Below are 54,471 nucleotides of genomic sequence, written 5' to 3' on the forward strand. Positions count from 1 at the left end.
CCTTCATTCCAGTGGAGGGAGGCTGAAGTTACTGCACATCTCCTGGATGCCAGCGGATCAGTCCAGGGTGGCTTCTGATTCAAGAGGGGTGGATCAGAGGCCTTTCCCGGCATTCTTTGAACTGGAACTTGGAAGGAGAGTATGCCCTTCTCATGGCCTGGACATTAAGACACGAAAATTAATGTATGGTGTCAGGTGTGTACTGGAACTATCAGAGCGCACTTTGTAAAGTATGATTGTCTAACCACTATAGTGTACACCTGAAACTAATACAAAATAATGCTGAATATAAACTGTAATTGAAAGATAAAATTTAAAATATATACACAAATTAAGAGCTACTGATAATCAGGGCTACATGGTGGAAGTCAGTGCACAATGAGAGGTAATAATGCTGAGCTACAGAGAGCAGCAGACAGGAGACGCAGAGGCCTGGTGGCGTCACTGTTCCTGACATTTAGCTGTACCCGTCCTTTCTGCAGTTTGGCCCTTCAACCCTCACTTCAGTATGTGAAATGCCCCGGTGCTCCCAGTGATGAGCGAGTGTGTCAGTTTTCTATCACTGACAGAATCAGTGCACCATTGCCTGTGCTGCCTGGGTGCCACTTCTCCCAGTCCTAAGTGCAGGGCAGATCTGTCTGATTGGCTGGGACAAGAACATCTCTGCCTGTGCCTTACTTTCAAGGGCGCTAGGAAAGCAAAACTTTTCAGCTTCTGTTGGGGGGAGGTGGGCCCCACCTCCCACCAAGGTGCAAAGGGTGGGGGGTCTTCAAACACGGAAGAAAGACCATGATCCAGGCAGTCCCACATCCTCAGACCACTCCAAGGAGCAAGAAACCAAGGTGCAACACCATCTTGTAAGAAGTGCAGAGAGGAAAGGAAAGACAGTGGTAAAATAAACTATGGGAACAGAAAAACCGAAGGATCCTTTCTTTTCTTTTTGGTAAGATTAAGGGGCCTGGATAAGGAAGTCTCGGGACAAGACAAAAGTAGCTAGCACTCCATCCTGCCTGTACAGCAGCAGAATGGGATTGTCCAAGATGAGACCACTTTGGGCAAAAGGACATCGTTTCTGAAATAAAGGAACTAGAAGCATTACTAATGGCTCTTCAAAAGACTCAGATGTCTGTTGCCTTTAATTAACATCTAAATAGATAACATAGTCTTCTATAATTATAATATGGAAATGTCTATGAACATAATAAATTTTTTGGCAAATGCCTAGGAAACATTGGTCAAGTTCATCCAAGGTTGTAAGCAGCAGCATCTCTGCAGCCAAGGTGTGGTCAGCGTTTGGGGACAGAGGTAAATATCCGCAATCCGTGCATGCCTTTGATTTCCTCTTTCAGGGCCTAAGTAAGTAAAAGAGCATCATCATTTCTTTTGTATTTGACACTGATTATAACAAGTCCCTCTGAGAGTATCTTTATATACCTCTATATCTGTAGAAGACTGCGCACACATTTTGTTTAAGCAGTTTTCCCTTTTTTGGAAAACAATATATTTAATTTTTTTTGAATCAGCATCTAACCTGGCTCAAAAATAAAAAAAGCACAGAAAGTCACAGTGACGTCTCCCTGCCACACCTGTCCTCCACCCCCAGTTTCACCCCCATCCCCAAACAGAGAACTGCTGCTAGTTTCTGTGTCTTTGCAAGGATTTAAAAATGCATAGTCAAGCTCATACGAATATATACTCTACCTCACACTACCTTTTTACAATAAAAATGGCAGCACTTTAACGGGAGGTGGGATGGGATGGGAGTAATAGACAGAAAACTGTACTTGAAAAATAATTAAATAAAAAAAACTGGAAAAAAATGGCAGCCCTTTAAACACAGTGTTCCACACTTTGCTCCCCCCAACCCCACCCACTGGAGATCATTCTGTGTCAGGCATAAAGAGCACTGTCCTTGTGTGCGTCAGCACAGTGTTCCATTGTATGGATCTGTCATAACCTTCAGTCCACCCCCTAATGATGAACTCTGAGGCTGCTTCTCGTGCTTTGCTATTTTGAACAACAAACAGCTATTCTTTAAATCCACACTATTTAGCACAAATGACCCAATTTTACTTTAAAAAATAAAGTTGGAAAATAATTATAAGACTTGTTTAAGGCTACAGCGTCAGGGCACAAATCTGAATGAGCACCACAGTCAGATGGACATCATTTCTCTGCTGTGCCAAGAGAGGAGCTACAGGAGCCAAGGGAGGCATGGACCACTGGAGTTTGTAATCAGTGCAGAGGGAGACTCAAAGTCCTTTATATTAGATCCAAATCTGATCATCACAGTGGGGTGGACATTTTTCTTCTATTCTGTCCAGCAATCTCTTTTCTCCTGGGGAACATTCCTTTAACTGTGTACTGCTGGTGGGACTACCAACTGGCCCAGTATTGAGGGAGCCAGCAGCCTTGGCCCAGCCTGATTGGTTCAGGTGTGGCACATGATCCAAAATGGGCCAATCGGAATTTCCCCTGGGATTTTTTAGAATAGCGCCTTCTCTCATGGATCACTATATTGGAATAATGTCAATTGGAGGCAGCTGGGACCAAAACCCCATCTCCAGTAGGAGAAAAAGAGGCTGATACACAGAAGGCAAAAGTTTAGAGAGGATAGGAAAAAGCGCAAGCAAATGAACCTGTTTAAGACTCTGAATTAGATATGCTAGAAACTAGATAACAAAGGAGCCAAGTCATTCCCTTTGTTTGTTTATGTTAGTTTTAGCTTGCTCTCTGTCATTTACAAGTAAAAGAATCCAAATACATGTGGTCAGGTTTATATAGTAAGGAGAGATAACCTAGTCCTCCCCTCTTCTTAGCTAAAAAAAGAAATAGAGAGTTTACCTTTTGTCCAGAGTCATCAAGTGACTAACAGATAAGACCTGAACCTGGATATCCTGATGTCCTGACCACGTGTCTCCTTTGGGTTCCTATCCAGCCCTGATGCTGGGAGCTGCTGTCGCATTAGGAGCCAGTGAGCTGCCCCACCCTCTCCACGCTCACATCCAAGGCCCTCAACTCTACAGACAAGCAGAAACACCCCCGAAGAGAACCTCATGTCACTTCTGAGGGAAAGGCACACAGCCCCCTGGGCCACATGCTCTCTGCTTTCTGCAGGCACAGAATGCTTCCTAGAAGCTGTCCCTGTGTCTAGGTCAAGGCTACAATCCCTAAAGTCTGCATGGCTAGGCGAGGGTGCAGACACACCTTCACATGAAAGCCTTGACCCCTTGTGCCCTAAGTGATGCCTTCTCCCAGCTCTCTGGCAGCCCTCTGAGGGCTCCCCAGCACAATTCACAGATCTTACAGCTACAGTGGGGCCTCTGGCTCAGTTTACAGTTGAGGAAACTGAGGCCCTGGAGGGAAAATGAATTGGCCAAAGTCCCACGGTTTATAAGATGGAGTTTGGGCAAACATTTTTCAGCATCTCCTATGCCCACAGCATTATTCTGGGAGCTGAGGGCACAAATAAAAAAGTCTTGGGAAAATGATGAGAAAGGGAAGGGAAGCAATACAAGTGCACCAGAAATGGTGGTGATGGGCACTGCCACACCCCCAGCCAGCTCAGGACTATCGTGGCTGTTCCCAAGAGGGAGTGTCTGCTATTGCACTGGCCATCTGCAGAGGAGGCAGCCCAGGAGCTGGCAGCTGGGAGTGGAATGGACAGACAGGGACAGGGCATCAGGCCCAAGAGTGCAAGGTGAGAAAAGGATGGGAACACATCACAATTCACCAGGAAAAGCCTGGCTTCAAGTTAGGTGCACGAAGGGGCAGGCTAAGACAGGCCGCACAGGGGATTGAGAGTCCCAGGCCAGGAGAGTGGGAGTGGACCCTGTGGGCAACCAGGACGCACACTGAAGAGCTCTGAGCTGGGGAGACACAGACAGAGGCACTGTTGGGAGAGAAAGGGAGGTGATGGGCACCAGACAAAAGAGGCCAAGAAGGGGAGAGGGAAACAGCAGTTTATCAAGTGCCTTCCACATGCTAGCATGAGGCTGGGCACGTGTGGTCAATACCTCATGAGATCTTTGCCAAAGAGGAACCGAGGCTCAGGTCCCACTGGGGAGCAGAGGGCCAAGTTGGTGCTCACTCCTCTCCCTATAGCTGCTCCCCAGGGTGGGAATAGGATGGATGGGGAAGAAACACCAGTCATCCTGGCATCCCTGGGGCCTGGCCCAAGGCAAATGCCAGTGACTATTTCAGAAGAGAAGGCCAATGAACCATGGGAGCTGGGAGAGGCTGGGCCACAAGTCAGCAGGGTCCCAGAGGGACAGTGAACTCACTAATGAGGGTGACAGGGCCCCCCCCGCCCCGCACCCCTACCCTCCATGGGCCATCAAGCAGGGGCCAGTCTGGAGGAGTGAAGTGGCTATTCTTCCACCTCAGACCGCCCTGACTACCGGCACACCTTCGGGCTATCTATGCCCACAGGCAAAGTGAAGGGTTGGCCTCCAAGACGATCCAAACAGAGATTCCGAAGGGGCCATCCCACACAGGGCTGACAGGGCCAAGGGACAGAAGTGTCCAGGATTCGAGGCAGAAAATGCTGGAGTCAGAGGGAGGAAGGCATTTATGCCTGCCAGGCAGGTAGGGAGGCGGCATTTGAGCTGGGCAGAGAAGGAAGGGCACCCTGCAGGAGGTCTGATCTGGGCAAAGATCCAGATGCACAGAGACCAGCGGGCAGGGGCTGAGGGAGGGTGCATGCCAAGGCAGGTGGGGAAGGCCTCGACGGCAATCTGGTACACCTGAACTTGATGCATAAGGGGTCACAGAGGGAATCTCATGACCAAAACTGTGCTTTACAAAAGTTAAACTAGTTCATAATATTCAAAATCTTCTAGAATGATGTCAAGATTGCTATTAATTCCAAGGAAAATAAGCATAGATAATAAGTAAACTTGGCCTCGTGTGGTTAAATCTGATGTCTCCAACCCCTACTATCACTGGGTTTGGGACAGCTGGAACAATTCTCAACCATGCTCTGCCTCAATTTACCCATCTGTAAAGCAGTCCTAAAGAGAGGCTAAAAACATACTCAAATCTACAAAAATACATCTTTTAGTACTCACACTTGTTTTCAATTTTGAATAGAAGTCATGTCACATTTGCCCACAATCAGACTCTGGACTACGTTTTTCTCAGGCCCTAAGTCCTGTTTGTGTGGCTGCGGTACCGCATTATTCTCGCCCAGGACTGCAAGTAAAATGCCACTGCCACTCAGCAGGCCCTTTCGGACGGGAGGCAGAGGAGCATTCCTGCCTCTACTCACCTGGTTTACCATCTGGTGCTGCTGGACGGTCCTCTTCTCCTTAAATTCTTCTGACTCGATCTGAATTTCATACATTGCTCCACAGCCTCCTGAAATAAATGCACTTTGAAAGCATTTCAATGATTAAGTTAGGGCACCCACAGGCCCACACATCCTTGAAGTCCCAGATCACCTCAAGAAGCTCTAGATACTACTGATCAGCAGAAAGATGCTAAGACTGTTAGAAAAAGGTCATGGCTTACAGTCTGGCCACACACTCCCGCTGGCAGGCTGCCTGCATTCCGAGAGTGTTCCTCCTTGTGCAAGGGGTTGCACCTCCCAGGATTATTACTTGTGAGGCAGGAAAGATAAGGCACAAAGGCACAATGGAAAAGATAGTGCCTGATGCCCTGTGCCTTTTGCACAATGCAAAAGATAAGGCACAATGGAAAACACAGGAAATGTAGGTTTTCCTAGTATTTCTTTTCATTAAGCCAACAAATGCCATGGAGGAGGGTGGGAGGGACTGAATTTCAGTGTTCCACCTTCAAAAAATACTAGCAGTCTTTTAAAGTACAAAAATACACAAGCCATGGCTGGTGTGGCTCAGTGGATTGAGTGCCAACCCACGAAACAAAGGGTCGCCAGATTGATTCCCAGTGAGAGCACAGGCCTAGATTGTGGGCCAGGTCCCTGGTAAGGGGCCCACAAGAGGCAACCACACATTGAGGTTTCTCTCCCTCTCTTTCTCCCTCCATTCTCCTCTCTAAAAATAAATAAATCTTTTTAAAAATACACAGAAATTTGGTCTAAAAATTGTGTAATACTATCAAAAAGCAAAGAAAGGAACAAGGAAGTTGTGAGAGAGGGACATAGCATTACACTAAAAACTACAGACACATGGGTCCCCCAGGGGCTGGGCTCTCCCAGCACCTCCTGCTCTATAAACAGCACTGCGTGCTTCATCCAGGGTTTCTGCAGGGAGACCGAGGTTGGGGTGGACTCATCTGCCCGACCCAGCTTTGTCTCCACACGGCAGGGGAGCTGCTGCAGATGACTGATGAGAAACATGCTGCTCTAGTGTGAAACGACCCGGGCAAGAAAGAACATCCCCTGTGCTGCTCACCCCAGGCCACTGCTCTGTCATGTTCCTCTTACGAGTCCTAGGAAGCCAAGCTTTGGTTAAACCAGGTTCCCAGACTCAACTCCCTTTCTGTATTCAGTCCATGGCTGGGAAGAGTCAGACAGGAGGGCAAGTTCCAGCTCTGCCCAACTTGGGCCTGGAGGCAGGTACAGGCCGAGTAACATCAAGGCCCCAGCATTGCTCTGAGTGCTCATCCCACCTACTGTTCCAAAGGATCTTCAGATTGACTAATTTTGTCTAGTTTTCAGAATAAAAACTTTTTTTGTTTAATTCTCATCCAAGGACGTTTTTTCATTGCTTTTTATTTTCTTTTAAAATATATTTTATTAATTATGCTTTTACAGTTGTCCCAATTTTCCCCCTTTTGTCCCCCTCCACCACACACCCCTATTCCCTCCAACAATCCCTGCACCTCTTAGTTCACGCCCATGGGCCATGCATATAAGTTCTTTAGTTTCTCCATTTTCTATACTATTCTTAACCTCCCCCTGTCTATTTTGTACCTACCAATTTATGCTTCTTAATCCCTGTACCTTTTCCCCTATTCTCTTCCTTCCCCTTCCCAACTGATAACCCTCCGAAAGATCTCCATGTCTATGATTCTGTTCCTGTTCTCTTTGTTTGCATAGTTATTTGGATTCAGTTATTGATAGTTGTGAATTTATTGCCATTTTAATGTTCATAGTTTCGATCTTTTTTCCTTCTATAATTTCCTTTGGCATTCCATAGATTAAGGGCTTGGTTACGATGAACACCTTTAACTTGACTTTGTCTGGGAAGCACTTTATCTGCCCTTCCATTCTAAATGATAGCTTTGCTAGATAGAGTAATGTAGGTTGTAGGTCCTTGCTTTTCATCACTTTGAATACTTCTTGCCAGTCCCTTCTAAACTGCAACATTTCTTTTGATTACTATGACAATCTTATGGGCACTCCTTTGTAGGTAACTCTCTGCTTTTCTCTTGCTGCTTTTAAGATTCTCTCTTTACCTTTAATGTTTGGCATTTTACTTATGATAAATCTTGGAGTGGTCCTGTTTGGGTCCTTCTTGTTTGGGACTCTCTGTGCTTCCTGGACTTGTATGTTTATTTCCTTCACCAAATTGGGGAATTTTTCTTTCATTATTTTTTCAAATAAGTTTTCAGTATCTTGCTCTTTCTCTTCTCTTTCTGGCACCCCTATGATTTGGAAGGTGGTTCATGTAAAGTTGTCCCAGAGGTTTCTTAGCCTATGTTTTTTTGAGTTCTTTTTTCTTGCTGTTCTGATTGAATGCTTTTTTCTTCCTTATGTTCCAAATCATTGATTTGATTCTCAGCTTCACCCCCCCCCCCCTACTTTTGGTTCCCTGAAGATGTTTCTTCATTTTATTTACTATAAGCTTTATTTCTGCCTTTGTCTTTTTTATGCTGTTGAAGTATCCAGGGAGTTCCTGGAGCATCCTGAAACCAGTATTTTGAACTCTGCATCTGATAGGTTACTTATCTCTATTTCATTTATAGTTCTTTTTCTGGAGTTTTGTTCTATTCTTTCATTTGGGCCATATATCTTTGTTTCTTCATTTTGGCAGTCTCCCTGTGTTTGTTTCTATAGATTGGGTAGATCTGTTTTAAAAAAAAAAAGTGTATATATTTTCTTGATTATGCTATTACAGTTGTCCCATTTCCCCCTTTATTCCCCACCACCTTATACACCCCTCCCACCTATATCCCCCCCTTTAGTTCATGCCCATGGGTCATACATGTAAGTTTTTGGCTCCCACATTTCCTATACTATTCTTAACCTCCCCCTATTTTCTACCTACCATCTATGTTTATTCTCTGTACCTTATCCCCTTCTTTCCCCCTCCCACTCCCCCACCAGTAACCCTCCATGTGATCTCCATTTCTGTGGTTCTGTTCCTGTTCTAGTTGTTGGTTTAGTTTGCTTTTTTTGTTTTCAGTGTGGTTGTTAATAACTGTGAGTTTGTTGTCATTTTACTGTTCATATTTTTTATCTTCTTTTTCTTAGATAAGTCCCTTTTACATTTCATATAATAAGGGCTGGGTGATGATGAACTCCTTGAACTTGACCTTATCTGGGAAGCACTTTATCTGCCCTTCCATTCTAAATGAAAGCTTTGCTGGATAGAGTCATCTTGGATGTAGGTTCTTGCCTTTCATGACTTCAAATACTTCTTTCCAGCCACTTCTTGCCTGTAAGGTCTCTTTTGAGAAGTCCACTGACAGTCTACTGGGCACTCCTTTGTAGGTGACTGTCCCCTTATCTCTTGCTGCTTCTAGGATTCTCTCCTTCATTTTAATTTTGGTTAATGTAATTATGATGTGCCTTGGTGTGTTTCTCCTTAGGTCCAACTTCTTTGGAACTCTCTGAGCTTCCTGGACTTCCTAGAAGTCTATTTCCTTTGGGGAAGTTTTCCTTTATTATTTGTTCCAATAAGTTTTCCACTTGTGGCTGTTCCTCTTCCCCTTCTGGTACCCCTATAATTTGGATGTCGGAACATTTAAAGATGTCCTGGAGGTTCCTAAGCCTCTCCTCATTGTTTTGAATTTGTTTCTTCTTTTCTGTTTGGTTGTTTCTTTCTTCCTTCTGGTCCATTCCATTGATTTGAGTCCCAGTTGTCTTCCCATCACTATTGGTTCCCTGTGCATTTTCCTTTATTTCACTTAGCATAGCCTTCATTTTTCCATCTAACTTGCAACCAAATTTAACCAATTCTGTGAGCATCCTGATCACCAGTGTTTTGAACTATGCATCTGATAGGTTGGCTATCTCTTGGTCACTTAAAAGTATTGGCTCTGGGGCTTTGATCTGTTCTTCCATTTGAGCCATTTTTTTTGTCTTGGTGAACCTGTTACCTAGTGAGGGGCAGAGTCCAAGAGGGAACAATGGCACTTGCTCCACTCTCTGCCAGTTTTCAGTCACTCCCTCAGCTACCCACAATCAAATCGGGCCCCTCTGGTGCTGATTCCCAGATGGGTGGGTTCGTGTACATTCTAGGACCCTGGGGGTCTCTCCAATGAATTCTCCTGTGATGCTGGGAGTTTCTCCCACTGCCACCTCAACCCGCACAGGTGTTTTCAATCAGAAGTTTGAGGCTTTACTTCCCCATGCTGGAACCCTGGGTTGTGGGGACTGTCTTGCTCCCCAGTTGTTCCTCCCAGTTTATCTGCACACAAACATGGGACTGCCCAGTGCACTAACTGCGTCCTTGCCAGGTCTGCCAGCCACCTCCCTGCCTGCCAGCTTCAGCCTTGCTGTGAGTCCTCTCCACCTGGCTGCCCATCTCAGCCCCTCCTACTGGTCTGGATTAATGTTTCTTCTTTAACTCCCTGGTTGTCAGACTTCCATACAATTCAATTTTCTGTCAGTTCTGGTTGTTTTTTTCTTTTAAAATTGTTGCCATCCTTCTTCTGGTTGTGCAAGAAGGCACGGTGTGTCTACGTACACCTCCATCTTGGCCAGAAGTTGGTAGATCTGCTTTGACTCCATCTTAGTAGTGTAGCCTATTGTAGAAAAGTGCACCTGTAAGTTGTACGGGACAGAGCCTTAGGTAATCACCAGGGCAAGGCATCCTGTGTCACCACTCTACTGCTGTATGGGGGAGGGCTCACAAGGGGTCAATGCCACTGCCTGGCCTCTGGAGTTTTGTCCAGGAAGAAGCTGTCTCCCGGCACTTGCCCTGTTGCCAATCACTCCGCTTTCTCCCCATTTGCCACTGGTGCCCTTCCAGCTGTTGTTGCCCTGGTGCTGAATTCCAGAGAGGGTAGGTCCGCAAGAGTTCTAAGTCCAATGAGGGTCCTTTAACAAGAGTCTCTTGAGAATCCTGCAGTTTCTTCCACTGCCCAAACCCCACTGGTTTTTCCAGCCAGTATTTATGGGGTCTTATCTTCCTGGTGCTGGAACCTTGGGCTGGGTGGTCTGGTCTGGAGCTGGGATCCCTCACTCCTGAGGTATCTTTCCTGATTCTTATCCACCACACATGGATGTGGCCTGACTATGTCCGCACCTCTCTGTGCCACTCTGTGTATCCGCACCTCTCCATCTTGCCACACCTCTCTGCACATCTTCGTCTCCACCCCTCCTACCCATCTGGATGAATTTGGCTTCTTTAAATCCTTGGTTGTTGGACTTCCATACAGCTCAATTTTCTGACAATTCTCAGTGATATCTGTTTTGTAGTCTAGTTGTAATTTCTGCTATTGTTGTGCAAGAAGGCAAGATGTATTTACCTATGTCTCCATCTGGACTGGTCCTGGAAAGCTTTTTTAAAACATGAAGTACAAAAAATAAAAAGGTAGTGGTGCTGGGGAACCACACCAAAGCAGTCCTACTTCATTACTTTTTAGAGAGAGAGGAAAGGAGAGAGCAAGAGAGAGAAACATCGATTTAAGAGAGGAGCATTGAAAGTTGCCTCCCACATATGCCCAAACCGGGGATGGAATCTGCAACCCAGGTTCTGCCCTGACAGGGAATTGAACCTGCAACATTTTGGTTATGAGATGATGCTCCAACCAACTGAGCCACACCAACAAAGGTATCCTTTTCTAAAAATTACTATTGATTTTTAAGAGAGGAAGAAGGGGAGTGGGGGTGGGGAGAGGGAAACATCGATTTTTCCACTTATTTATGTGTTCATTGGTTGATTCTTGTTATGTGCCCTGACCATGGATTGAACCCACAACCTTGGCATAGGTTGGCATAGGTTAAGTGTTATCAGGACAACACTTAACTGAGCTACCGGCCAGGGCACACCCACTGCCCATGGGTGTGTCTGGAAAAAATGCCCTATCTCCCCTGTCCTGTGGGTGCAGAAGGTGATTGCCCAGACCGCTCCTAACACACAGCCAGCCTGAGCTTCGAGGTGCCAGTGGCCATCTGAGAAAGGCAGGGTCTGGCTGGGACAGGAAACTGGGCTCAGACCAGAGTCTGCCCTGGGTCCTGGTTCTGGTTCCAGTTCTGTCACCTCCTCCCTGCGAGGGACTGGGTAGGTTCCTCAGCCTCCCTGGGCTCATCTCGTGGAAAAAGTGAGGCAGTTACTTTCCTCAAAGGGACAAACTCCTCCTGGGGTTCACTCCAGTTCTGACATTCAAGGGTATCAGAAGAATGTGGGGAAATTTCTGCAAAGCCCACGTCATATTCAGATGAAAGACAGTAGACCAGAGCCCAGGGGTGACTGAGAGGGACCTTGTCCCCAGTTTCCCTTGATGTTTCTGTATCCCCACAGATGTACCCACATCTGCCCAAAAGCCACACATACTGAGAAGTGATCAAATTCCCTCTGCTAAGCCATCCCCCAACCCTGTCCTCTGCCCCTCCGGAAGACAAAATCCTACTATACTCTGTGAGAAGATGAAAGAAAAGCTTACCTGAAATGTCAGTGACTTTGATAGTTGTAGCTTGAGGAAAGTTTTTTTTGAGAATTTGGGTTACTTTGAGCTCCCCCTCAGTCTGCGAGGCAAACATCCGCTGGGCACAGTGAAGAGGAATCTGCCCCAGAAGAGAGGAGTCATGGCTGAGCAAGATGATGCTGCCCCCAGTGTCATTTTGCCCCCAGCTGGACCACTGTGCGGGACCCACCTGCCATTTTCCTACTAGGCTGGGCCAGCCCATGGCCACGGGCTGTGTCAGGAGTAGTGTGGTGTCAGATGCCCATTTAAGCTCCACAGGATGCAGAATAAACTTTCTTGGGGTGGAGGTAGGAGTGATTGTAAATAACTCACTGTGACTCTAGAGACAAGGCTCCAAACCCAATATAATAGATGGTTAACTTGTCATGATAATGCCATGAGATACTATCATGATGCCAGTTTTATAGGTGAGAAAACGGGCATTAAGTAATATGCCCAAGGCTGGATCCATTAGGGAAACGCAGAGCGGGGAGAGGCCAGGCAGCTGTGCCCTGCTAACCCTAGGTGTAATTGACCATACCCTCACTGATGGGGCCAAGTACCCCCCACCCTTTAGGTCCAATTAGCATTCCAGTCTCTGCAGTGGGATATGACCTTGTGACCTACTGCTTAATAAGCCAGCAACCCTTTGCTATGTGAACAAGTTCTCACAAAGGAGAAGCAGCAGAATTCTATTAAATGACATGGAGAAACATTTTTAGATTGCTTACCACTGGCAACCACTCCGCCCCCACCCCACCCCTAATGGCTATCACAGGGAGCCAGTACTTCTGAGGGAAACATATCTCAACCCTTAGGGGGTGAAGGGCAGAAAATCAGGTCAGCAGCCTCTTGGCTGGGTTGGTACTTTTCTGAAAAGGGAGACTGAAAACAGCATGGCAGGCCCTGAATGTCGGGCTAAAGATTTTGGACATAGGCATCTTGGTGCCAAAGTAACCCGCACCAAGCGGTGCCTTTTGAAGCTAAACAGGAAAGATGCCCAAAAGGGAGTAGCACCAGCTTGGGTCCCTGACTGGAGGAGGATGGCAGGTAGGAAAACATCAACACTGTTTATCAAGGGCCGGTGCTAAAGGTACCTCCCCTCCATCGGTCAGCTCATCGTCAAGCCTTTCCTGATGGCCCAGAGCAGAGTCCTGTGTTACAGAATCTCAGAGCACCTTCTTTAAAATGACCTGGGCACTGGTTCTTTCCCCCACAGCTCTGAAAGGCCAACACGGAAGCTGTCCAGTTACTGCTGCCTTCCAGAGCTTCGCCCAAGGGCAGGCCCTCAGCAGACAGGGGTGACAAATGGATGGATGGATGGATTAATGAGCAGGGGAAGAGCCACACAATTCAGGACATGCCTACTCAGTGGTGGCAAATAAGCATGGGAGGCAGCTGATTTGGACTTAGACTGTAGACTGTGTGAAGGGAAACAAACTTGATGTTGTAGACCTGGTTAAAACTGGGGGGTGGGGTGGGGTGGGGCCTCTTCCGAGGAAAGTGGCTTGGGAGGCAGAGGGAGGGAATAATCAGGTGGCAGGTGGAAGGGTAACACTAAGGAGTTGGAGGGGCGGTTGTTAGCACTGCTGATTTCTTGGCAGCAGCCTTTCCTTCATTTTAGCAGATCTGTGGACAGCGGCCTTTAATTAGGCAATCCCCAGACGTCGCCGGTCCACTCAAAAAGCCACCTGCAGAACTTCTTCCGGGAGGCAGGTCTAAGACCAGCAGGGGAGAAGACAGAATAAGAGAGGAAAGGGAAAGAAGAGGACGAAGTGAAGAAAGGGTCAATCAGAAAGGCGGGAAGAAAACTAGGAGAGCGCGTAGTGAGTGCCCTCTGCTGGGCTTCGACTCCGGGTGCGTGGGATTTTCGGCGGGCCAAGGTCAACGAGGCTAGAGGACGCTCCCACAGTCCAAACCCCATCACACTGCCCGGCACCCACGCTGTGACCCTAAGGTGGCTAGGATTTCTAAGTCTTCGGCTCGAAAGATCAACACTGTCTGCCCGTGCTGGCTGTATTATGGCTGTTTTTGTTTCCCTCTGCCAACCTCCACCCAGCTCGGGAGGACCCCTAGAGAGCACCAGGGCCTGACACTTCTCCGAATCCGGTTGTCCGGGCCCACTGAGTGAACAAACCAACTAACGAATGAATGAATGACAGAAATGACTCGGAGCCCGCTGCCCCGGCCCCGCGGGCCCTCCGCAGCCCCCGCCCCGGGGCGTGCTCACCCCGAGGATCCGGCGGAGCAACAGCGCTGCCGCGGCCGGGCTCCACGCCGCCATGCCCGGCCGACGCGACCCGCCGCCCGAGGTCGCCGCGTCTCCTAAAAGGCGCGGAGCCGCGGACCGAAAGCCGCCTCGGTGGGCAAGGCTGCCCCCTGCCGCCCGGAGGCCGCGGGCCTCCCATCCCACCCCAGCGCCGGGCCAGGTCAGTGGCCCAGGGACACGCCATCCTCCCCCCAGCCTCATTCCACCAGCACGTCCCTAGCCCTCAGCCTAGAAACACTACTTAGGTAGCCCCGGGTTCTGACTTAGCTTCAGCCTAGTACCCTTCGTGCCCTAGGCGCAACTTCACTACCCACTCCCCAAACCCTCCCCGGCCCTGCAACCTGGCTTCTCAGTTGAGAAGCTTGATTTTCTTCCTCCAGAAAGGCGGAACCGCGGGACGACTTTGAGCAAGGATGTCGTTTTCAGGTTTGCGTTTTAGAAAGGTCACGGTGGCTCCTGCGAGGAGCGGGAATTGGGGCTGAGGGCCGAGGTTCTCAGTCCAGGTAAGTGAGACTTCAGGCTGAACTAGAGTAGCGACAGCAGGGATGGGAGGAGTGAATTGAGATATTTGAGAGGTGAATGGTATGCAATGACTGGGTTGGGGGTGAGAAAGGCGTCTGGGATGACTCCCAGATGTCTGGTTTGAACAACGAAATGGGTGGAGGAGGGACAGTTTGGGCATGAAGCGGGGCAACAAACTCAGCTTTGGACTTGCCTGGGTATACAGTGCCTGCGTGACACAGCCCACCAGAGGCGTAGGCCCCACAGGCCGTGGAGTCCCAAGAATGTAGTGGAAGCTGACGCCAGGTGTGATTGTCAGCAAAAACTGCCCGGCCTCTGGAGCACATCAGACAGACGTCAAGGGGAAAATTCTACCAAGCCCTTCCTCTCTCTAGCTGTAGTTGTTTGCAGTACGTGGTCTGTTATATCCTGTAGCCTTTACCAGCTCTTTTTACTATTTAATTCTGCCTATCCAAGCAATAACCTTCAGCGTTTCAAATGGACTGGTTGGTCAGACATACAGTTGTTTTATTTGCGGTTTTTTTTATAAAGATTTTATTTTTAGAGGGAGGAAAGGGGAGAGACAAACATCGATGTGCGAGAGAAACATCGGATGGGTTGCTTCTTGTGCACCCCAAACTGAGGGCAGACCCACAACTATGGCATGAGCCCTACCTGACCCAGAAGCAACTGGCAACCTTTGGGTTTGCGGGAGGGCACCCAACCCACCGAGCCACACCAGTCAGAGCTACAGTTCTTTGAACTGCTCAGCTAAATATGCCCATTCATTCCAGTATTGAGTGACTCCTAGGACGTGGCTCTCACTGAATTCTTCTTTGAGTTACTCCAATAGCCTCTCACATTTTTTTGTTGACTGCTTAAAAATTCTGCTTGGGGGATTAAAGAGGTTTTTTTCCCACTAATGTCAATGATATAATTAAAACTGCCAAAACTATTTTATCTATTAGTGTAGTGGTGAACCACCCCTTTGCTACTTAAACCACGTGGTTCAGACGAGGCGTGATCGCTAGACGCAGGTCCTGCCAACAAGACACAGGAATTAGTTTAGGGTTGGTCCCAATGAGATGGTTTAGGGAATTTTATAGAACTAAAGAAAAGATCGTTTCCAACTGGATTGCTAAACTGGTAGAAAGCCTACTGCTGGCGGCAGTCTTTACAACCCCTTGGACAGAGCCACTCTGGAAATGAAGCAGACACAGAAGAAAGCAGAGTTGAGAGGAGACAAATTTGACATTGCTTGTGCAACTGGAAGCCAGCGGTGCCAGATGTGAGCACTAGTCATTTTAGTTGGTTAACTTAAAATAAAAAGAACTTTCAAAGTCAGAGGCAAGCAAGTGTTTATTTGAGATCAGTAAGAAGAGGTATTTGGAAACCATATATTCAGGCAGAAGCCCACAAATAATGTTCTGATTAGGCAACAGAGGCTGTGGGTATGAGAAAGAACAATTATATCATTAGAAGGAAAGTATTTCTATTGGTGCAGATATCATAGTGATGTTACTTTTAAAGTGTTTTTCATCTTCAGTCCAGTAGTCATAATAACTTTTCATTATCTTTGCAAACAGTTGGGAACACAGTTGCTTAGACCCAATCCAAAAGGTGTACTCCAAGGTTTGAGTTACAAGCCACGCAAGGCAGTTCCTCTGGTGTGGCAGACCCGGCTCTATTTTAAAGTCTCTGTTTACATTATTGTCTGCATTTGGTTTGTCACTTGTAACTAAGAGACCCATGTTGAATTCGATTTGCATTTGCAGCATTCCTCCTCCTTTATTGAAAATTAGCACCTTTACTTAACTCCGAAGTTCCTCTTCCCCATAACTTAACAATTGTCACACTATCTGTTATTTTGGACTGCTGATACCTGCCCTTGTCCCCTCCCCTGCCATTTCCGCACTGCCAACACAGCCGTCTGAGATGAAAATCTGTTCATTATTTGCTTAAAATCCTTCAGACTTCCCATCACCTACAGGCAAATACCCTACTTCTTTCACATGACCTAGCTCCTTTCAAACTGAAATCCATTCTTCACTAGTAACGACTGCTTGTACTTCCCTGTACAACCTATGCTGCAAGTTTGGTTATCACTTACCCATCTTTTAAGCCAGGCCAAGCCTTCTCCTCTGCAGGGAGCCACCTCTGACTGTCCCTCAGTAAACTAAGGGCCCACAACTTGTGTTATAACTTTTATTGCACATATGGCCCTTTATGTGTGTTTCTCCCACTGGCCCATAAGCTCTATGACAGGATCTTGTTTTATTCATCTGTACGATCAGTGGCCCAGGATGGTGTGAGACAGAAAAAGTACGCACTGTTATCACTGAACAGAACCAATGGAGACTTCCAGTTCTAGTTCTACTGTGAACCTGAACCTTTTCAGAAAAGAATTTGTAGAACAATCTCACCAATCTTGGTCTCCCAGATTAATTCCAATTTAACAGTTCAAGTATGATTTTATGACAGAAGTCAATAGAAAGCCAGTTTGACCCGAAGGCACTGAAGGACTATAATGCCTTTAGTCCCAAGTCTGTCTCTTCTGGATATTACTTTTCCCCCCCTGAACTTGAGATTCTCTTATCTTTGCTTGTGTGGGTCCATGACCTCTCCCAGCTTTCATAGCTACATTTACAGCTGAGCTAGCTGCAGAAAACTCCTTAGGAGGGATCTATTTGAATACATCTTTCATACCTTATCAGTAAAAAATTAATTGCAGCCATTTTATAGAGCTTCCTAGCATTCGTGAACACACAGAATTTTTAAAAATGCGACTTAGAGGAACACACCTACCTCACTATGAACTAGCTATTTGAAGTCTGAGTTTTCGTGACACTGAAAAAACTGAAAAAGTCCTAACATACATCTCAATTGCCAACCTCTCCCCCAGGTTGCTATAAGGATTAAATGAGCTTATTAAAGAACTCCCCTAAAACAGGCAGGCTGCTTTAAGGAATATTCAAAGTGCTACTTTGCCATGACATAAGGGGCTTGACATCAGAATCTGAATCAATACTTTACTTCCTTCATTTAGCAAACATGCTACAAAAAAATGTCAGCTGAACTGAACAGTGTGCTTGGATACTTACATTCTGGTGAAAATCCCTTATCTTCTCACAGAACAGTAACAAAAAGCTCACAGAGCAGCAGTCAGTCCAAGCTTTTGGACCATCCAGATCTTTTAAACAATTTTGCTATCAACTCTGAACCCTTAAGTAAAACCCAGAAACTTTTCCCCAGTCTCTCTTGCAGCCAGGACTGAGGTATGTGATCTGGGAACTGTCAATCAAAGGCATCCATGTTAGTTATTTACTAGAAAGACACACAAAAGACACTAGGTAAAATCCCTCCTGGTCAGTATTCACACATGTAGCTTTGGGGAGGAGGAGCCCACAGTCTGACATCTACTGGTCAGCCATAGGAGTGCAGGCAGTAGTGCCCTTACTGAGCCCTACAGCAACGGGTTAGAAGAGGCCCAAGACATGGTTTAGGACATCATTTCTGGCCGTGAAGCTTTGAAGCCTGACTCTGGCCCTTCCAAAAAATTATTTGGGTTACTCTACTACTCATTTATAAAGTTTGAAATAACGTTCAAATTTAGTCATTAGACACCCATGCAAACTTAAATGTGGTCAATTTTAGGACTAATAAAAAAGAACTATCCAAAAAATCCAAAACTGACTGTAGCTTACACTCAGTTGTAAGATTGCCTTTAAGATGTAATATTCATCTTAAAGGCAATGAGTGTTAACCCCTATTATTTAGCCACAGTAAGTTTTTAATTTTAACTTCACTCAAAAAAGGTCAAAAAAATTCTAGCACTGCTATTTTGAATAGACCTAAAATCAGTTCTAATTTTTCTCCAATACTGAAAAATGACTCTCTGGGGGGAGGGAGGATTTTCTTTCAGATAATGCTGAGCACTCAGTTTCAACATCAGAAAATTAAGGAGTTTGGTCTCTCCTCTTCCCTTTTCTCAATCTCACAGCCAGGAAAATACAAGGGGTCAAGAACTTGAAGACTAACTTTTTCCCTGGGATGGGTTTTAGCCACTGTGCCCTTTCTTCTAAGAGTTAAAACATTTTAACTACTAAATGATAAGCAAAGACAACCTTGTACAGAAGCTGCAAAATTATCAAGTTTCACAATAAGCATACTGAGACACATACTTTAGTCATTTCTTTCAATACATTTTATTCTGATGAAGTTACAAAAGTAGATACAAAATATCTTTTTGTAAAGTACAGTTAACTGACTTAGAAAAATAGATAAAGCCCCTAAAGGTTTAAAAATACAACATAAATTTTCATGTAAAGAACATTTAAAAATATTTTGATGGTAACCAAGACTAACTTATGCAAGCTGTTTTTCTATGTAGACCAAACACAGAATGTTCTGTAATCTATAGCACACTGGCAATCCATTTGGATTTACAGAATACTTGTTTGGAATAGACTCTGATGAGAGAAAACCCAAGTGAATTTCAATGCAGTTATTTCAATAAAATTACTGCTATCACATATAATATCCCCCCAAAGTCTTTTATATAGTCTAAAATAGCAAAATAATGCAAAAACACAGGAGACCGAGGGACTATTTTCCCAGAATTCTACAATAGTAAATCCACTTAATGAGTAGGTATCAGGAGGAAGTAATGTCCCTGTAGAAGGCGCTCGGTGTGATGGCCCAGCCAGCATTTTTTAGCTACAGACAAGAGGCGGCCTCCTCTAACCAGGCAGGGGTAACACCAGTGCCATGACTGGGGCTGCTTGGAGACAAATTTCTAGGACTTACACTCTTTGGGCCTGGTTTATTTATGCTTCTGAGGTAATAATGTTAAGTTTAGAAGCTCTACTTCTAGCATAACCTCACTGCTCAGAGAAAAGGCCGACAGTATAATCAGGAAACCTCAGCAATTTGTGCAAAGGCTAAAATCACCACCAGGACTGCTCCCTCTGACCTCACTCTATGAGGCAGTTTCAGAGTCATGTGACTACTGATTCGCATTTCTTGAGCAAGGAGCCACATGAGCTAGAGCTCTCCAAGTCTATGAAAGGAAATACTGTGTTAGCTTGTGGTCCTCTAAAATCACTTTATCAGTCTGGAGAAGAATAAAGGATACATTTGGCTGTCAATACAAAAACTAGCATGCACATCACTGTCCAAAAGTCTTTTTAAAGGCCTGGAAAGAGAAGCACCAAAGGATTAACTGCATAATTTACAAAGCACTCTCCACCCCACTGCTATCAGGCAGGAGGAGCAGAGCAGACACTGAGAGATGACTAGTGATGAAGAGGGTCAGGGTAGGGCGTGTGGTCAAACAGGCAAACCCCAGGCACGGGGGGGGGGGGAGGGGGGGAATCGAGAGGCGTCAAAGACAGGCTGATTTCTTCCAACTCTCATCAAAAGTTGGCCCTCAAGTCAGGAAGGGGTCATCCTCTCCTGGTTCCTCCAGCTCTCCTGCCCTTGCCTCTCTGGCCTTGGATGTAAACAAACAATGCTAACACTGAAGTTCGGATGCATTGTTGGTTAAGCCAGATTAGTATGGGAACCTGGCAATGTTTTTATTTTTTTGAAAAGGATATCCTGAGTCTCAAATTACCAATAATTTTATTTGTGTCATTAGTAAGCTGCCTTTACACTACTCTAATGTGACCTATCTTTGGTTCATTTGGGGCTGGGTCACAAAGGAAAGGAGGATTTCTATCACTGAAAATAAGTGGAGAAAAGAGAGAACCCTTTTGTTTGAGAATATTAGAGATAATAATGAAAGCACAACCCTGGTTGAGAAACCTAATTTCATTCCTTGCAGGCTTAATTAAAGCCAACGAGAGAGGAAGTACCATTCTCAGTGGCATCTAGAGACCTGCTTTCTTGTTTGTAAATGATCAACATGAACATAAGAACCACCTGACAGGCACCTTTGAACAAACTTAAAACGTGGATTGTGAAATGTCTTATAGAGGGCTTTTCTTTTTGAAGAATTTGAAAGTGATTATCCCACTTTTTAATTCCTGAAATGAGGTATGATTTCAGTCTAATATGAAGAAATGTTTTGTTTCCTTTAAAATTCTGTATATATTTGGTAATTTACTGAAACCGAGCTATTATAAAAGTGGCACTTCTAAGGAACTCTCTCCTTTATGCTCTAGTCCAGAAAAATAAAAATAAACCACAAAAACCTTATCAAAACTAACCTTTGCCAAATCCGTCGAGACGTTGGGGAGTACTCTGCAAAAGTCACAACTCTGAAACAGGATGATGGGCTTAAAGTGACGCCAGTCTGGCAAGTCTTTGGTGTGCCTGTGCCTCAATGTACCTAAACAGTCAGTGTTTGCTGAACCCTATAAACCTGATGAAAATCAGATCTGTTCCTCATTAACAGGGAACATTCTTTTTATCTGATTAGAAAAAGAATAATTTCAAGTTTTGATACAAAAACAACACAGGATAAAACCCCTATGGGGGCTCAATTCATCCTTTGATATTAACAGAATGAAGTTTTTTTTAAATTTATTCCTCCCATGTTGTCTCATTGAAATGCATGTGCATACACACACACAATAGGTAACACGCCAAACTTTAAACAATGTTATAGAATGTGTACACCTTTCAAGGTCTTTTTATTGTGGTTTTCCTTAAGTTTAATCCTTACTGGGATAAAGTTGGTGCATTTCTATAGTACTCTTCACTAAGTCTCAAGCCATAATAAAAACATACAGAAATAATTATTTAAAAAAGGAAACTCCAAACAAAGCAATGGAGTACTTTCTTCCATTCTCCTAGCCAGATTTGGCCTCTGAAAGACAACGTGAATGAAAATAGTGGTGTGAGACCTAAATTTGTCATAATATTTTGGAAGTGTGGTTTTTTTCAGCCAAAAGATACATATTCAAATTACTCTGAATGTTTTTTTAAAAATCTACAAGACCACCCTTAGATGCTTAAAAAAAATTATTTCTGATGCACATTCCTAAACATTTTAGATAGGTTCATGTGAACAAAATCCCCAACACAGATTAAAAAATAAAGTCATTTTAGAAATAACTGTGGTTACTCCCATACATGTCATAATGATTTAAATCGCAATCATGGACTTTGAAAAAATATACATATTTCCATTATCTATAAAAACACCAGCATACAACTTCAAACTACAATGTTATCCAAAGGGACACAAATGTTATGTCTTAAGGAAACTTGAAAATGCCTCTTCTATTTGTAAAATAAAAGCATAATAAAACCGATCTGAGTTTTGAGAAAGTTTTTTGTGGAAATTTGCTAATAAATTATTGGTGGAAATTCTTAGTATCCATTAGGCTGTAATCTGAAACGGACTAAATCATTTTCTTCAGTAAAACAATACTAAGCAAGCAGATAAACTACAGATTAATCATCACATATTAAAACCAAATTCGACTCACTGACAGTAACAGGAGGGTCACACAGTGCCTCAGATTCAGCTGTGTCCTGCATGTCTCACTCTGACGGTATTAGGCCAACCTACCTTTGGGACAGTTTTATCAGTAGACACAGACAACAGGTCTTTTTATCACGTTTTCCGAAAGTCTGCATCACCAGTCTCTAACAGATAGCAATGAGAGAGCTCTAACAGTAGACGAAGCAAGAGGGTAACTGTGCTCTAGAAGAAACATTTATCTGTCTTTTGATCCAAGCTTTTCGATTAATTCCTGAAGAGGTGCCAACTCACGCCTATCAATCAGATTAAACTCCTAGAAAGAGAAGAAAAACAAAATTTTAAAATAGATCTAAAATTAAAACTATGTAAATGTCATTCGGAGAAGATATTCCCAACCCCAGTTTTCTGAAATCCAAAAGAATGATGAAATGGTCCCTGTGAACATTTAAAAATGAAATCATTTTTTACTCCCTTTTAAAATAGAAGAGAGGAGACTTACTAAATAAGCAACTGTACATAATAGCATGATGTTCACTGTGTAAAACATTAAAATCAAAGCTCAGTGTGTCTGCATTTACAAAGAAATTATCTGAAAACTGTACACCAAACCTTCGGCAGCGGCCACCCCTGGGGCAGCAGACCTTTCCCTTCCGCGTAGCTACAGCTACAGCTGCACTGTGGATCTACACCAGCAACACTCTCAGAAGGAAAACAGACAAGAGCACATGGGATAATCTCCTTTGTGTGATTCACAGAACTGTAATACTCAAATATCTATTGCAAAGTTATGTTTTTTCCACACAAAAAATATCTAGATATATTTATAGTTTGCATATATTGGGTTAGCAAAAAAATCCATTATGTTTTTCCATGTAACGGCTCTAGGAGCCCTCAGTTGCCTTTAACTTCATTTGAAACAGTTGTTAGATTGCATTGTGACAGCTGTCATATCAGGGTACGTTAAAAAAACCAACTTAGCAAAACTGGTGCATTTTTATGCAGTCATTTAAATACTGAAGATGGAAGAAGATACACAACGTTTTTAGTGTATTATCCTTTATTATTTCAAGAAGGGTAAAAATGCAACCAAAATGCAAGAAAAGATGTGTATGGAAAAGTTGCTGTGACTGATCCAACATGTCGAGTAGTTTGCAAAGTTTCTTGCTACTGTTGACATTTTGGCCAAATAATTCTTTGCTGTGGGGCTGTCTTATGTATGGGAAGATTAGTTTAGCAGCACCCCTGGCCTCCACCCACTAGAAGTCAATAGCAGAAGACAGCCAACATACTCAAAAAATCCTAATCAACAAAGTTATTGATGAAAATGAAAAACATGTCTTTTATTTTGCAGAATAAATGTAACAGAATTTTTGGCCAACCCAACAGAATTATATATCTATAAAGTGAGACTAAAGAGGCACTGATTCTTGATATCCCTTTCAAACAATGTGAATTATAGTGATATTTTAAAAGTTTCAATTCCAACTAAGAGCCCATAAGGAAATGAGCCACATTTCTGAAGGCTACCGGTAGGCTCCTTTAAAGTTTCTAGCTGCTGACGTCATAAGATTTGACCCTAGGGGGGGCTTCTGAAAACTGAACCCAAGACAGCAGGGTAAACAAGTTCTTCCAAAAGTTTCTCTTCCAGGCATAAACATCTCAGGAAGCAATCCAACTTCAGACATTTTTCATAGTGTCCCTTCACCCAGTAGTGGCGGAGCAGAAGGGTATGGACAAGCTTGCCTGAATTTCTGGTGTTCGGTCATATTCTAGCCAGAGACCTGGGCAGTCAGAGGCAGAAAGCCCAAAACTGAGGTGATGCTTTCTGTGCTCCTATGCACATCAAGGAAATAAACAATGTGGCAAAGAGAAAAGAGAACCCTGCTTAAACTTGGCTTTATGTCTATAAATAAGACTCTGTAAATTGCTCTTTATTAAAGTTACCAAGCCAAGTATGTATGTCCAAGTCAAAGGACACAGAAATCAACATGGTTCAACTCACCTGAACAAAGAAAATAAAGTGCTTAAAGGAGGTGTTGAGGTGGGCCTCCTCCTGCAGCTGCATCACGGAATCAAAGTGCTGGTGATAAATGTGGGCGTACACCCTGAACAGACGCTTTAGAATGGTCTTTGCCACAGACATAAAGTTTTTGGGAAATGGGACACCTGTAACATAAATATATAATGTCAAATATACATATATATTCATTAGTCTTCATCTAATTGAACAGTGGAGAGTTTAAATACAGCCATGGGCAACTTCAACAAATACACATTCACAAATACAAGTCTACTGCCATATATTTTTTAAAAGACAAGGGAAAAAAGAATCCCAAACCTAAGTATAAGAGATACATTCACATACCACACTTTTTCTGACTACCTTAGAATATCAGGCACAGGTACCAGAAGTTATATATAAGATGTTACTGAATCAAAGTTAAAATAAAACTAATTGTAGTTGTTTATTATTGAAGAGTTTCTCCCTTAGATGAAATGAAGGAATAAGCATTTTGACTGTAAACTGAAAATTTTTACTGTGTGTAATCTGTAACTCTCAAAAAATATTTTACACATTCAACTAGGACTGGAAACTCTCCTAACCAAAAGAAAAAAAAAAGGCACTCTTCACTTCAAATCATCATAATCTGTTTACAAATATTTTATCTTCTGAATTACTCTGAAAAGACAGTTTTCTTAAATGAGAAGTTACAAACTTTTTGTTTTATTTTTTACAGTGCTGTTTTCATTTTTCTGTAGTTTAAGAGGGGACAGACTTCCTGAAAAAGGGAAGATGAGCATCTCCCTATTTTTCAAAGAAAATAAACACCTCCTTAGAAAGAACTGGGTCTGGTAACGTCTCTCCAAGCAGTGCAGGTAGGGATGCAACTGGTTACTTCCTGAGAACTTTGTTTGACAAGACCAAAGTCTCTTAGAAGGTAGGGAGAGGAGAAAAACAATACAACTGGCACTAAGTATAGTAAACAAACACAGAAGAATGTATCTACTTCCAAAATAACCTAGATTAGCTGCCCTTATTAAAGGTCTGTTCGACAACATTACTCTTAAAACATTTTCTTTCTTTAACATTAAGAGGCCAAAAGCTAAAACACTTTCTCTTTTCCTACATTTTACTTCTCAGTTAGTCCTTCATAGCTTGAAATTTAGTATATTTTGCTTTTGTAAACTGGTTTTTGTGAGGGATCCCTCGTCCCCAGTCCTGGTTAACAATTTGCTCTTTCAAACACTATTCTGGAGTCCATGGGCGTATTTTTGTAAAATGGGGCTTGTATTTGTGTAGTGAAAAGATGGACTGTTATGTCAAATTCCTTTTCTCTCAGAATTTACAAATGGGCATCTTGCTAATAAAAGAACAGTAATAACTTGGGTATCTAGTTTAAAAATGAACAATGAATTTCACCTAATGAGTATATAATTGACATAAGTAAGATATAGACAACAGCTTAATGAGAGCGGAAAGAATTCTAGAACATTAGAATAAATCATTAATGAATGGGAAGCTGAGAAAAGAGAATTAAGTCAAAAGTATTCTGTATCTTCCATAAGAGAAAAAACCTTAATGAATAAAGAAATAGAATTTGTTTTAATCTAAGCATCTTCCAAGCCGAATTTAACAGAAAATTCAATTATAGTAAATATACGACATCGAATCTATGAAAAAGGAGATAAAATGCTTAATAATAGAATGAAAAAGCTGACCAACAGCAAACAGACCAAGTGTAACATGATACAAGTTTTTCTCCTGAAAAATAAATCTTTCATTAGACTTCAAAAAAGGAATCTGGGACTTCCGCCAAGATGGAGACATAGGTGGAAACACTGTGCCTTCTCCCACAACCAAGTTTGGATAAAACAAAAGTTTTGGAGAACTAAGACACACCCAGAGACCAGAAAACAGAATTATACGGAAGTCCGACAGCTACGAACCGTTCATCGAGGATGGTAAGAGGTGGAGCCAGCAGTGGAGCAGGGTCGGGCAGGACAGACCTAGGAGTGCAGGCAGCCCGGAACTAGTCGGGGTGCGGGGCAGACTGACCGCAGTCGCACATTCGCGCACAGTGAGACGGACCACACAGGCCCCAGGGGGCGAACCCAGTGGTGGAGGGCTGACAGCAGTGGCACACTCGCGTGCCGTCGAGCGAGGCGCGTGGGCCTGGTGACGGTGGCGGCTGCGGTGCTGGTGGGGGGTCGAGACAGCAGGCGGCGGAGGGAAGCCATTGTCCCTCTTTGACCCCGCCCCCACATACAACGTCACAACCCAGCGACTGAGTTGCCCTGCTCTGGTGAAAACCTAGGGCTCCGATCCTGCTACTTAACAGGCACGAACAGCCCAAAAGATGGCACAAGAAGAACTCAAAGTCCCAGAGCCAATAACTCTAAGCGACCAACAGATTGCCAGCCTCTCAGAAGCCCAATTTAAGACACTATTTATCAGGATGCTCACAGAATTGGTAGAGTACAGACACAAATTAGAGGAACATATGAAGGCTAAACTAATTGAAATGAAGGGAGATGTCCAGGAAACCAATAGCGATGGAAAGGAAACTGGGACTCAAATCAATGGAATGGACCAGAAGGAAGAACAAAACATCCCACCAGAAAGGAATGAAGAAATGAGAATTCAAAAAAATGAGGAGAGGCTTAGGAACCTCCAGGACATCTTTAAACGTTCCAACATCCGGATTATAGGGGTACCAGAAGGGGGAAAGAAACAGCCACGAGTGGAAAACGTATTTGAACAAATAATAAAGGAGAACTTCCCCAGTCTGGCAAAGGAAATAGACTTCCAGGAAATCCAGGAAGCTCAGAGAGTGCCAAAGAAGTTGGACCCAAGAAGGAACACACCAAGGCACATCATAATTACATTAGCCAAGACTAAAATGAAGGAGAGAATCCTAGAAGCAGCAAGGGATAAGGGGACAGTCACCTACAAAGGAGTACCCATCAGACTGTCAGCGGATTTCTCAAAAGAGACCTTACAGGCAAGAAGGGGCTGGAAAGAAGTATTCCAAGTCATGAAATCCAAAGACCTACAGCCAAGATTGCTTTATCCAGCAAAACTTTCATTTAGAATGGAAGGACAGATAAAGTGCTTCTCAGATAAGGTCAAGTTCAAGGAGTTCATCATCACCAAGCCCTTATTATATGAAATGCTAAAGGGACTTATATAAGAAAAAGAAGATGAAAAATATGAACAGTGAAAGGACAGCAAACACACAGTTATTAACAACCACACCTAAAACAAAAGCAAACCAAGAGGACAGCTAGATCAGGAGTGGAACCATAGAAATGAAGAACACATGGAGGGTTAGAAACAGGGGGGTGGGAGGAGGAGAAGGGGGGAGAAGGCACAGAAAATAGCATAGATGGCAGGTAGAAAATAGATAGGGGGGAGGGTGAGAATAGTGGGGGAAATATAGAATCTAAAGAACTTGAGACACGTGGTTATAAACTAAGGGGGGGAGAATGGTGGGGGAGGGAGTGTGCGGGTGGAGGGGAATGAAGGGGGGGGAATAGAACAACTGTAATGGTATAATCAATAAAATATATTAAAAAAAAAGGAATCTGCTTTGGTCTGAATATTTGTGTCAGCAACCCATGTGCACCCCTCCACCCCTCCACCCCACCTCACCCGAAAAATCCATATGTTGAAGGCCTAACCCCAGTGCGGTGTCATTAGTAGGCGAAGCTTTTGGGAGGTGACCAGGTCATGAGGGCAGACCACTCTTGAATGGGAATAATGCCCTTATAAAAAGAGGTCCTAGGACTTCCGGCCAAGATGGAGGCGTAGGTAGATACACGGTGCCTTCTTGCACAACCAAAATAAGGACAACAAAAATTTGGAAACAAAAAAAGAACCAGTACTGACAGAAAATTGAACTGTATGGAAGTCCCACAACCAAGGAGTTAAAGATGAAACATTCATTCAGACCAGTAGGAGAGGTGAAGGTGGGTGGCCTGGTGGAAAGGACTCGTGGCAAAGTGGCAGGTGGCAGACCCTGGGCACACAAAGCGGCAGTGTGGCAGACCCAGTCAGGCAGCGGATTGTGGAGGGGCTTGGTCCACAAGCAGCTGGAGGACTGGGTAGTCCTACATTCATGTGCAGATAAGCCAGGTGAAACTGGGGAGCAAGACAGACCACCCCACCCAGGGTTCCAGCATGGGGAAATAAGCCTCAAAACACCGACTGAAAGCACCTGTGGGGGTTGAGGTTCTGGGAGAGGCTCCCAGCCTCACAGGAGAGTTCACTGGAGAGACCCACAGGGTCCTAGAATGAACACAAGCCCACCCATGCAGGAATCAGCACCAGAAGGGCCCAGTTTGCTTGGGAGAAGCGGCGGAAGTGACTGAAACCCAGCAGAGAGTGGAGCAAGGGCCACTGTTCCCTCTCAAACCCCACCCCCACATACAGTATCACAATCCAGTGATTACCCAGCACTGGATCACAATCCAGTGATTGCCCTAATTAACACCCAAGGCTCCACTCCTCACTATGTAACAGGCACATCAAGACAAAAAAAAAAAAAGGCCCAAACGAAAGAACAGATCAAAGGTCCAGAAAAAAATACAACTAAGCCATGAAGAGATAGCCAACCTATTAGATGTACAGTTCAAAACACTGGTGATCAGGATGCTCACAGAAATGGTCAAATACAGTCACCAATTAGATGAAAAAATGAAGGCTATGCTAAGTGAAATGAAGGAAAATGCACAGGGAACCAATAGTGATGGGAAGGAAGCTGGGACTCAAATCAATGGAATGGACCAGAAGGAAGAACAAAACATCCCACCAGAAAGGAATGAAGAAATGAGAATTCAAAAAAATGAGGAGAGGCTTAGGAACCTCCAGGACATCTTTAAACGTTCCAACATCCAGATTATAGGGGTATCAGAAGGGGGAAAGAAACAGCCACGAGTGGAAAACGTATTTGAACAAATAATAAAGGAGAACTTCCCCAATCTGGCAAAGGAAATAGACTTCCAGAAAGTCCAGGAAGCTCAGAGAGTCCCAAAGAAGTTGGACTCAAGAAGGAACACACCAAGGCACATCATAATTACATTAGCCAAGATTAAAATGAAGGGGAGAATTCTAGAAGCAGCAAGGGATAAGGGGACAGTCACCTACAAAGGAGTGCCCATCAGACTGTCAGCTGATTTCTCAAAAGAGACCTTACAGGCAAAAGGGGGCTGGAAAGAAGTATTCCAAGACATGAAATCCAAAGACCTACATCCAAGATTGCTCTATCCAGCAAATCTTTCATTTAGAATGGAAGGGCAGATAAAGTGCTTTTCAGATAAGGTCAAGTTCAAGGAGTTCATCATCACCAAGCCCTTATTATATGAAATGTTAAAAGGACTTATCTAAGAAAAAGAAGATAAAAGGACAGCAAACTCACAGTTATTAACAACCACATCTAAAACAAAAGCAAACTAAGCAGACAGCTAAAACAGGAGCAGAGCCACAGAAATGGAGATCACATGGAGGGTTATCAACAGAGGAGTGGGAGGGGGAGAGAGGGGGGGAAAGGTACAGAGAATAAATAGCACAGACGGTAAGTAGACAGTAGACAGGGGGAGGGCAAGAATAGTATGGGAAATGCAGAAGCTAAAAAACTTATAAGTATGACACATGGACATGAACTAAAGGGGGGGAATGTGGGTGGGAGGGGTTGTGCAGGGTGGAGGGGAGTGAAGGGGTGAAAACGGGACAACTATAATAGCATAATCAATAGAATATATTTTTTAAAAAAAGAAGTCCCAGAGGGCTACCCTTCCACTATGCAAGGACAAGGTGACAGGCTGGCAATCTGCAGCCCAGCAGTGAACCTTCCTCAGAACCCAAACATGCTGACACCCCAAACTCAGACTTGCACCCTTTAGAACCTCGAGAAATAAAGTTCTCTTGTTTATATGCCACCCACTCTGGCATTTTTGTTATAGCAGCCCAAGCAGACAAGACAGAATCCAAAATGTGTTGTTCATAAGACACCCTTACACTAAAAATGACAAGGATCAATTCCATCAATAAATACCAATTCTAAAATCTGATTCAAAATATCAGCAAATAAAAAATACTCTTCCAGGAGAACAGAGAAAAAAAATAATGGAGAAAACCATATGGCTATCAACCACACATACTGGAAAAATTATCTGATAAAATTCTACAACCATACACCTGACAAAAAAATTTGACACACCTCTAACCAAATGAAAGATTCCTGCTTAATACTAACTACTAGAAGCACTCATAAAAGGAAACAAGAAAAGGATGTCTGCCACTATCACTGCCAACACTGTTCTGGAAGTACTAGTTGATAAGTACAATTAGGTAAGAGTTATACAAGAAGTATACATCAGCAGAAAGAGGCAAAATTACTATTACTTTAATGTAATGGAAATGTATATTTTTAAAATGGAAGAAAACCAACCCAAAACAACAGAAACATTCAAAATCTGATGGTCAATCATACAATTTATATAAAAATCAACAGCTTTTCTATACATTAAACACTAACCAATTGGAAACCAAATATCTACAAAAAACATTAAATGTGTAGGAATAAACTTAAGACTTGAAGGATTAGCAAGAAGTATAGAATTTTACAGGAGGAAATAATGATACGTGAAAAATGGAGAAATATATTTTGCTCTTGCATAGGCAAATTCAGTATTGTCAAGAGAACAAGAATCCTATATTAATCTACAAACTGAATGAAACTGTAATAAAAATCTCACAAAGATTTGAGTTTCTTTTTTAACCTTGAACAAATGATTCTAAGTTCTCTGGAAGAACAAATATCCCAAAATAGTCATGAATATTCTGAAAAAGAAGAGCAAGGAAGAGAGCCCTACAAGATGCTCAGATATGTGGCCATGGTTAATTAACACACTGGGATTTTTGTGGGCACAGATTGAGATTAAAAGACTCCCAAATATGTGGCAAACGTGACAATCAGGGGAGAAAACACACATGCGTTTGATAAACAGCACTGGGCAAACTGACTAGCATTTATAATTGGGGGAAAAAGGAAGGAAATAGTGAGAAAAAAAATTCCTAACAGAACAAAGATTTAAATGTGAAAACAAAAACACAAAAGTACTCAATGAAAACACAAATATTTTTATAATAGTGAAGTAGGGAAAACCTTTCCAATCATTATTAAAATCCAGATGTAAAGCCCTGGATGGTGTAGCTCTGTGGACCGAGCACAGGCCTGTGAACCAAAGGGTCACCAGTCCGATTCCCAGTCAGGACACATGCCTGGGTTGTGGGCCAGGTCCCCAGTAGGGGGCATGCAAGAGGCAACCACACACAGATGTTTCTCTCCTTCTCTTTCTCCTTCCCTTATTCTCTCTAAAATCCAGATGTCATTAAAGAAAAAATTAATAAGACAAAATAAGAAAGTTAGGTATATATATAATAACAAAAACACTTCATGAATACAGTAAGACTAAAGGCAACCTGGGGAAAAATACATACTTATGATAAAAAGCTAATATCCTTAGCATACAAAGGAATGAGGAAAGGATAGAAAAAGGAAAATACACAATGATCAGTAAAACAATAAAATGCTCAATCTCAACTGTCAGAAGCCGTCCAACAGCCATCCCTTGACACAATCGGGACGGATGAGATGCATCTGCACAGCAGAGGCAACTGTGGCTGGATTTCCTGTCTATCTCTTCTTGCATGTTTGTTTTTGCAATTAGTAGGTGGTGGAATTTTTAGACACCTGCATTTCAGGTCCAATGATATGCATAATTCCAATGAAGTTGTACAAAATAATTTCTTGGCCAGAGAACGAAGTCTCCCCTAATGAAGTAGCCCCTGAATGTCTAAAAGTTGATGGAGTAACAGCCCCTCCTCTACCTTGGACAGGAATATATACTAATTAGAAGTAGGCAGGCAAAGAAACAGGGGAAGCTGGTTAGCGACTACAAACTAAGCACGAAGAAACAATTACCAAAGAGTCAGAGTCCATATTACATAAAGAAACATTTTAGACACAAAGTTAGACATCACAAAGGCCTTATAATGAATTTCTTACAACCTCTGCTCGGTCTAGCATACCCTTTTGCCCCATGTCAAATTCTAAGAACTTTAATAACCAATAAGACATTCAAACTCTGTACATAGAGCTATTTCAAGTTATCTGATTAATGGCTCTCCTGGTCTAAACAACCTTTGTTTAACATAACTGAAACTATGGAAATTCTTGTACTTTTCCTAGGTACCTCTGTATTGGTTTTTAGTGCTTAACTGATCACGCCATGCGCCTGTTCCTTTAATGTTATGTAACAATCTCCATAAAAATAAAGCCTAAATCAAACTCAAAGTTCGGTCAGACACAGAGGCTGGCTGTTCTCCGGCATCCAGTCGGGTGCCTGACTCTTCTTTCACTGCTTGCGCCGTCCATCCTTTGGGAACCCTGAATCCTGCCGAGGCTGGGCCCCGGCAGTCATCAATATCTTAAAAATGTAGCTTAAAACAAATTTACTTAGCCATATTATAAAAATTAAAAAATGATTAATAAGTATTAGTAAAGAAACACAGGCAGACACAAACACATCTGGAAGGAGTAAACATTAATAATTCTTTTAGAGAAAAATGTAGTAGTCCCTGTTTCTTTTTTTTAAAGTGATGAAGTGTTAAAAAGCACACATTTATCATTTAAAAAGAAAAATAGTTCTACAACATTAACTCACCAATCTTAGAAGGAAAAAGAGTTTCATCATCAAGTTGATCTTGAACCCAAGTCATCAAGTAGTCAATGTATTTTGGTGCAGAACATTTGATTGGCTTTTTAATATTAGTACCATCTGCCCAATGATATTCATATCTGAAGAGAAAAAGGTATTACTGATAAAGTTTCCACATTAACAAATGTGTAAATTATAATCAAAGTAGGTTTACACTTTGTCAACAGAAATATGTATCTTTTTTAAAAAGATTTATTTATTTATTTTTAGAGAGAGCCGAAGGGAGGAAGAGAGGGAAACATTAATGTGTGGTTGCCTCTCCCACACCCCCTACTGGGGACCCTCAACTCGGACATGTGCCCTGACTGGGAATCGAACTGGCCACACTTTGATTTGCAGGGCAGCACTCAACCACTGAGCCACATACCAGCTAGGGCAGAAGTTATGTTATCTTTAGTAAATTACCCAAATTTCTATTGAAGATTATTGAGAGTTTCCTATAGAATTATTCTGAAATGTGACAGCTATGATTGAAAGAAGAGAAGATAATGTGGCAGCTGGCAGTTCCAGAATATAGAACAGCCCCGGGAAAAACAAAATAATTCCATTCCTGTCTGTTAGGCAGAGGGTACTGAGGACTGGGGATGGAGCTGATGAATCACTACATTCTGAGATCCTTGGCCACCAGGTTAGCACCAATAGGTCAAGATTATAAAACCCTGTTTCTTGGAGAGGGTGTTAAAGGAAACACCCTTGAACATGCATTTTTTGCACCCTCACCTTTGCAGAGCTAGAATGATTAACAAGGCTTACACAAAACTTCACTGTGTAAAGCATTTAAGCCATAGATAAGTTTAATTTTCCTATTTATTTTATTTTAATCTTTTAAGGAAACTTGAGAACTAAAACTTAAAACAACACAAAATCAAAATATTCCTCCTAAAATACTGTAATAAAAATATGACTATGAATTCATTTGGGATCTATTTATCCTTTATATCTGTAGCAAATTTAGAAAAGACAATTTTTTCCCAAGAGGTAAATAAATATCTTAATATCATCTATCATCACATAAAATCATGTACTATAGTGAAAAGACTGGAAGGAAACACTTAAATCATACATTATCACACGTTGAAACATTATGAGTAACAAAGAGTTCCATCTCTTTCTCAGTATTCTTGAAATTTATTATAGGTAAATTTTTAACACCTCGTATCTTTAAGCCAGATAACTAAAGCAGCACAATTTGGCAGTAATTAACACCAAATAAGCACAAGAAAAAAGAATCAAACATGAAAGAGTCAACTAAAAACTTGATTTTGCCTTGGCTGGTGTTGCTCAGTGGATTGAGCGCTGGCCTGCAAAACCGAAGGGTTGAAGGTTCAATTGAAGGTTCAATTGAAGGTTCAATTCCCATTCAGAGCACATGCCTAGGTTGCAGGCCAGGTCCCCAGTAGGGGGCACTTGAGGGGCAACCACACACTGTTTCTCTTCTTTCTCCCTCCCCTCTTCTCTCTCAAAAAATTTAAATAAACAAACAAACTTGATTTCAAGAAATTAACTTAAAAACTAGAAACAGAACCATAATGTTAATAAAATTCTAATTTTTCTGTTATTCCTCCAATTCAACATTGACCCTACTATAATGCAATTACAAAACCAAACACTAAGTACCAAATGGTAAACTATTTAATGATAACTAAAAGCTTATAGGTATTTAAGAACTCATAAAACTGAACTGCTTTAACACAAGCAGACAAGAAAAACAAAAAAGTATTATTTAATTTCTATCAATTAGTGATTAGCTTTATCTAATAGTCCACACACCTATATAAAAAGGGGTAATATGTACCTTGGACCTGCAGACATGACTGGACAGCTTGCTTCAGTGCAGAATTCTGTGATAGTTCCATATAACATGTTGATTTGGTTGAAGAAATCCACAGCTGGCAAGATAATAGCAGAATTGTATTAAACTATACATGTAAACACAACAGAACACCAGACCCCTCAGCTGAAAAAAGTAGACAGTGTGCTCCAATTCTTGGGAAATTCAATAATCCAGGATACTGTAAATTCTAAGTTGTCACATCCACGTAAACTTTTAACATATATTCATGTTTGATGTACTAAAATTTTACCAGCATATGACAGCAAAAAAATAAAAATCAGGCGCAATTCCAACTTAATGGTGACTATTAGGTCATTAGCATACATGATTTGATTATATCCAAGGGAATAAAAAAAGTCATAGTTTCTCTTCATGTGGACCAGACAATATCATTTGTTAGAAAAGTGTTGTGGAATATATTGTGAGGCGGAAGGTACACTAGCTGTTATTACCAAGCATTTAAAAAATCTAACTCATCATTAAAAAAAACTGAGGCTATGCATATTGAGGACATAAAAAGACACAGGATAATATCCCTTGACCTGGATTCTCCAGCTAACAGAAGGAACAAATTACAAGAAATGAATAATACAACATATAAGAAGGTAGTTATACAAAGGACAACATCTAAGTGCCCTAGTTCAGAGCAAAAGCAACATATTAAACAGGTGAGCTTGTCAGGGAGGTACGTTCTAAAGCTTCAGCTAGATCTGCAAAACAATGGGAGAGGAATGGGGCGAGTAAAACAACTTCACTGACTGAAACATATTCTGTACAAGGAGAATCCCATATACCTTAGAACCATACAAGTTTTTAAAAATGTTTTAGTTCCCTGTCTAAAGGAGTACCTAAAAATCCACTAGGGCTTTTCCAAGTTTCTTAAAAAACATATTAAAGAAACTTTGTACAAAACTCCCTCACTGACAAACCTTCCTCTTAATTAGTCATGTTTCTAAGAAAGCAATACTCAGGCACTCAATACTCTTTCAAAACAAAGAGTACACCCAGATGGTATGCTAGTTTATTGGTCTAAAACAGCGATCTTCAGCCAGTGTGTGCCACAAGAATTTTTAAAATGTGCAATATTTGACTATTTAGTCAAGGCACGACCTCTTTTCCCTTAGATTATCAAATTATAAAATGACAACAGCTAACACAACAATAGCCATCTGGGGTGAACCAATCAAAATTATACCAATTCTTTATTTTCTCAGGGCAGCAAGAAACAAATGTTTTTGGTCTACTGCAGAATTTTAGTAATCAGTTTGTGTGCCATGAGATGAAAAAGGTTAAAAAATCACTGATCTAAAGTAAGTGCTCTCCAAATGTGCTCCAGGGATTCCCTGTTTCAGGGCATCTGTGAGGCAGGAACCACTTTAACTGCCCTTCCCCCTCTCTCAGGAAGCACCCTGGAGTTACCCAGTGGCTCCATGATGTGGGACATCACCACAGCCTGAAGGCAGAAGGGGACATCAGACTCCAGCTGTCTCCTATTATGCTAGACATGAAATAACATTTGCAAAGATGCAAAACAATGCCACACTTCTCACTAAACTTTATTTTGAAAAAGTCATTATTTATTAAAATATGTATTAACATGCAATGGGCTTAATACTGTTATTTTTAGATGAATCTAAAAATGAGCAATATTTAAAATTTCTAACACTCTAAGTATTACTAGCTATAACCTACAATACGAAAACTTTTTGGGGTTCTCAATAATTTTTAAAAAGATTTTATTTATTTTTAGAGAGATGGGAAGGGAAGAAGAAAGACAGGGAGAGAAACATTAACCAGCTGCCTCTCGCACATCCCCAACCAGGAACCGGGTAGCAACGTAGGTGTGTGAACTGACCAATGACCCCTGGGTTCTCAGGCTGGTGCTCAACCCACTGAGCAACACCAGCCAGGGCTGGGGTTCTCAATATTTCTAAAGAACAAGGGGATCCTGAAACCAAAAGGACTGAAAACAACTCATCTAGAACACTAAGTCACAGAGAAAAATCTAAGGCTGAAGAAGGCCAATGAACACCTTTAAAATAAAAGATGATAATGTGAATAAGGTTTTAAAAAGAAGGGATCTTTCCTAATATGTAATACTCCACATGGCTCACATATCAAGAAATAAAGAAATATACAGTGAAAATATCTAAATTCCAACCACTACAAATCCCCCACACACATATGTTACCATATTAATTTTTTTGGTACCTTGCCCCTAAGTTTCTTTGTCCTGTCTTACACAAAAAGTAGTATGTTATGCACTTCCGCACTTTTTTACCTTAGTGACGTGAATAATGTTTTTTTAATGAGTTGAGAAAATAAATTTTTCTTAATATGGCTACTGGAAAATTTTAAATTACACTTGTATCTTACTTTAAAAAAATTTTTTTAACGATTTTATGTATTTACTTTTAGAGAGAGGGGAAGGGAGGGAGGAGAGGGAGAGAAACATCAATATGAAAGAGACACCTTGATCTGTTGCCTCTTGCAAGCCTCCAACTGGGGACTTGAACCACAACCCAGGCACGTGCCCTGACTGGGAATCGAACCAGCAACCTTTTTTCGATGTGCAGGCTGGCACTCAACCCACTGAGCCATATCAGCCAGGGCTTCTTTTTTTAAGATTTTAAAAAAAAACAGCTCTGGCTGGTGTAGCTCAGTGGATTGAGCATGGGCCTGCGAACCACAGGATCATGGTTCGATTCCCAGTCAAGGCACATGCCTGGGTTGCAGGCCAGTTCCCAGCAAGGGACTCACCAGAGGCAACCATACATTGATATTTCTCTCCTTCTCCCCTTCCCTTCCCCTCTAAAGATAAATAAATAAATTATTTTTTAAAAATATCCTCATATTAAAAACAAAACACCAAAACCCTTTTTTATTGGTTTCAGAGAAAGAGAGAAGGAGGGGGTGAGAGGAGGAAGTGAGATGAGGAGGGGGATGGCGGGGGAGAGAGAGAGAAGCATCAATTTGTTCAGTGTTCCACTTATTTATGCATTAATTGGTTGCTTCTTGTATGTGCCCTGACCTGAGTGAATCCACAACCTTGGTGTGTATCTGATGACGATGATGCTCTAAGCAACTGAGCTATTAGGTCAGGGCCAGAAATGATACACTCTGAACATTCAAATCTCTAGTCTCAGCATATTCTTCTATGCCTTGCCCTCCTCACTTTCTTGAACTTGAGTGACTTTCAGCTCATGGTTCCCACCATTTTCTCCCAATCTCTCAATTTCCTATGACAACTCTTAAATCACAACAAGTAAGTGACTGAGGGTTTGACCTGTGGTGGACTTTTCTTTCTACGTGGTAGGCAGATTGAGAGCTTCTGGGAGTGGAAGCACAACTATACAGATAGATTCCTTAACAAAGTCATGTTCCATCACAGGTAGATTCCTTGCATTTATCAATCTCTTATTTGACCGTACTCAGCTCCATTCTCCCCAGAAATTACCCTAAAGCACTTACCATTTCTCCTTAGGTCTCTCTGCTCAACCACAAAAGCTATAACCAAGAGCTTAGTGTTTCTTTATAGATAATCTATTATATTATAACCCTTACATACCTGCAAAATGAAATTAAGAGATTTTAGCCCTGGCTGGCGTAGCTCAGTGGATTGAGCGCGGGCCTGTGAACCAGAGAATCTCGGTTCGATTCCCAGTCAGGGTACATGCCTGGGTTGCAGGCCAGTTCCCAGCAGGGGACATACGAAAGGCAACCATACATTGATATTTCTCTCCCTTTCTCCTTCCCTTCCCCTCTAAAGATAAATAAATAAAATCTTAAGAAAAAAAAAAGAAAGAAAGATTTTAGCAAAACTTTCCTGTAAACCACAAAAGTTGAATGTCATTAAAAACTTACTGTTAACAGCAATCCATTCATTGAGATCCTCCCCCTCTGGCAACATAACAGCTTGTCTCAGATTTCCACTTCCTAGAGTTGCTTCTGCATGTTTTAAGAGTTCATACTGATGAGACCCTTCAGGAATATTCTTCTTTGGTTTGAATGTTTTAGAAGAACGGCTGCTACTGTTATGTTAAAAGAAAAAACATCAATTTTAGGACCAGAAGCAAAATGGAATAATTAATGGCATAATATAAACTGCTCTGTAAAATAACATATTCCCTGAAAAGTGCCAGGATCTGCGGGGGAAGGGGGGAGTATGTGTGTGTGTGGGGGGTGATGATCACAATAAAAAATGCTTTAAATTTCTTTCCTCATGTAGCAACAGGATTAGCAGCACAATTTCACACATAAGACAATTTAACTATGCCTCATGAAGCAGTCTAGTATAATAAAACGGGCCCTTGAACCAAAAGAAAAAAAGCCCTAGATTTTAGTCCTTGATCTGCCATTATCTCTGTGATTGCTTGAGAAACCTAACCTTCTGGCCTCAATTTCCACCTACACAAAATGGTGCTGGGGGGGAAGTAGCCCTAAGGTTCCATCCAATAGCTCAAAAAACCAGCATCTGTATCAAAACATCTAGGATGTCATCAAAGCAAACCACAGCAAAAGTGACACTTTTTTTGAGGTTTTTAGCAGGAAAAATAAATGAGACAGAGGCAACTGGTTATTGGGGGGAAAAAATCTTTATTCCTATCTTTATCACCATCCTCAAGGAAAATCTTCTTAACATGTGTTTTCCACAGTTATTTTTTAAAAATAAACTTTTTATCTAGGAGGACAGTTGTATTTTTATGACTTCAGTATCATTACTAAGAAAATGGTTTACCTTACAAAGTATTATCTCCTCTTTTTAATGGAATGCATTTGTCATAACATTCTGCATTCTTTTTATTTCTTTTTTTAACATTTTAATTGTTGTTCAAGTACTGTTTTCTACCTTTTACTCCCATCCCAGCACCCCCATCCAAGATTATTTTTAATAATGAAAAATCTAGAAACAATCCTAAGGCTTACTGAAGTAATGATTAAATAAGCTATGATATATCTACAAACCATGGAGTACTGTATTAAAATAAACAAGATACAAGAACAAGATAGAGTTACATGTGTTTACATGAAAAGATCTCAAGACATGGTTAAAACAAAACCAAATGGATACCAGAAGCTCATTTTTGTTTTCTGTTTAATTTTATTTTGTTTATGCTATTACAGTTATCCTAATTTTTCCCCCTTTACCCCGCTCCACCTAGTTCCCCCTCCCTCAGGCAATCCCCACACCCCTTGTCCATGTCTATGGGTCATACATATATGTTCTTTGGCTACTCTATTCCCTATGCTCTATATCCCCTTAATTATCCTGTAACTATAACTGTACTTCTTAATCCCTTCACCTTTGGAAACCCATTTTGTAAATACACAAAGAATAAGAAAGGATTCACATCAAACTGATACTGGTGATTACTTCTAAGAAAGGAAAAAGAATAGAACTGTGGGCTTTTACTTTACCTCAGTAATTTCAATTTTAAGTAAGACTGATTAAAAAGTAAAAAAGTAAAAAAGTAAAATCAAATATGGGTAATTTTTGACATGACAAATACCTACATTTAAATGAGAAATACTAAACAACAAAGAATGGTCTTTTACAGATAGAAAACTGTGAATGACATGAAGTTAAATATGGAAAAGATGAAATGATGGCTCAATATTGAAATATGATCTCTGTCTAAATTAAGACTTGTGTTCAAATGACACCATCAAGACAATGAGAACAATCTACAAAATGGGAGAAAATATTTGTAAATCACAGATGTGAGAGTGACTTGTACCAGGGATCAAGAATTATTATAACTCAAAATCATAAAGAGAAATAATCTGAATTAAAAATGGCCAAAGGCTGTCAATTATAATTAAAAGCAAATTTTTTTAATGGTCAGAAGATTGAAATAGACATTACTCCAAAAAATACATATATATAAATGGCCAATAAGTACACAAAAGGATGCTCCACCTTCTTAGTTATTAGGGAAATGCAAATTGACATCACAATGAGAAACTACCATTTTACATCCACTTAAGATGGTTACAATCCAAAAGACAACAAGAGTTAGTCAAAGTGTAGGGAAAATGAAATTCATTCACGGTGATGGGAAAGCAAAATGGTCCAGTGCTTTGAAAAAGTTTGGCAGTTCCCTCAAAAGATTAAACATGGTTTCCATGTAACTGAGCAATTCCACTCCTAGGTATAATACCCAAAAGAAATGAACACATACATTCAACACAAAAAATCTGTACTACATAAAAGTTCAGAGCAGTATTATTCATAAAACCAGAAAGTGGAAACTCAAATATCCATCAACAAAACAAAGTTCAGAAGAAATACACAGCCTCTCACATTTACGTTCAAAGACCAACTAAACAACGTGCATAGACAAACCGCTAAATAAACATTAACTCATAAAAAGACTTGAAGGACAGGAGAGATTGTTCTAGTAAAATAGATATTTGCAATTAAAACATAAACCATACAGACTTTTTGACACGGTAATTAGTCATACTTTGGAGCCTATACCCTAAAAAAAAAAGAGGGAAAAAGCGATTTGGATAAAGATATTCTCAGTAGTACTAATTTGTAAGTAGCAAAAGAATTCAGATTTCTCACAATACGGAACTAGATTAACTCTAGTTATGAAACACTATGTAATTTTAAAGTGTAATAAAAATGTCAAGTGTGTGGGTAATGTCCGTAACTAAAACTGTATTCAATACATTATATTTATTTAAACACACAACATATATTTAAACCGTTTACTACGTAAACAGCGCTACCTGAGAATACTAAATAAGGTGCTAGAGCAACGCTTCTCAAACTGCAGCACTCCACGTTCTCCTGCGGCAGCATTTTTCCGCGGGGGTAACAATACTGACGATAATTAAAACTGGGCAAACGGTGCAGTAAAAAGCTAAGCCAGCAGGAATCGTTACACGAAGGCTCCAGACTAGAGAGAAACTGGGAGCCCCTGGCCGCGCCCCCAGATCGTCCCTGCGCCCTCGGGGGAGTTGGGGCGGAAAGTTTGGAGGCGCTACGGGCCTTGGGGCCTTCTCGTTCCGTTTCCTTTACGTTGACTTCTCGCTCCATTTCCTTTGCACCGACTTTTCATCTCCGTCTACCTCGGCCCACGTCCTATCCTTCCCCGTAGCCGCAAACCGGGGCACGACTAGGGCCAGCCGATTCAACCCTGGGGCCGACCCCAGCCTCAGCCGTCGGCTCGCCCCTCCCCGACCTCAGCCTTCGCTGAGCCCTGGACCCCTCGGCCCAACTGCACTCACAAGAGGAAGCTCATCTTCTATCCTTAGACAGGATGGAAGGGGCCCGTTGGCCCCTGCCGCAGTCAGGTTTCGGAGCCCACACGGGAACAATGAGGTAGCGATCGGTTCTCAACCCGCCAACAGCAGCCGCTGCTCCGAGCCGAGGTCGAGCGGCTATAAACCACGCAAAAAGCCGAGCCCACCTGGTTCGCCACCCCCAACCTAGCAGAACCGAAATGCGGAACCAGCATAATCTCGCGAGAGAAGCCTCGCTTTGCCCTACCCAGCCCCCAGCCTAAAGGTTTTCGGGGGCCCCTTTTCGCCCCACCCTCTTTTGCAGCTCACCCAATCATCATCTCTCAGGCCGGGACTTCCTTCTCTGGGAGGCGGGGTGGGATTGTAGTTCCAGGCCCCGACGAGCGTCTGGCCGAGTATTTTGTTCCGGCATAGTTGCTGTAGGTGTACGTTTCCTGGGTGGCAAGAGACCTCTATACATGCTGCAATTTTAAAAAATTTGATTTTTAAATTGAGATATAATTCACATAGCATGAAAGTCACCCTTTTAAAATGAACGCTTCAATGGTGTTTTTCACAGGGCTATGCAGCCATCACGACTATTCAATTTTACATTATTTTAGTCACAAAAAGAAAGCGGTACCCTTTAGCAGTCCTCCCTCTTTTCAACACCTGGCAGCAACTAATCTACCTTCTTTTTATAAGTTTTTGCCTAATCTGGGCATTTGATATAAATGGAATTACATGTAATGTTTCCAAGATTCATTTATGTTGTAGCATATGTCAGTACTTAATGCCTCTTTATAGATGAGTAATATTTCATTGTATGAATATACCTTCGTTTTCCATCCATCTACTTTTGGACATTTCCTTTTCTACTTTTTAACTATGGTGAATAATGTTACTAGGAACATTCCTGCATGGGTTTTTATGTGAACAAATGTGTTCATTTCTCTTGAGTATACTTGTATGTCTAAGAGTGGCTGGTTCATGAGGAGAAGCAGAGATTGCCACCCCAAAATATTCCTTTCACAGTACTGATTTTTTTACCTGGTTATTTTCAAGAAACAAAAGACTCAGAAAGAACCTTTAACCTTCACCCTAATTGCTACTAAAAGAATTTAGATAGAGGACCTGCTCCAGAAAGGGAGCTATTACTGAAAGCAGGAAAAGGAAAAAAAACAGCATTCCTGCTGCCTGTCACAGACAAAACCCAATAAGCAGAGACAGGGACTGAATCGTTATGGGCACTTTATTCAGATGGCCAGCAATCTGAGAAGATGGAGGTTTCATACTCCAAAGGGCTGGCTTAAGATCCATTTGAAAATGGCTTAAGGAGAACGAAGTGTAGGTAAGAGGTTTGGAATTCAGGGAAAAGCTAATTAGATTAAAAAAAAACCCTGCAGTATTCTTGCCCTGGGTGGTGGTTGTCTCACTCTGGAGTACAATGGCTCAGATATCATCTTGAATTGCTTGCAGTCCTCCTGAGGCACAAAGGTGGGACTGCTTATGGTCTTCTAGAGTCAAAGTGGGTCACACTTTCAGTTCCTGGAACAATAGCTTTAACATATGCATTACCTACTAGGCTTATAACTATTTACCTTAAACTAAAATTTTCCAGCTCTTGAGTCCCCTATGATTACTACACATAACTATAGTTTAATATGAATTAAATATGTTAAGCAGGGAGGGACCTAGTAAGACCCTCTGATTAAATTCCTCTCTGTGTCCCATTGTTACATTTATTCACCACACATCTGCTTTTTCATCACACCCCCCCTTGTCCTCAAGAGAGCATATAAGCCTTAACTGCCAATCTGTCCACCAGTCCTATATTCTTTTTTTTAAGACTTCATTTGTTCATTATCAGAGGGGAAGGGAGGGAGAAGAGAGGGAGAGAAACATTAATGTGTGGTTGCCTTTTGTGTGCCCTCAACCAGGGAACTGGCCTACAACACAGGCATGTACCCTGACTGGGAACCAAACCAGTGACTCTTTGGTTTGCAGTCCAGTACTCCACTGAGCCACACCAGCCAGGGCCCAGACCTATATTCTTAAGAAACCCCCATGTGTGCATACATAATAAATTTTATCATTTTCTCCTGTTACTGTGTCTCAAGTTAATTAGATTATTAGTCCTGTCAGAGAAGAATCTAGAAAGGTAGAAGTAAAATATTTTTCCCTTGCCACACTTACATTGTAACTGTGTTGAACTTTTTGAGAAACTGTCAGACTGTTTTCCAAATTAGCTGTAGCATTTTATATTCCCACTGGCAAATGCCTGAGGGTTTTTATGTTTTCACATTGTCAATAACGTTTGCTATTATCTTTCTGATTATAGCTATCCTAGTGGGTACGAAGTGGTATCTCATTGTGATTTCAATTTGCATTTCCTTGTTGGCTGATGATGATAATCTTTTCATGTATTTATTGGCTATTTGAAACTGATTTATTTTTATCGTACTTTCAAGTTAACTGAGGACCACAAAAGAACCATCCAACAACTCAAAAGGGTTTCTGGTCCAATAACAGGTTTTACTCAGTCTCCATAACATCACTGTCCCTTTGTTCTTCAACACCCGTAAGTCCAGCTTCTGCACCCTGCTCACCCTCCCACAAAATCTTTTCTTGCCAGCTCTCTAGTGTCTTAGTTTATAAATCCCATGAGCATTTTTAAGTCATTATCTTACTTACCATTTAGCTCTCTCTGGCCCATCCTACCAGATTCCCCATTTGATCACAGTGATTTCATTTTTTTTTTCATGAGCTTCTTTGTCACTCCCCATCATCTGGCTTCTATATGGCGGCAGTGGGGATACAGAGAAGAGGAGACCATAGCTGAATCTGTGGTAATAGTCTAGTTAGATATTTGTGGTGGCGAATGACAGAAATCTACACTGTTCATATTTCCATCAGACCTAGCTTACATTTTCTTTCCCACTACAGTGTAAATTTCTTTGTGGAGCAGAGATATAGATTGTTCACTGGTCACGCCCAGTGCTCAGCATAGTGCCTGGTGCACAGAAACTACTCAATAAATACTCATTGAATGAACGGCGGTAGAGACTGGAGATCTGAGTCTAATAGAGGAGATTGATACAGAAATAAGTGGTAATTAGTACAGTATTACCAGTACTGATAAGCTCAAAAGTGGAGCAATTCTTGACTTTTTATGACTTGACCTTTAATTTTCTGGATTTCTAGCTTTGTTGCTCAAGACAGTATTCTGGACAAACAACGTCTTGCTGTTTCCGCTGGACCTTCCTGGGTCCACATGCCTGTTCTCGCAACTCTTTCTGCCTGGAATGCCTCAACCTCCACATCACTTTCTGCCCTTCAAGGTCCAGCCAGAAATCCTCTTTCTTTTCTCTGACCTTTTGTAGCCCCTTTTCTATATCCTTCTTACAGTATATAATTACAGTTCAAATTTTCAAAAAGTAGTACTTACATATTAAACAGCTGTTGTGTTAGGAGGTAGGAATTTGAGGGTTTATGTTCTCTTCTACTTTTCTAAATATTCCATTTTTTCTCTAGTAAGCAAATACTCATATTATTTTCAAGTACTTTTTTTTTAAGAGAAGCAAGATAGAATAGTGACTAAAAAGCTTATATTTTAGAGGCGACGATCTGGACTGAGCCCTGCTATTGCTATTCAATAACCACATGACCTTGATTGTTTTCATAACCTTTTGCTTCAGTTTCCTCCTCTGTAAAGTGGGGCGGGCTATCTCAGAGGGTTGTGAGGATGAAGTGAAAGGTAAAGAACTCACTTAGTTCTGAGAACATAGAGACACTCAATCAACTTTCACTAGTTAAAAAGAAAGACATTTTGACATGTGCTACCACCTCTAGTGGGTGACCAATGTCCTGAGAGAAGCCCCTGACTGTTTTCTCTCTGTGTTTTACATGTGCTTGCTATGCTGCCTTATATCAGAGTAGATATTCAGCAAATATTTGCTAAATGATTGAAGTCGGATATTTGGCTAAATATTATTTTACACCATTTTTTGTAACTGATGCAGTCTCTTGATTTCAAAAGTTTTGTGTATCTTGGGAAGTAGTTGTAGCTGTTTCCCCAGAGAATACTTTCTCTCTCTCCCTCCCACCCCTCCCCCTCCCCCTCCCTGCCCCTTGGGTTTCCCCAGGTGAGAACAGTCTTTCATCATAAGGCAGTGAAATGACCAGACATAGCAGCACATATTTTGGGGAGGGATGGAAAGTGCCTGGATACTTCCCCCAAGAGTTTTTACAAGGAAGCCACGTGGGAAAACCATGTGGGAGATATAGAGATATTATATCACTGAGATACTGGAGTGAGAGCCACAGAGAAAGTCCTATGTTGGTTTGGTACCCTTGGCTTAGAAGAAAGGATGTAGCCGTTAAATTCGAGAGCTGTGGTTTACACTAGAAACCAATCTATGTGTCTTGGATGCCTAAGTGTTTTCTATGAGAAATTTTTATGGTGTTTTCAGTCTGTAATACATAATTCCTCTCACATACAATTATTTCAGACTGTGTGGTCTAATAAAAATATAATGTATAATTTAAATTTTTCTAGTACATATGTTTTTTAAAAGGAAAAATAAACAAAACCAAAAATCCCCAATGAAGGTAATCTTGATAATATATTTTATTTAGTCTAATACTGTACATCCAAAATAATGTGATTTTTAACAAGGAATCGGTTTAAAATTTTTAAATGAGATATTTTACTCTTTTCATTCTAAGTCATCAAAATATGACGTGAATTAACTCTACAGCTCAATTTGGATTACATTTCAATTATTCACTAGCCCACGTGGCTAGTGGCTGCCCTATTGGACAGCACAGCTCTGGGTCATCTGTATGATCTTCTTATAAACACAATTTCTGTCTCGTGGGTCCATTAACATGTGCTCTTGTTGGTACCCAAATGCCAACTCATGGCTATCCAACGAAACGTTAACAGAAGCACACACTGTGAAAATGATGTGGTAGCACCAAGTGGCAGTCACATGACACCGTGCCAAGGAAAAGGAAAACTGTGGGAGAGTCAAGTCACAGGTCAGCAAATGTGGTACAGGATTCTGTGACCAGCGGGTCTAGATCGGTCAGGTCCGGGGGAAGGTGACAGGGGTGGGGGTCGGGGATGGTGGGGGGAGTTGAGAAGTAAAAAGACAAAGTCAAAGCGGGGTCAAGTGGAGTCCCTTCTCTGGGATGCAGAGGAGGGAACTGTTGGTGAAATCAGGCTGTACATATTGAGCCAGCTTTGAAGCAGAGCATGAGAAAGACAAACTGCAAGGCTAGGTATATTTTATTTTTTAAGAACATTTGCTGCTCCTTCTTGGTACAGTGATAGAGCAAGCAGCCAAGTCATTCTTTTCTTACAACAATCTATCAGGCAGTCGTCCGTGGCCTGGGGCAGCTGCGCTGACCCCGAGGACTGCTTCCAGCTCCCTCGGCACACATTGTGCTGCTTGGCTCTCCTCACAAGATGCCCGACACAAAAGAAAATCACGTTGCAAGTGATTTTATTTCGTCCAAAAATCACCTCTCTTATTAAATAATGACCTGATTTTGATTTTAACCGTTGTAGTTTTGATGGTGTTTAATTTATAACTATGTATGCTTTGATAGTGGTATAAAAGCTATATACAAGGATATTAATAGACATGTATTTCTATAGTCATTTATATTACTTAAATAATGTAATTATCATAAAAATATTCCCAGACAGCAGGGGGGAAAAAGGAACTCATGAAAGTCCCCTCCCCTCTCAATGGCGTGGCTCTTCAAGTTGCAGAGTCACTGAGGATACGAAAGTTTGGCTATGTGTCAGGAAAACCTTTCAGGACAGCTAGGTCAAGGTCCTTGGGGATTTGGGAAAATCCTAGGTCAATATTTGAACAAGATATTAATTAAGATAAGATGACACAGAGAGAGAGAGAAACAGAGAGAATGCTCATGCTGACCGCTGCAGGGAAATTTGATCCCTCCCGGACACCGCCTACAGTTTACAAAGAGACTGGGAAGGTTTCACTCTCTCCTTGGATCAGCTGGTCAGAGAGCCGTCTACACACCATCTGGTCACAGCACATGCTTAAAAGCAGAAGCTAAGCAGCAAATTATAAAGTCACCAGCACTGACTTCCCTGAACCACTGCCATCCTCCACCCAGGTCCCCCCACACCCGCTCCTCACGCAGTTCCTCTTTCCAGCTCCCTGAGCAGCATTTGCAACCTTGCATTTTCATTCTGTGTAAGTGACTTACCTCATCATTTGCAAAGCTCCAACTCTGCCCTAATAATCTTACCCAGGCAGGGCCTCTTCCCACCGTGGTCACAGTAAGGTTTCTGCCCGTCCCAGCTAGGTAGTGGGTGTTCTCTGGGGCAGCTTGTGTTTTAGACATTATCACAAGTAGGTGAAAAAAAGATATTAAAGTTGCTAAACGGTCCTTTCTGTTATCTCAGGACTCGGGTCAAAGATTATGAAGGAGAAATACCAATTTATCAGACATTGAAAACTCACTCAGCAAAGAAGCCATATGAAAATTTCCACTTCGGTCTTAAGTCTAAGGTCAGACCTCTTCAGTCATATACATTGGTGAATAAAATACATGCCCTTCCTGGAGCTTACATTCAGTTGGAGAAGACAGATATTAGTCAATTACACTTAAGTGCTAGGAGAAAAAGCACAGAATGCATTAAGAGTATTTAGAGAGTATAACAGGCAGGAGAGACCCAAGAGCCTGGGGAGTCTTAGGAGATGTTATTCAGGCCAAGACCCCAGAAGATGAGTTAACTGAATGAAGAAAGAGGGAAGATGTTCTGCTCCGAGTCAATACCACGTGCAAAGGTTTTGAAGCAGGTAAGAGTTTACTGTGATCAAGGAACTGAAAGAAGCCAATGTGATGAGAATGTGATAGGCCAGGGGAAAGGGAAGGGGACTGAAACTGGCCACCAAAAACCTTGGCTCTTATTTGAAGCAAGGTGGCCAGACACTGAATGGTTTTCAGGAGAAGGACAATGACATCTATACTTTAAAACACTGAGTCAGTTAAGATGCAACTACATCTATTGTAGTTGTCTGGTCAGGAGAAGGAGTTGATCTGGACTAGATCAGTGGAGAGAAATAGATGGAATTGACATCTACCCTGGAACGAGAATATACAGGTCTCAGTGATGAGCTGGATATGAGCCAAGGCCGAATCCTGTGTTTTTGGAGCAATCTTCCTGGGAGTCAGTTGTTTCCAATGACTGAGACAGAAAAGCAACTTCGGGGGTAGATCAGTTCTGCTTTCAATGCATTAACTCAGAGATGTCGATAATACAGATATATACAGATATGGAGCTCAGAGAAGAGACCAGGACAGAGATAAATTTTAGAGCTGTTGGCATACAGCTGTGTCCAGGCAGGGCAGTGGATGAAACAGCTGAGGTGAGGGAAGAGAGTAACAGGTGCCAGGGGAGAGCCTTAATGACCCCTGATATTTAAAGGCCACATCAAGGAGAATATTCTGGCAAAGGAAGTTGAGAAAGACCAGTCAGATAAAAGCAAGAGCAGAGTGTTGAAGAATGAGAGGTCAGCTCTGTGGAATGATCTTCAGAGTTCCAGTAAGATGAGGTCTGACGGGAAAGTTCCCAAAGTGTTGACGATGGGGAAGTCTTCCTGCAGCTTTCTCATCTTCACGCGCCACCACAGTGATTCAGAGAGAGAAGCCTTGTAAATGCCATGGGTGTGGGGGGAGGGGGTTCAGGTGGGAACAAGATGTACGGCTGAAAACCTTTGTCACATGGGTGTGTCCTGCGGTCTCCTCTGAAATTGTCCTCTTGAGTGAGAGATGGTGACAAAAGTTTAGGTCATAATGCCTTCAGCCGTGTATGACCCCAACAACCCTACAACCCTAGAGTTTTTAATGCCTTTCTCTTCTTCTTTTTTTTTTTTTTTGCTATTTTCCTTTGCTATCTTTTTTTAAAAAGATTTTATTTATTTATCTTTAGAGGGGAAGGGAAGGAGAGAGGGAGAGAAATATCAATGTATGGTTGCCTCTCATGAGTCCCCTATTGGGTATTGGCCTGCAACCCAGGCATATGCCCTAATTGGGAATTGAACCGCGATCCTCTGGTTTCTCAGGCTCACACTCAATCTACTGAGCTACACCAGCCAGGGCTCCTTTGCTATCTTAGCTCTGTGAACTTACTACCTATGCGCCTAGAACAAGTTATTTAAACTCTTTATGCCTCAATCTCCTCATCTGTAAAACAAGGATACTAATAGAACAGATTAGAGGATTGAATAATACACGGAAAATACTCAAAACAGTGCCTAGTATATTTGGCTATTATTTAAAACTCAGAAAACAAAGTTTGCGCCATTGACTTCTTTACTCTTAAAGTTCAAGAACTATTGTGTGTATGTATGTCTTAAAAAAAATGCAGGTGTGGGGGAGAAATGGGTTTGAAAATTAGACCTGCCATTTACCAGCTGTATGATCTTAAGAAAGTTACTAATCTCTCAAGGCCACAGTTTCTTCATCTATGAAATGGGGACAGTAGTACACTACTTTAAAGGGTCGCTGGGAGGTTGAAATGAGTTGTTACACAGAAGCACTTAGAACAGTGACTGGCACATGGTAAGTGCTACCTGTCAGTTGTATTTTTCTCTGCGGTAAATCAGTAATTTCTCTCCACATTACTACTATCTTTAATCTTGAATGTATTGACCATAAAATCAAGTCAAATAGAGAATGTGTAGGAACATTTTCATGATAAAACACAGATATCATTTATTTTTAATTACTCATAAGGAGATAGGCAAAAAACCACAATGAATTGGCATCTAACTTCTGAAATTTGGAAGACAAACAATATTATTAATAACAGTTTTTAATGCTGCGTGAGTCATGTATCTTTTTCTGAATTGATTTTCCCCCTAGTTTTTTTAACCATTTGGTAAAACATCACTTCTATTTTTTTAAAGATTTTATTTTTAGAGCGGGAGGAAGGGAGGAAGTAAGAGAGGGAGAGAAACATGAATGTGTGGTTGGCGCTCACGCACCCCCACTGGGGACCTGGTCCAAAACTCAGGCATGTGTCCTGACTGGGAATTGAACCTGCAGCCCTCTGGTTCACAGGTTGGCACCCAATCCACTGAGCCACACCAACCAGGGCTCATCTCTATTCTTTTAAAAAAAACATGCAAAATTTTGTAAATGGTTAAAATTTGAGTTCCTTTAGCAGTCCAAAATTAAGAAAAAGGAGGAAGAGGAAGAAGAAGAAAGAGGATGGAGGAAAGAAGGAAGATAGGAAGAACAAAGCAAGGAAAAGAGGGAAAGAAAGGGAGGCTTATGAGAGTATAATCTTCAGGAAGACTCATTTCCTTAAGTGTTCTGTAATCTTGTCGGGGGTCCATGCCCTGCATTCTGGCCACTGTATTCTGCCAAAGTCCTGTCTTCCATCTGAAGTAACACAACAGTGATAGGCCTGTTTTGTGGTAGAGCATGGGTTTGGATGAAGAAAAACCCGTGTTCAGTTCTGGCACTACCAATACTAGCTGGTGACCATGGGCATTGTACTTCAACCTTGTGAATTTGTCTCTTATTCTATAATACAGAGATAATAATATAATGACCTCAGGGGAATGCTACAATGATATGAGTAAATGCAGGGAAGTGTCTCCCACAGTTGCTGGCATAATGGTCTATAAATTTAGTTCCCTTCTTCCTGACAACTTTCTGTCCCCTTTTCTGTCCTGTTAAATTAGTGAGATCTTCTTATTTCTTGAAATTAGAAGAAAATTAATTTGCATCTCTTCCATAAATACTGCCCCCCCACCACCACCACCCTAGATCCAGAGGATTCCCTTCTGTTTTCTCTGACAAGAGAAAAATTAAAGAAAGAATCTAAATCCTGAAAATTCTGAGGCTGGTATTCTCCAACCATAGGATCCTTAACCAGTTGCCCCACCAATGGTTCATGCCCCACCAATGGTTCACGCCCCACCAATGGTTCATACAGGAGATATGCAAAGGGTCCCTGTAAATCCCTGAAGGTTTTTATGCAATCTTCTCCACAAAGTTACTAGTTTTTTTAATGAACTGGGGTGCACTGTGTGAACCTCTAGGTTCTCTTTTCCTTGTGTGCCTTAAGACTACCAGAAAGGCTGAACATACTCCTCAGCCTTCTTTCCCAGTCTGTACTTTCACTATGGCCATAAGGGTGATCCAGTTTAAAGGCAAGGAGAGGACTTGGCCATGAATCGATGGCCCTTCCTGTAAGCTCCTACAACCCTCTGGGTACACCTCTGTCACCTATCCACTCAAGCACTAACACAGTTTGTCTTCCATCCCACTGGGCTACAGACCTGGTTAGGACAAGTTTGCCTCTTATTTGCCTTTTTTATGCCCTTACTTCCAAGTACAATGCCATTTATCTAATCCTGGGTGTCTGATTAGGGACGCAGTGTGTGTCATTTTGTCTCTGTTTCTTAGTCCTTTTTGTAATTTCCAATGTGTGTGTGTGTGTTAAACAAAGCACATGAATTGCTTTTAGAGTAAAAAAAAGAGGCATGGCCCTCTCTGGCTGGATGCTTCAGAGACTGGGCTGTCCTGCCCTAGTGCTGTCTGCTTTAGTGGTATTGAAATAGAAGGCAAGCTGACCAAGGATTAGAATGTTCTGAGATGAGAAAAGTTCAGGGGATATGGAATGGATGGGCACGCCTCAGGCTGGCCTTGGGTGAAAGCAGCATCATGGACCAGCTGTCTGGACCGTGGGAGGGATCATAGGGTGTGATGATGGGGGATATGGGTTTTATCATTTGGAAAAGAAATAATTCAATATTTTCCCAACTATATTGGCTACCATGTTGCATGAAAACTAATTATAAACTCCAGATTATGAGGGGCGAGACTTCAGTGCCAGGCACAATCCTCCCTTTGAAAGCACGCTGAGATAATATATGTTTCTAGTTTCTTCAGGTTAGTCAGTTAAAATGGAAGTTTGACCAGTGGTGGAATGGGCTGGAGTTCATAAACTCGGTGGTTCCTCCCAGACATGGAACACTGTTGTAGCTGAACTGCCAGCCCTGTGGGTCCCACTACCATTGCCTCTTCTACCCAATTGTTATCTCTCACCCATTCGTGGAGTTCTAAGTGATGTTGCCTATGCGTGGTCTGGTTTTCTCCGCATCAGTCTATAAAACAGGCAGGCCCACCTCAAGTGGAGGGCTGGGGGCGAGACTTTCAATTCCCGCCCACCTGGGGGTGGAGCCTGCCTCATCTTGTTGGGTGAGTGACTTCAGGCGCCTGGCCTAGTCTCTCTGAGTCTCAGTTCTTTCAACTCAAGTGGGGAACATGATACCTACCTCACATGGTTGGTGAGATTAACGAAGACAGTGTTGAACCCAGTGGAACAGAATAAATGCTCAATAAATGGTAACTAATACTAAAAGCATGGGCTCTGGAGCCAGCCTGTCTGGGTTCAATCCCTGCCCTTCCTCTTACTAGCTTTGGGACCTCTGACCCATTTCTTAAACAGCTTGTGCCTCATTTCCCCCATTTATAGGATGGGTATAGTAATAGCATTTACTTCATGAACTTATTGTGAGAATTAACTAATGCTTAAATATACACAAGTGCTTAAAACAATGACACATTGTAAGTGTTCAGTAACACTTAACTATTATTAAAAAGATAATAAATAGAAGTTTGGTCACTCACATGCTTTGTGCTTGCATGATTGAGAAGTTATGCGGCATGAATTATGTTGGTTGAATAAGCCCACATCATATTGGGAGAAACAAACAGGTGCACAAATAATATTAAGATATATTTCTGAGGGCTGAAATAGGGCTATGACATCCCAGAGGAGAAGGCAATTCATTCTGCCTATTTGTAATAGTGTTGGAACAAAAATACCATTTTGCCAGTGTGTGGTCCCGATACTCCTTTATGTGTCAGTGAAACATCGGGGCCAGTTAATGTGGAGGCCTAGAGGCAAAACTTTTAAGTCAGAAAATCTGCTGGTGCAGCCTTAAGGGATGAGCAGCAGTGGCTCTGGAGAAAAGAGAGATGTGGGTGACCAAGCAGTGGGCAGAAGTACGGGATGTGCTCAGTGGAGGCAGAGTGCAGGGAGAGTAGGTGGCAGGCTAGTGGGCCCTGGGCATCTTCACCCTACAGAATTTGCACTAAAAATTGCACCATAAAGTATTGTTGTTAAACGAATGATTTTTCAATACAATACTGTGAGAGCACAGAAGCAAATTCTTTTGTTAAGAATATTAAATGTATATAAAGCAATGTTCTCATGGTTTCATTCCTGAGAGCTCACATTTTGTAAGAACAGAATTTCCAAAATTTCATGAAGTGGTAAGAGGGTTATGCATCTTAAAATTTGGTCCTGTCTGCTTTCTTTCCCTCTGTAGAACATGCTCTGACCCTACCCAGCCTTTCTATATGCTTCTTGAGGGTTTCTTTTTCTTAGTTTATTTTTTATGTTCCTGTATATCTACCTGATTCCCAAGCACCATGAAGGCAGAAATCTTACTGATCTGTTTTTTAAATTTTTGATATAATTTCAGATATACAGAAAAATTGCAGGGACGGTTCACAGAACGCTTGTATATTCTTCATTCAGTTACCCAATTGTTAATGTGTTACATTTGCCAT

The 54,471-nt window shown here is 42.0% G+C and overlaps 2 protein-coding genes across 4 annotated transcripts; both read right to left on the bottom strand.

The window, feature by feature from the left end:
* Window positions 1–1,099: 1,099 nt before the first annotated feature.
* On the bottom strand, window positions 1,100–14,148 carry BOLA3 (bolA family member 3). Of its 3 annotated transcripts, none has more exons than XM_037064857.1 (4): window positions 14,009–14,120; window positions 11,758–11,878; window positions 5,270–5,358; window positions 1,100–1,352 (listed from the first exon to the last, which is right to left on the bottom strand). In XM_037064857.1, the coding sequence occupies exons 1-4, from the start codon at window positions 14,060–14,062 to the stop codon at window positions 1,287–1,289; spliced, it is 330 nt and encodes a 109-aa protein (XP_036920752.1). In that variant the 5' UTR covers window positions 14,063–14,120; the 3' UTR covers window positions 1,100–1,286. The 3 variants fall into 3 exon arrangements, with proteins under 3 accessions (XP_036920752.1, XP_036920753.1, XP_036920754.1); XM_037064858.1 differs by lacking the exon at window positions 14,009–14,120 and adding an exon at window positions 11,969–12,480; XM_037064859.1 differs by lacking the exon at window positions 5,270–5,358 and having other exon boundaries at window positions 14,009–14,148.
* A 6,400-nt stretch (window positions 14,149–20,548) lies between these two features.
* Window positions 20,549–42,077, bottom strand: MOB1A (MOB kinase activator 1A). The gene is made up of 6 exons (XM_037064860.1): window positions 41,836–42,077; window positions 38,461–38,627; window positions 34,558–34,651; window positions 32,709–32,842; window positions 23,983–24,146; window positions 20,549–22,293 (listed from the first exon to the last, which is right to left on the bottom strand). Exons 1-6 carry the CDS (start codon window positions 41,847–41,849, stop codon window positions 22,216–22,218), a joined length of 651 nt encoding a protein of 216 aa, XP_036920755.1. The 5' UTR covers window positions 41,850–42,077; the 3' UTR covers window positions 20,549–22,215.
* Window positions 42,078–54,471: the final 12,394 nt, after the last annotated feature.

The sequence above is a fragment of the Sturnira hondurensis genome, unplaced genomic scaffold, assembly GCF_014824575.4.
Source record: "Sturnira hondurensis isolate 20B ecotype Veracruz unplaced genomic scaffold, ASM1482457v3 Scaffold0015596, whole genome shotgun sequence".
Classification (NCBI taxonomy): domain Eukaryota; kingdom Metazoa; phylum Chordata; class Mammalia; order Chiroptera; family Phyllostomidae; genus Sturnira; species Sturnira hondurensis.

Excerpts from the sequence above, each read along its gene's own strand:
- BOLA3 (XM_037064857.1), bottom strand. The coding sequence starts at position 14,062 with ATGGCGGCGTGGAGCCCGGCCGCGGCAGCGCTGTTGCTCCGCCGGATC. Across the intron at positions 11,879-14,008 it reads TGCTCCGCCGGATCCTCGGG|ATTCCTCTTCACTGTGCCCA; the intron begins GTGAGCACGCCC and ends CTTCTGGGGCAG. Across the intron at positions 1,353-5,269 it reads AGCACCAGATGGTAAACCAG|GCCCTGAAAGAGGAAATCAA; the intron begins GTGAGTAGAGGC and ends TTACTTACTTAG.
- MOB1A (XM_037064860.1), bottom strand. Across the intron at positions 32,843-34,557 it reads GTCATGTCTGCAGGTCCAAG|ATATGAATATCATTGGGCAG; the intron begins GTACATATTACC and ends TTTTCTCTTCAG. Across the intron at positions 24,147-32,708 it reads TCTTTTTCCTTCTAAGATTG|GTGTCCCATTTCCCAAAAAC; the intron begins GTGAGTTAATGT and ends TTTATGTTACAG.